Below are 64,205 nucleotides of genomic sequence, written 5' to 3'. Positions count from 1 at the left end.
TGCCCATAGTCTTCTTTTGGTCAAAGGTCAGCTCTCTTCAGGATAGCAGTAAATTGGGGGTGTACAAACTTGGCACCTTTAAGACTTGTGAGTTTCAATTCCAGAATTCTAGGAATTGAAATTCACAGATCTTAATATTTCCAAGGTTGGACACTCCTGCATTAAATGCATGTTGGCCTCTGCTGAAAGAAAAATCAAGTCCAATTCCATAAAATGAATAAAATGGAGGATGCTTAAGAAAGAAAGTGTATTGATGAGCAGAACCAACAGCAGCATGCAGTTCTGGAACAGCTGACAAATTAGCTTGATGAGTGCAAGATTTTTATTCTATATTTTGTAATTTTGAGGTTTGCTTTGCGTGCTTTTATTATTTGATTGGTTTTACTTGTTTTGCTAAATTATGGGTCTTAACTATCAACTTCCTTGGTCATTGTTAGGAATATAATCTAACGGTTGGGTTGGCAATATATAAATCATGTAACAATGCTGTACCTGTTTCTTTAAATCATACTGTAAAATGTGAGTGGTTGCTGTTTTCCTCAATCGGCCATAAGAGGGAGCCAGAATTACTGTTAGCTCTCTGTTTCATTAGATGCTGGGCTGATCTGATCTGAGTGTTTTGGAAACTGGCTGTTAGAAAGTGTCGTGAGCTATTGTAAGTTTTGCAACTGCTAGCAAATTTGAGTACTGAACTGATTATATGATACTGGACTATGTTATTTGGATTATCCCTTAACTGACAGACATTTATGACTGACTGTCTTATCCGTGTATGACTTGGACTGTTTGATGGACTCTGATACCTCTATTTCCACAAAAGTAAAAGCCTATTTAAACTGCAGTGTCTCTGTATGCTGGTTTGTGGGTTCTCCAACCCAACTCTCACAACGCTTCTCTGAACGCACTCGCTCTCCATGGGGAGCTTACCTAACACTGGTTATGGGCCCAGAGCGTACCAGAAGTAGCTAAAGGAGAGTTGGTGTTGATACGCAATACCGCATACAGACAGCTGTTTATTTAGTGATTGTACTATCCTGGAGAAGATGGCAAGTGACCCATCAACAAGCCTATCGACGATAACCGGTTGGATGGAAGAAACTATGTTAGCTAAGTTCATAGAATACATGGGGTGGAATAAATTAGAAACAAATGATAATGTAATCATCGACACCCAAGTAGTCCCTAGTGATGGATTTCATTGTTGCTTTTGTTCACTGATGACATAGCATTAATCACTGAAACTGAGCAAGAAGCTATGAGGATTATAACACTGTTAAGGACGAAGTTCAGTATAAAACATCTCGGTGAGATTAGACAATATCTTGGTTTAAAAATAGATAAGACTAGGGGAGGATACGAAATCTCACTAACTGAAAAGATTAACCTGCTACTTAGGACGTTTAGGATGAAACTGTGTAAACCAGCTACTCACAACTCTCACAATGCTTCTCTGAACACATTTGCTCTCCCAACCGGGGGGGGGGGGGGGAGCTTACCTAACACTCGTAATCCTGTCAGGCATGTGTAATTGATTTTATCTATTGCCTCCAGCCTGCCTTTCTTAATGGATCGGTATTGTTTCCACTTTTCTCAATGAATGTGGTTACTTAAATTCATGATTGCAACATTGTTTCTCTTTCTATTAGGAGAATAGAAGAAGAGGGGGGGGAAAGGTGAGATGGTGTTCTTTCACTTTTAGCAGCGTTTGTTTGCGTTTCTTTTCTTGCCTTCTCTGTTCCTTAAGGTTTTGGGGGTATACAGAAGGAGGCTTGGGGGGCTACATTTTCTTCCTAAAAATCACCACTTTGTGCCAAAAAAGAGTGTGGGTGACACATTCTATTATTGGCACAAGATTAAGGGTTGATTTGATACTTTTTGTCCATTTGGCATATTATTAGGGAGACCTGATAAGTGGTTTTATGGGAATTCCGGGATGAGGGGAGACAAGTTCTTAGATTGTTAATACAAAGGGGAAGGCATTGATAGAGGCAGCAAAAAAGCTCTCCCCAAAGGAGAACTAGCAACCCGTGAAGGTCTAGCAGTCACGGCGAAACTTCTGTTAAGTAGAAAATGAATTTATAGTATCCAATATTCTGTGCCAATTCTTTTAGATCTTGGGTGTCACTTTCTTTGAGCCTTCAGTCAGATTGAAACAAGCACACGTCTCAAAATTCTTCAGAGCCATGAATTAATGACTGCCCATTTCCAAGGGTTACTTCCTGAAATTGCCTTAGCTTTTAGTTTAGTGCATCCAGGGTTTGTGAAGTCAAATTGAGGTTAGCCAGTGTGCAAGACTAGGCTATTAATATTTCTGAAATTGCACACTGCAAACCCTAATGAGTCCCACTAATGAGACCACCAGTGCAAAATATTCTGCTTTACTAGGCAGCCTCATTTGTGAATCAGGGTTACGGACAGACAGGGAGGTATGTCTGTATAGGTCTTAGTGCCACAGAGCAAGAACCAGCTTAGGGGAGCTTTACATGGAGGTAAGTGAAGGGGATAGTATGGTTTGAATGGTGGGGGGGTGCAGCTACTCCTACAAGACAGATAGGTATAAACATCCTGGATAATTTTCTCTCCCACCAGACAGAAGTCTGAGGACTTGCTGTGCCAACCACTTTGAAATGCCATCGCTCCATGAATTCACTTTAACTGTATAATTACAATGTAAATGAAGCAAAGAAAAAAAACCTTACAATGAGTTTCTGCCCTCTCCCCTCCCATAGTCTTTCCAGTTTAATCAGATACTTAGCACGCTACACCAGGATAACAAATAAATTGTATTAGCCAATACTGGTAGTCTTCAATTTTCAACTGGTTTAGGCTAGGGTTAAGAAGTTGGTAAAACATTATGAAAACAGGTAAAGGCAAACTGCTTTACCTGAAAACAGGTAAAGGCAAACTGCTTCCCAGGCATGGATAGGTCCATATAAGTCACTTGAAGCCAATTTTTATATATGTATACATTTTATTAAACATTTAAAGAGAATATAAAAGCTAACATGAACTAATATAGAAGAAGAAAAGACAAAATAAGAGGAAAAAAACAGAAAAACTAAGCTTCCAATTTCCTTTGCAGCAAATGCAAGTATATTTACAAAGTTATTTTATACTCTATGACACAGGTGTCAAACTCGATCTCGTCACATGCTGGATCAGGACATATTGAGACTTTTTTGCCTTTGTGGAACTGGGGTAAGCATGGCCTGCTCATGACATATCTGGCCCCACAAGCTGCCAGTTTGAGAGTGATGATGATGGATACAAAGCTCATTTTTGTCTATTATCTATTTTTTTTTCTATCATCAAAACTAAAAGTCATAAATACATTTCTCAGTTTCAGGCAAAAAGTCAATAGGGTTTTTTGAATCAGTAGATGTTGTATTTTCTATAGTCAAAGAAGTTAATTTAGCTATCCATCATCTTCCCCAAGCATTCCTTCATTGTAGGTGATTAAAGGGCCTCCTTCATGTTCTCATTTCAGACAAAGATTCAAAATATCTTTATACATTTTGGACAATTTCTTAGGTGACAGATACCAATTATATATCATTGGTCACTTAAAGTCATTTACATGAGATGGGCAGTGTATAAAAATAAAAATAAATAAATAAATACAATTTATCTTCAAGATTACAATGATAATGTAAATTTCAATCCTTCTAACCACATATCGTCCCACTGAACCAATTGTTTATTGGAACCAAAAAGTTTAGCCATTTTATCATACATTATTTCACTTGTATTTCTGGCTCATATTTCAACAAAGGTTTGTACATTTTAGTAATAACATGTTCCTCATTAGGACATAGTTCTGTTTCAAATGTAAATCTGGAGTCAAATTTAACTTTTAATTTAAATTTTACTTTTACAGTGATTTTACAGGAATATATCAGTGGAAAACAATATACATGATAATGTATTATATATTAGAAGTGAAGAAAGAAGGGGAAAAAATCCCCTTAAATAAAAAGGAAAAAAGATACACATATTCCATTGTATTCCTGACCTCCCTTTCCTGACCATCTCCTGTTAATATAATAACCCTTGTTCAGAACTTCATGAAGATGATCGCAATCTATGTTTATTTCTCAGCACCTGGTATTGTCTCACCAAATTAACATTTCAGCTAGTCACACTCCAAAGTAGGTGAACTATCCCTTGGCGTTTGAACAATATAGCATATAGCATCCATTTCTACATAAGGTTAAATGCTAAAAGGAATCTGGGTGCATAATTCTGACTGTTGGTGGTTTCAAGTAGCTAATGTAGGAAGATAACCAATCATGTTTGTTTCAATGAAATTTAATTTATAAAGTTAGAAAAGTACAGTATTTCCCTGAACACTGATGCAATATAGCTAAACTAGAGAGAAGACATGGTGTGCATCTGTCCACATTTCAGTGCATCTAAACCCCGCCCCCCATAGATTTTTAAGTAGTCCTGAAGATCTGAAAAAGGTACATAAAGAGTCTTAACTATAAACCAATGGCTCTACTGTATACCAAGAGTGAGATTGAGATTCTGATCGTTTGGATCCAATGATCTTAAACAAATGGAACATAACATGTTATTTACCTGTATGAACTGGGGGGGAAACCCACACAAAGTGAATTTTTTCTATTCATACAATGTAGGTGCAGTGTATATCATCAACCAATCTCTTGTTTTGAAATTTTTGTTCTTTGATTTTTATACACACAAACAAAATGCCTAATTATATAAAACCTTAGCAACAGTATCATAGGTATTACAGTTTGCAGTTCATTCATTTGTTGTTGATCTTGTGGAACTCAATATTTCTTAGATCATTTTTGAGTAGTTTAGGCAACTGCTCCACCTACAATATAAGTGTGTGTGTTAATGTTAAAAGAAAAGGTACTATGTCACAAATAATAATGCAACATATTACCAATAATATGCAACATATACCCCTGGATGCTTCAAGTGTGCTAGTTCAATCAAAAATATAATTTCTTGGTAAGAAAACAAATGGAAGAAATAATGGAATGAAATGGAAGGTACCGGTAATTAAGTCTGGCATATTTTTGGTGAATGAGAAAGACTAAGTGTATTGTAAGAAGCTTTTCTAGAAAACACCTTCACTCTCGAATAAAAATGCACTGTAATATAAACATACAAGAGAATAAGTAGCATTGATACAGTGAATCTGACTTCAAAGTAAATGCACAGGATTGTTTCAAAAGCCTTTAGGGATTGGACCTGTGCAAGATGGAGAAGTGTAAGATACGTTTGCCTTAGATTTCAGTCTAACAGAGCACCTGAAAGAGAACATGGTAATTTAAGGACTGTGATCCAATACATGCTCAAGAAGCTTAGCCATTCATTCAATCAAATGTCCTTACTGATGGTTCATATGATATCCGAAGCATATTTCTGATGCTAGTCAATTCTTAAAGGAGGCATATAAAACACTACTCAAACAGACAGACAAAAATTATAACTGGACAAAAGTATTCAAAATATAATTTACACAAAGAATAAAACAACATTCTTTACAGATGGATCTTTAAAATGAAGCTTTTATTTTTCTTAATAAGGCATTGTAATGTTACTGAATGAAATTTTATTATCTGTTTCAGTAGCAGAAGACGACTAAAAAAATAGTATTAGCATAGAAACTTGGTATTTTATCTTTTAGAAAACATTCATAGAAAAAGGCTAGCTTTTTATTCTTTTATTCTTTTATCTGTTCCGTCATAAAAGTAAGTGAAATGATTGATTGATCCCATTGGAAATACTGTAAGTCTTCCCTAATTGTTGTGAGAAGAGACCTGTCTCTAATGCAGTATGTATGTCCCATATATAATGAAGACATTCTCAAGTCTTATCTAAGCTGTGGCATCCAGTATTGATTTACAGACTTTATAACACTTAAAGCTTACCTCTTGGTTTAAAACAATATCTTTTCTGCTTATAAGCAGAATAGCCAGCTATGGCGCCAACAGTCAGTATCACAGCTACAGCAACAACAGGAGATGTAATCTGAGCTGTCGTAGCAGAATCAACTAAAGATGGGGAAAAAACAGTTATAATACCACTAGAGGTAGTCCTGGATGTAAGACTACAATTGAGTCCAAGATTTCTGTTGCTGAGTATTTCAGTTGTTTAAAATACGTTTTGCCCCATTGTGTGACCATTCTTGCCACAGCTATTAAGTGAATCACCACAGTTATTAAGTTAGTAACATGCTTGCTAAATGGATCTCGATTTCCCATTGACTTTGCTTATCAAAAGGCCACTAAAAGTGATCACATGATCTCGGGACACTGCAACCATCATAAATATGCACCGGTTGCCAAGCATCCAAATTTTGATCATCTGACGATATGACCATGTACAATGGTCATAAATATAAAAAATGGTCATAAATCATTTTTAAGTGCTGTTGTAACTTTGAACTGTCATTAAATGAATGGTTGTAAGTTGAGGACTACATGTATTATAATGAAATTTCTTCATCATTGCCCAAATCATGTAACTATCAATGAATTAGAATGTTGCTGTCATTTGGGATGGACAGAATGAAAAATATAAGAATGTTCCAACCCAAATGTTTGACTAGGTTTGATGGCAAGAAATTACTTTGTCTATCTTCAACTCAAACCCATTTTTCCCTGTTGATTTCTTTTCTTTTGGAATCAGTACATGAGAAACCAGAGGAAAATTACTGCAGCAACAGTTGGATTTCAACTGAAGACTGAAATAAAATGAAATAAATATGCTTCTATTTATCTGCCTAGTGAAAGGACTGAACTAAATTTTGTAAGCCTAGTAATTTTTGAAAAAAAATAAGGAAGTACATTGGGATAAGGCTGGGGGAGTAGAAACAACAATATGGATTGGCTCCAAATCTGATCATTTCAACTATTTTCCATCAAAAATTAATTTTTTTCCAACTATTCCAACTAAGTGGTCCTCAGCTACTTCCAGACTAGAAATCCCCAGTTACCTTTTCTTTTAAAGGCACTTAATAAAGTATACTTAAAAATACAGTATTTACTATTTACATATTTTGACTCTTAATGACCACACAGACAAAAAAATTAATAACACAAAAGCAAACTCTTACCCATATTTCCATCTTGACCAGAAGTTTGCTCTTTCTCACCTAAGATAGAGTAAATAACATGGTTATTTCAAGAACAAAAGCATTTTTTTAAAAACCCACACTACCAGTACTACAAGTACCAACAACAATGTATTATAGAAAACATATTCTCAAAATAGAGAATAGATGGAATGAAAAATAATGTATGGAGGCCTGCTAACCTGTTTCACAGATTGGGACCCAAGGACATAAGTGCAGCATTCATGTGACAATATAAGAAAGCATGTGTGTAATTTCAATGACACTGGGCATCACTTCTGAGCATTCCATTTCATCAGTATGATACCTTAGTGATAATATGTTATGATCTGTTTATATATTAAAAAGCAGGCTAAAAAATAATAATGAGAAATCTTCCAATTAAATTACTTTGCCAGAGAAAGTAGATCAACATGAGTCAGCTGGAAAAAAAATCTATACATTACCTGCTGGGTGTGGAGCTAAAGGTTTTCCATCATTGAGATCTAGGTCATTAAAACCACCTAAAAAATAAAATTAATTGTTTTAGTACTCTTTTCTCTTTCTTTCAGACTGTCCTTTTATCCTTCTTGAAGATTTCAGAATCACATCAGTGGGTGTACCAAAATTTATCTTGAAGTGCCTTGCAAATTGCTTGATGGCATTTGGTGAGGAAACTATTGATATCCAAAAAATATAAATGATCAAAAGCAGAGTCTTAAGCAATCATGCAGAATAGCAAAGCAGATTCCTATGCATGAACTAAAATGAAAGTCAGGTAAGATAACTTTGCAAGGAAGCAGCACCAAAGGAAATTGTTGTGGCCTTGTTTCACAACTCGGGTCTTTCCAGGTCATGGAAATTCCTGCAGCCAACTGCCACTCAGATTTTCTTGCATAGACATTCACATTTCACATGGGTGCTATTCAATCTCAGGAGCAGTTTAGCTCAACTTTACATCCTATTCCCTTTATGCGATGACATATATCTACTTTATAATCTAATTAATATAGATAATATGAACAATACTTTCTTTAAAATACTAAAAATTAAATTAGAAGTGCTGATCAATATGTTCCAATAATATTGACGTATGGATTTAAATGAAAAGGATAGAAAGGTAGTAAATACCATGTTTCCCTGAAAATAAGACAGGGTCATTTTCTTTTGACCCCAAAATAAGAACTTGGCCTTATTTCAGAGAGGTCTTATTATTTTTGAGGTGCAGGAGGCAGCAAGCATGGTCACCTCATGGCTGCTGCTATGTTGCAATATTTTCAGGGGAGGGTCTATTTTAGCACATGCGCTCAAAAGCCCAATTGGGCTTATTATCTGGGGAAGTCTTATTTTGGGGGAAACAGATATTTCAAAACTTAACAACAAAATGAAATCTTACCAGTTCCAATGCTGCCACCACCGCCACCATTAAAGGAATTTCCTAAATCAACATATTACAAATCAATAAACACAGTCAAACCAGTGAAAAGAAAAATATTATGAATGGATATAAATAACACAAATCCCATTCTTACCACCATTTCCATTATTATCTGAATATGGTCTAAGGTCAGGATATAAGTTAGGTCGAGGTTTGTTACCTAGGATAAATATTTCCAGATATAAAGTAAATCTCTTTTCATAGATTTTATTTCTTTAGGAACAATAAACATGTCTTTAATCTATTCTTCCCCCAAAGAACACCTTGGATTAAATGCCAAGTATTATTCTTGTTAGCAATACTGGAAGATTATTTTTTATCTTTGCTTACCTTATAATAACAATTAGGAATGGGCAATTGATGGAAAGGGGCAGGAAGAAATGACATTCATTTTTAAGAATTAAGCAGGAGTTGCACTCTGGAGAAGCCAGCAAACCACTCCAGAAAGGGTTACAATGTCTAAACCAGCAGCAATTACCACCTCTGGCTGGCCCCAGAGTGGGGTGGGAATGGAGATTTTGCAGTATCCTTCCCCTGCCATGCCCACCAAGTCTCGCCCAAAGAACCGATAGTAAAAAAAAATGAATTTTACCACTGGGAAAGTTCAGTTGTAGTTTGACACAGAGAAAGCTTTAACATTGCGGTATTTATTTGATCAGCTGCAATTTAATGCTTACCCCCTGGTGGCTTTTTTGTTGGTTCAGAAGGCTTATCATCTAAGCAAAGTAAATGAACATTACTGTATTATTAAGATTATCAAAAAGGAGGCTTACATAAAAAAACTAGTTGTCAATTCTAAAACTCATTGTGATGTTGACAACACAATCCTATCTTCTCTTTACTGGAAATAAACCTTTAGAATTAGCCCAAGCTGGGCAACTGAACTCCTCTTCACTTTTAAGGCCCACTAAGTTACCAAGAACACATGTCTACTAGTAGCTATTAATACATAGAATTCATATTTGTTATTTTCAGGAGGCACAAAAATAAAAGGTATTTTAAGTTTCCAATATTCTTTACAAACTTATCAATGGTATTCTTAAAAATTGCTGAAAATCAAGCCAGAAAACACACTCTTGTCCTCTTTGGCTCTCTTAAGTAACTTTTTTTTAATGCAAAGAAAAGGTTGCTTATTCCCAAACTTACTCTGTGGGGTTGAGATGATTTTTATATGATTGCCTGTGCAAAAAGTTTCTTTCAAAGAGATGCAGTTTTTAGAACTTTTAATTTTTAAAAAATGACAAGAAACAAATACTGACTATCTCCATGTTCAATCAAAGGGAATTTAGCTTCAAGATATATTCAATTTCACAAATATTTTATCTCTAAGATTCCCTGGAAGTATATTTTCTGTATTTAATAACTGTTTCTAAATTAATGTACTCTATGTAGCATTGCTTTGTAAAGAATGTTATTAAACATGATATATTAAATATCACTCTCAAATAAGATACATATGAATATGAGTAGCAATAGCAATAGCAATAGCAATAGCAATAGTTAGACTTATATACCGCTCCATAGGGCTTTCAGCCCTCTCTAAGCGGTTTACAGAGTCAGCATATTGCCCCCAACAACAATCCAGGTCCTCATTTTACCCACCTCGGAAGGATGGAAGGCTGAGTCAACCTTGAGCCTAGTGGGATTTGAAGAGCCGAATTGCTGAACTGCAGTCAGCTGAAGTAGCCTGCAGTGCTGCATTTAACCACTGCGCCACCTCGGCTCGGAGTAAATATTTTTATAAAGAGGTATGTATTTATATTCTTTGGAAGCAAATGTGTATAGCTTACATTGGCTGATCTTGAAAAGTTAAAAAGGATGAGACATAGTTTATACCTGGCTATATTTGGGTGGTAACCTACTAAGAAAAAGCAGAACTTTAGCAGAGGTTTAGGCTAGATCACAATTTTTTAAACTTGGCAATTTTAAGATATATGGATTTCAACTCTCAGAATTCCACAGCTGGCTTCTAGGAGTTGAAGTCCACATATCTTAAAGTTGTCAAATTTGAAACACATTGGGCTAGATCAGGGGTGTCAAACTCGCATCGTCACGGAGTTGTCATGTAATGTATTGAGACTTCTTCCCCTTCACTAAACCAGCCATGGATGTGGCCAGCACGTGATACATCTGGCCCGTGGGCCATAAGTTTGACACCCTGACTAGATCACAGGTGTCCAACCTTTTGGCTTGCATAGACTACACTGAGTGAAGAAGAATTGTCTTGGGCCACACATAAAATATATAGTAGAGTTTATGTATATAAATATTGCTAAAGTAACATAATACTGTTATTAAACAATCTTGTAGGGCTGCATTACTAGATGTCCAGGACTACATGTTTAAAATTTTGTGACATATCAATGATATATAGCTTTTGCCATATCTAATTTTGCGGGAATACATTGTTTAAACAAAGACTCTAGTTGTAGTCATCCATCATTTTAATTTCCTAAGAATCGTTATAGGATCCCATGTGATGAAGCAGTACTGAAAATAATTAAGATGTTAAACACCGAGGCTTAAATTTGCAACATGTCACATCCTATTCATTTTTTAAAAATAAAAAAAATAATTTAAAAATCAATTCGGGAGGTCTAGTGGGCTTAAAAAGAAGTGTCTACTGGTGGCCATGAGAATAATATTGTCTACCTTCAACATAAACTGAAAGAGAATTCAGTTTAGTAAAAACATTTGCTTTGTTCAGTAACATGTTTTTATTTCTTAATATACTTACTTGGGTCAAGAGCATCTTTTAAGTCAAAATCGCCATCATCTTTCAAAAGAAACACAAACATTAAAGAGTTTAAAAACATTTGAGTCCCTTTTTTCTTGGCCTAATCAACTTGTTTATATTTCATATTCCATATGTTAGCATAAAACTCTTGATATGTTCCATACGGTCATTACATCTACATATTCTAATAGTATATATTGCTACAGTTGTTTGAAGATACTTTATGCTACCAGCAGCGATTACTGAAATGTTCATTAATGAGCGGAGTCCATGTTTCCATAGGGTGGCCTATAAAAATATTGCCATAATGTATATGGTAATATCTCATAGTTAGATTGATCGTGACATCCTTGATGTTAGGAATAATGCAAATGTTTTGTTGTTTACTCAGTTCCTGAATATAGTTTCTAATGGACGCTTTTTCCTTTTTTGCCCATCACCAGTCTTAAAATCTCATGTCCAAAAGATTTTAATCAATGGCAGATAAATTCACAACAACAAGTTCTATGAGCTTTCAATACCCAACAACTCAGTTATATGAATATTGCACAGATACATCATGTAGAATACATTGGAGACATCTGAAATAAGCAGCTGAAATTCACTGCAAATTCAATTTTTACTGAGCAAAAAAATAAACTTTCTAATTATGGATTCTGGTGAGAAAATATCCACTATATTTTTTCCAAAAAGAATTACACCTTATTTTTTTGTGACAAGTCATGTGCATGATTGATGGACCCAGTGTGGCATTCTGTAATGACAGTGTGATTGAGGTTAGGAGTTTGTAGAGCTGTGAGGGAGAAAAGATATCTGATTTGTGTAAGAAAGAAACTCCAAAGAAATATTTCTCAATCGGCTTGAATACAATATAAATTGAAGTCAGGAGAGGTTTTTGCAGGCCTTCAAGATTCTGTAAGAATCCCTTAATCCCATTAAAATTCTAGATAGTCTTTTTCCAAGGGCTAACTATCTGTCAGCACAATGATTTCAGTTGTATTATGAACATGTAGCAAGACTGTATCAGAGACTGGCCTATTCCTATGTAGCCACCATGTCAAGTGTGACCCCAATGTTCTACTGTATGAACATGTTTGCCAGTTGATTAAACTTTGGCTCGGCTGCTGCATTAAAGAAAAGTGCAAACTTCTGACATTGTGAGATGAATGGTGTCTTATTGGTTCAATGTTTACTCTTCTTCTCAGAACCCTCTACCAAGTTCCTCTGCCCCAAATTAAAGTCAGGACATCATTGTGTTTTCCACTATATCCTCTTTTCCAGTCAGTCTGAAGAACCTCTTTGTCATTTGCCCAACACTATCACTCTGCCTTTCCCCACCTCCACTGTCCTTATTTTATAAATTGTTTTCTTATTGCAAAAGCAAATGCAAGAAAAGGATCAGAACGGATCAAGGAAATACTGTTTGGAGATTTATTTATTTATTTATTTATTTATTTATTTATTTATTTATTATTTATTTATTTATTTATTATTTATTTATTTATTTATTTATTTGCTAGTTGAATGATATATTGGTCTATTTAGACTTCTTACTCAACACCAAGGGGACAGCACTCACAAGTTGGCATGAATAAGGCTCATAAGAAATGGGATGGGCAAAAATGATTATTGTACCCAACTCAGAGACAAAGAGCATTGGTTACTGGGCTGAGAGAAGATTGGGCAGTACAATAATCTGGAATTGAATCCTTGAAAAAAGTGTTAAGTGAACAACGAATGTCACTGACTCTTCATAATTAACTGTGGAGAAAGTTGCTGCATAGGACACCACCAATAACAGTGCAGTTCTTCCCTATTAGAAAGCAATAATGGGCTAGAATTGTAGCATGAAGAGATAAAAATACATAAATAATGGATAATGGGCTCTGGAAAAAATGAGGAAGAAGAAAAAGTTGATGGTAAGTATGAAAAAAAAAGTTGTTATAAAACACTGACACTGTGAAAAACTGGTCTAGTTAAAAGAAACTGCAGGTTTAAAATGGGTTAAAGTGACAATCAAGCAGTCAAGTACCAAAACTGAAATGGATTATGGAAATGTGGAAGGAATATATGGTCACTGTGGTGTAAATTGGGAGGGAAACAGAGGTGGTATTCACCTGATTCTCTCTGGTTCTGGTGATCTGGTAACGGCAACTGTGGGAGGTTCTGTCCCTCCCCCTGCCCCCCATCCCAACATAATGCATGAACGCTGTGCATTATGCATGTGCAGACGAGGCCCATGTGCTCACATTTGCGAACAGGTAGGGAAGGTAAGTAAATCCCACCTCTGGAGAGAAAGCGAATAAAATTTCTATGTAGATTTAGAAATTATTAGAGCAATCTTCGGCACAAATGAAATATGACCATCTATACTTATACAATATTTATTAATAACACTGACTTTATACTGTCTGAGTCATGCCTTTTTCTGATCTGTATCCAACAAATGAGACAGGGAGGGGGCATAGACATATCAATGTGGCATAGAAGCTTTAGAAATGAATTAATGTGAGTTTGTGACAATATAATTGACATTTTAAAAGTCAGGTTAATGTATTATTGTAAGAACTAATAATAAGAATGCTTTTAGCATTATCTTTATTAATCAAGATTGAATCAAGGACTGAGGGTGATAAATAGAAGCAATATAGCAAATATGAATAGTATTTTTGAAATATGGCTCATATGCAGAAAAGGAAGGAAATGGAAGTTCCCTAACAAACATACACCATTTATTATGTTTTATATTAATAATTATCACAAAGAATGCATCTGATAAAGCACACTGTTTGTATATAGAGCTGTCTCTGCATGTGAATTCATAATTGTAGTTACATAAAGAGGCAACTCCCAATGCAATTACTTTGGAACAAGAAAGTCCACATACCTGACTTAATAAGTGTTATGCTTAAAGGCTGAAACTTTTAGAAATAAGAATCTAGATTCACTTGGCTGCACAGTGCAGATTGCTTTTTACCAAATTCACATTAACTTCTTTAACATTCACTTCTTTAACATTCACTTCTTTAACATTCCCATTCCTCATTCTTATCCAATGCAAAGAGAACCAGTTGCAATACTTTTCCAGTAATATTTTTTTCCTTCAGCTTAGAAAAAAAAGGGCTTTCGCTTTAGTAATTTAAACTTAGTGATTAAATATATTTCAGATTGTGTAGTTAAAGACATTTGATCAAAAACACCTGATGGATATTGCCAATCAAAGCCGTATGCTGAAATCAAATTTATACAATCAATCAATATTTATTATGGTCACAACCAGCAAATTTATACAAAGGTTAATACTTTTTAAATTCAGAAGTCACAGAGAAACATTTATTCAGAGATTTTTCCTAATATCTGGAGATTTTAATAATTTACTAAATTTGTCATATCTTCTATTAACAAAATTGTAGATGAGCAGGCTGACATGTCATCAGTTTGGCATCTTTGTGCTCCCGTTAGAGGCCTGTGGGAGCCCCTTGTGAATTCTGCCAATTTAATGCTAATTTATCTTGAACATTAATGGATGAGATTCTTACATATAGGTAGCATATAATAAATTTTTACTGTTTGAATTCAACTCTTGTTCCTGGTTATTTGTGTCTGACAAAATAACTACAAATTGTAATCAAGAGAAGACAGCCTTGGATTATTTCTTTTTCTATCATTGTAAATGGAAAAGCTATACCTTTGTTGAATGGAGAAGATACTACATATTACAGTTCTTAGTTATTATTTGAATAAAACTCTTATGATCATCTACTTGAGGTAAGTTTGTGGGAACTTAAAGTTCTATAATATCTGGAAAGGTACATTTGTTTTGGCACTTTTGTTTATGTCTATTAATTTGGACTATATTCCAAAGTTCTAATAAAAACTAAGCTCATTTTGTAAATTATATATGAATGTATTGTTATAATTCAGGAATCAACTTGATAATTTTAAGTAATGAATTTATCATGATGGGATTGTTTGTATTGTAAAATACAGTATCATCTTCAATATTTCAGTAGATAGTCTTACAATGAAATAAAACTAAATGAATATTGTCTGTACTAAATGTTTCCAACGATGATTTCTTAATTCATTTCAAACATATTCATAATTTCATAATTTAACAGATGTTCTGACATGCCATGTTAAAACATCATGAACTCTTATACTGAATATGTATACTTGTACAAGAAGGAAATAAAATGATCCCAACTAGTTAGAGATTTTATTTCTACAGAGGAAAATATCAGAGCAAGTTCTATTCATAGCTTTAAAAAAGGTGATAGTGGGCATCAAAAGTATTGAAAGTTTTTTCTCTTAGAACAGCACTATCTATGCAACCAAGATGATTTTTATCCTAAAAATATAAAATATAGCTGAAAGCTGTTTTAAAAATCAGTAGCATCCAATCATGCTTGCAGTTGTCTAGCTCCTATTTTTCTAAATACCTTGCTTGAAACTAGAAGATTAGAAATTGTTCTGTAATAGTGTGAACACAGGAACAAACGGCAGACCACTTTTTAAAAAAATTCCCAATTTATTTTAGTGATTTTCATTCAAAGCTTCACCTACATATAATTGTACATCTGAAGTCAGATATGGAAGGCATATGATCTCTGATAATAGTCTCGCTCAAGTATTGGTCAGTGGTCAACACATGCCATTGGTCATATTGATGCTATTGAGTTAAATTAATTAACATACAACTTGGTGTAAGTCAGTTTCTTACCAAACTTGGAATACATAAGTTGGTGTTATTATTTGAGTCTAAAATACTTTGCTTTAGAAAAACACTGAAATTATACCAATATTACAGATAGTATCCATCACTAAAACCAAAAAATCCAATAACTTACCTGCAAGAGTTAACAGAACATATCCAATGCACAAAAAAACAACTGGCAGCTTCACCATGATCTTCTGTCTTGGTTTTTATTTTTATAATTTGAAGTAAAGGTATTAGAACAAAAAAAAAATCTTAGTCAAGTATGTATCTGTCCAACCACAAATGCCATCAAATCTTGTAGATGCCTTAGATGTCCAATTAAAAGGGAAGGTGGGAACAAAACACAATCCAGTCACAAACTCTCTTAACATTTGGCAGCTGTTTAGTGCAACACCCACACATAGATGTTGCAAGAATCATCCCTTAATTAATACGTAGTAAGAGGCATTTACATTGAGAAAGTGGGAGGAATCAAACTGCTGGCAGCTGGAAGAGGCTGGATCAAAAATTTTCCTTACTCATCTCTTTTCAAAGGAAATTCCCAACCTTTGTCAAATTGTTTTCTAAGACTCAATAAAGACAAACTTGGTATGGTATAAAAAACATACACATACCTTGCACTCATCCTGAAGAGAATAATGTTGTATAGACTATTTCTATCAAATTCCTTGAAATTAGGAACTGTTGTTTTTATCGGAGATGTTTCATACGTAGAAAAATACTTCCTTTATTCATTAAATCAAGTATTAAATCTATTTTCTGTCCTTAAATATTGTAAAATACTTGGACGTCACTAGGTGAAGTTGTTTGATCAGTGCCAAAAGAGGCAAAGGAAACATGCTGAATTTCAAGAAGCCAGATCTTTCCCATACTGTATGTCTCACATTTCCAGTCAGCTGCAGACTCAAAAATCTGTAGAGCAGACCACAGAAAGTTGATCTAGAACAGGGGTTCTCAACCTGTGTTGGGATCCCTTTGGGGGTCGAACCTTTCACAGGGGTCCCCTAAGTCGCTACAGCGTATAAAGAAAACCTTTATAAGCTGTTCCATAGATGGCATCTCCCTCCAGCACGGCTCTCCAAAATGTTTAAAAATCTGGATCCAAATTGTTGGAAGTGTAAAAAAACACCAGGCACTTTTTATTATATGTGATGGACGTGCAATGAGGCAAAAAATTATTGGAAAACGATTCAATCATGGTTAGAACAAATGGTGGGAGACCAAATCTTGTTTAAACCAGAAATTTTTCTCCTAGGTATAATACCAGAGGGGTATAAGAAAGATACACTTTATTTAATTATTCATGTACTAACTGTGGCGTGATAACTTATGCACAATATTGGAAAAAAGAAAATACACCATCAGAGCTAGATATAATCAGAAAAGTGTTGGCCTGTGCGGAAGCAGATAGGCTCACTCTTGAACTTAAAAATAAAGGGGAATCAGAATATTTTGAAGTCTGGAATAGATTTTATGACTGGTATAAGACAAGGTGACAAGACTGGATCAAACTGTATATACTGTGATTGGACAGAAGGAATGATAATGTATTTAGCAGGCTAATTGTTAATAGTTGTGACTAGCTGTATATAATGTGAATGTATAGTCACTCTGATTTTGCGGTACTGCATTGTTTTAAATGTAAAAATAATAAAAAATATATTGAAAAAAAAAGAAAGTTGATCTAGAACAGGGGTTCTCAACCTGTGGGTCGGCACCCCTTTGGGGGTCGAATCTTTCACAGGAGTCCCCTAAGTCCATCGGAAAACACGTATTTGCGATGGTCTTAGGAACCGAGACACCAATTTTATGGTTGGGGGTCACCACAACATGAGGAACTGTATTAAAGGGTCGCGGCATTGGGAAGGTTGAGAACCACTGATCTAGAAGTTTAGAGCTGCTGAATTATGTAGCTGCTGAATAATGTAGCAGTTGTAAGGCTCCAGGCCTAGTTAGTGCTTCATATAGGCATGTAGCCCAGAGTTAAATAGACAAATGTAATCTGCACAATGGCCAGTATTTTACTGATTTATACTTATACGGCATACAAGTAATCTTTGATTTACAGCCATTTTTTCTAATATAATTTGATTTGCTTATTTGCACCCTATGACTATTATTAAGTGCTGTACCTTATGATTCTTGACAAATGTATCTTTTCTTTTATGTACACTGAGAGCATATGCACCAAGAAATATTCCTTGCGTGTCCAATCACACTTGGCCAATAAAAAATGATATTCTATTTGTTTAATGACCATTCAAAATTATGGCCACCGAAGAGTCTTGCGACCATTTTCACATTTATGGCCATTACAATATTCCCATGGTCACATAATAAAAATTTGGATGCTTGCAAGTATAGCATGTATTTATGATCTTTGCAGTGTCCCAGGGTTAAGTGATATCTTTTGTGGCCTTCTGAAAGCAAAGTCAATGGGGAAGAGTCATTTAAAAACTGTTCACTTAAAAACTGTGGCAAAATCATAAAATGGGGCAATGCTCACTTAACAACCATCTTGCTAAGCAACAGATATTTTGGGTTCAATTGTAGCCATATGTCAAGGACTACTTGTATTTAGAGCACAAACATGAACCAAGTTTCCATGATTTAGAAACTGCAGAATTTAGTCAGGTTACTACACCTGAATTGCAGAAACTCAAGACAACTAAATAGCAGCAGAGATACAGGAAGGTCCAATCCTTTGCTGCCATCTATCTAATGGTTGCCTATATTTTTGTATACCTTCTCTGGGAGCCCAAAATTTGAAGCATCATCATATAATTAGATTTTTTTCATACATCATTACATTTTGCTGCAAACATTACTTTCTCGAATGGCATTGATTTATCTTCCATAAGAGAATATCCTTGAACTGATGATCGAATGAAAAACAACTATCTTGCTTTGTCTTGGATCACTTAGCTTTCACAATCCTCTAAATGTAAATGCATCTGAGAAGTAGCACCATTTTCTAATTTCTCAATGGAATTGCTACTGTAAACAAAACATCAAAAAGTTGTTCACTATGGCATTCCTAGAACATATTGTGCTAATGTAGCTGTACAAATATATTTGACTTGAATTAGCCTGTGTTTCTCTTGGAATATGTTTATGCTGGATATTCTATTATGTGCCATTGATCTTTTCATCAAAATGAATCCAGGTACCTATCTGGTCAACAAATGGATGTTCCTATTTCATAAACACTTCTACTTGATTTAGACCTTTCTAGACCTCTTCTAAAAATAGAAAATTCTATCCCACAAGGTAATTCTCTCAAAATAACCAGACAAATAATTTTAGATTTAGATTTTAGATTGCTGAACGAAAGTTGTGTTTTTACTATTTTTTTCTTTGTTCACATTCTGTGTTGTTTTGACACTGCACCCCCCTCCCTTGTGGTTGTAAGCCGCCCTGAGTCCCCTCAGGGAAAAGGGCGGCCTATAAATCCCAATAAACTCTATAAACTCTATAAACTCTATAAACTCTAGATTTCTTTATTAAAAACAAATGACAAGTTTTAATTACCAAATATTTAGAGATTCTCATAATCTAAAGAGCCATAAATCTACTTAAAAATTAAACATACTGAACCATAGATATATTTTACGTCATGCATGAATCGTATCATCAACCCATGGCAATGATTTGCTTTAGATATGAATGGTCTAATCATATGCAATCTTTCCAAATAACAATACCATCTAGTTCAATGGTATTTACATCCAAATACATGCAGAAGTGTAGCCCCGTCTGCACATTCTTATACACATTTACATGGAATATTATACAGTACTATGTGACACTTTATTCCAATTTTTAAAAATTAAAATGTATAGGATACACTATTAAGTGCTTATTCCAAACATATTCTCATTATTTTTATAGCAAAGTCTGAACATACTGGAATAACATGACAACTCATTGCTAATGTATCTATTGCTATTGCATCTGCTGGTTCTTCTCTTCCTCAGTAGTAGACAGGTGTCTGGATTTGATTATTTAAACTCTGCAGTGTGCTTTCAATTCCAACTAGCCAAACAATTGTCCCCAGGGTTTTGTTTATGATAAATCATGGGGATACTCTCTCATTAGCTGCAGATAAGGACAAGGGAAACAAATGATAAACTGAAAACAAACCATTAGTTGTCTCCTTTACCTAGACTGCTGGTGGATGAGGAAGAACAAATAGATGAAGACAGCTTATTCAATAAATGATGCCACAAGTTTGCCACAAGTATTTCATTTATGGTTTGAACTAAAGTCTTTCTGTTCAGTAATAACATGGAAATATCTTTATTAATAGCAATCATTTTTTGCATGAGTCCTGGTTCACAAAATAAGGATTATAGCAAAATATTGCCACTTATCAAAAGCTAATTGCAATCAAATTCATGCACACATTTTTCTTCAAAATGCAGGTTCTTGCTGAATTTATTAAGATTTGGTGCTGAACGTATGCTACATTCACATGACCCAAAACTGATATTTCGTTTATTAAAATGCAAAGGGCAGCTTAAACATCCATGCATTGCTTATACAGCTAACTTGTATCTAATTTAAATTGAAAGTTGGCCCAATATTCATGTCTAGAAGTCTATGTATGTACATATCACATTATGCAAAGATTTACATAATTTACTTAGGCATGATACTTAACTTGAAATTACATGAGTTCCCCTTAAATAATATGGCACCCACATTTCTTGACAGTTTCATTTTTTAAATCACAAATTTAATAATAGGATATTATTGTGACCATTTCCAAATCTCCTTTTAATGAAACAATATAAAATACTCAGCTCATATTTCTACTCAATTAATATGTTGGCACTTCAAGGTATTGTACATAAGGCATCTGCAATTGAAGTTTATTGTGCGTTCTTTGAAAAATATTGCACAAATAAGTCTTTATGAAATGTAAAGCACAGAACTAGTAGGGCACTTATGAACTGCAAGGTAAATTTGTAATCAGAGGCACATGCAGTTTTAAGTAATTTTAAGCAGCAAATCCATTACTGAAAAGTTACTTTATTATGGAATAAAGAGCAAAAGAAGAGCCAATTTTGGACTAATTCACATGCTTATTTAAGTTTATAGTTTAGCAAGGAATGTGCCTGCTCCAGACCTCACCTTTTATTCCCCTCCCTGAAAGTAGTAATAAACAGCTCTGATAAGTTACTTTAAAATGGCGAGTAGCATCCAGCTACGGATGATTCCCCAAAATAACTTCCTCAAAATAATATCACCAAAATTTTGTGGTAGCTCTAAATTATTATCATGCAATTTTATCACTTTTAAAAAAATCACAGAATTGGAAAGAGTTTATTTGAACCAATGTTTTTCAAGTTTGGCATCTTTAAGATGTTTAGAGTTCAATTTCCCGAATTTCCTAGACAGAATGCTAACCCTAAGCAAGCTTGACTAAGCAAGGTTAGACCTTGAGTTCTTCCTACTACCACTCCAAAACCTTAACGAAAATGTTAATATAAAGAGGCTCCCTTGTTGATTTGACAGTGAGGGAAGGGATGTGGCTGTGTCCCAATATGATTGTTTCACGTAACCTGTGATTGAAATCCAGGATCCATATCCCTATCATATTTGGTCATAATTGGCCTAAGAACCCAAGCCACTATATATCTTAGCTATGTTCCCACATTTAATTAAGGCCTACCAATGGCAGATGTTGGCAGTAGGAATTAGGAGGCATAGCAAACATTTCCCACACTAACCCTAAGCAAACTTGATGTAAAGATGAGAGATTTATCTTATGGTTATAAAGTGTTTTGGATTTCATTTCAATAAAGTATTGTAAAGCCTGAAGGACCACAGTGCATGTTCTTTAAAATCCCATTTGTTTCCAGCATCATGCAGTTGAGAAATACAGCCTCACTACACACAAGTAATAAACCTTAAGATGCAAACATGTTCAAGATAAGGATTATTTTAAAATTATTTCTGAGCCAAAACATTAAGGCAACTTAGATTTTTAATGCCTTCAATTCCTATGTATTTGTATATAATGATAAAATTTCAAAAGGTTTGCTAGTCAGATAAGGCATTTGCTCCATGTCAAATTTTCTAAATGTGATCAAGAACATGCAGAAGGAAAAATGTTAATGTTTATGAATGGAAATTCAGGGACAAGGGGACTTAGCCCTATATCGATTCTTACATATTTATAACATGTAATTTCAACTGTGCTTCACCCTCAATATCTAAATAGCTGGCCTTATCCATATGGTGTGCTATGCATTAGTATGTAAAGCCAAACTGTACGTCTCGGAGATATTTACTATACATAGCTTTCCTTAGTGAACAATCTGCCTGAAGGTATTTTACAACTATACACATCTCCCTTTTCAAGGTTCTTGCTACAAAAAAAAAAAGAAGAGAAAAAAACTTTAATCCAATCAACAACAAACACCATAAAAATACATTTGAAAAACAATAATCACCCTGTGTACAATTGAACTTCAAAGGGTAAATGGTGGATGAAAATATTTTTCATTGGTTAGAAACATCACACTTCCTTTCTAAAGATGTTTCAACAGGCCTATTTTAAAGATCTACTTCGCAATTCCATTGTGTTGCTCCTTCAGGGAATTATGCAGGCTATAAATCCAGTTTCTGGTCTTCTCTTCATATCAAATTCTGCTATTGTTTCTGCAAAAGTGTACGCTGAACTAAAAGGGGAAAATAATGAAAAAGGTTATATTCTCTACTACTATGTACAACCTAAACAGACAGAAAATGAAAAACATATAGGCCACAACTGAAAGTTATAGCTAAATATAATACTTTAAATCTTCCAAGCAGGCTAACATCTTTTCCATCCTTACAGGTAGAGATTCCCCCTTTTTATTTATAAAAACACTTAAATAACAAACATCTAAGCTATTAGTATGGGCTTAAATAACAAATAAACAAGCTATTAATTGGGGTTGAAATGCTTAAAAATTACAGATGGAGAATTATGAAATCATATTTTACTACTTGTAGTCCAATACAATTTTTCAACTGTTACATTTTATCCCACTTAAGGAAGTCACAAAGATATATGTAGAGCTTTTTTTATTTTCATATTTGCCTTTTGAAATAGGTGAACTTAAGATACACTATAACTTGGCCAATTAACATAGCAAATTCTCTGGTGGTTCAGTCATTACTCTTGACCCACTAAGAGAAAGCTACTGTCAAACTTCTGACTCATTTCAGTCTTAGCCAACTTATAATTATATGTATAATTACAAGTATTAATTTTTCCAGTTAATGTTGTAATCCTGAACACACTTGGAAGTAAACATCACTAAATGCATTTGATTCTTACCAGATTTAAACAAATTATCTTAAGAAAGTATTTAATATTTTAAGTATTTAAAGAAAGAGCATACTGCTTGTCTAAGGTTGTCTACTTTCTTCATTTTTTTTCTTCAATCAGGTGGGTTGTAAAATATTGCCAAAATCTGTCACTCAGTTTCCTTTAAATACTCTTTGTGAGTTTGAGGCGTAATTGTAAATGAAGAGGATAGTGACTGGTGCTTTCCTTATTTTAAAGTTAAAAATAAACAAAAAGTCAAGACAGATAGGGCAGCTTTGCCTCTATTTTCTTTAGATTAAATGTAACCAGTTGGGCTTTTTTATCAACCCAGTTCCATTATTTCTTTATGGCAATTATTCTTTTTACTTTTGAAATTTTCTTCATTTAAAAAAAAAATCCTAAAATGACTTATATTTCCCAATTTCTGATGTATATCAGGATTCTTAGATTTCAAGATTCTGATTAAACATTGAAAAAAACATTAGGAAAAGTTTTTAATGTGTTAGAGAAAAGCTGTAAGTAAAGATAAAATGATAAAGGGCAAGTCAAGTATGCATATATATAAACCTGGATTCTCTGTGACTTGAAGATTGTTTGAAACTTTGCAGGGTGACAAACAAATGAAGAAAAGATTCCCACAGTCTTCTGTGGAAGGAGCAAAATGGAACCTAATTCTAATAGCATGAGCTTTGTTTTATATGCAGTAATTATGTCTGGTTAAATCTAGTCTGAGCAATGCTTAGTATTTACCATCAAATTCAAATGAGCTTAAAATAGTTCCATGCAAATCCCACCTATTTCCAAGGGCCTATTTCAATGATCCAGTTGGTTCTCTTAATTGAACTAACTGTATCTAATCTACAATACAAAAATTAGCAATAAAAGAAAATGAAGGCACTAGGCTTAAGAAAACCATGTTTTTTTCTTAAATGGGGCACTATAGGTGTGGCTTGATAAAATTACCTACGTGGGAAGCTGCACAAAATCACACTTTTGCAGGTGAAGAAAGATGTATATGTAATTTTTAAAAGCTCTTTATCTTACCAGCTGGTGCTGCATGTGCTCCTTGCTGGCTTTCCACAGGAATGTTTTCTTGATCTGTAGAAACAAGCTCAATTAAAATACCTTACATTTTTGTATCGTCAGCTTAGCCTTGAACAGAGTAACATTCTACATCCACAGTTTATTTCAAATTTTTATTTATTTTTATTTATTATTTATAAAACTTGTGAGCTTTCTGTTACTTTGGGAAACATTCAATGTCAATGTAGTTAAAGCAATTATTTTAGGAGATCTTACAATCCCAACTTTTTGGGGTTTCAAATCAAGTTGTCTGTAACTTACCGCTTTGTTTGAAGCAAAGCTTCTTCTTCTGATATGCTATGAAACTTGAAAGAGCTCCAGCTATTGCCACTACAACAGAACTAATAATGCCAGCTAGCATGCCTGGAGAATCTGTGAAAAGAATTTTCCCCAATTAGAAATTATTATTATTATTATTATTATTATTATTATTATTATTATTATTATTATTATTATTATTATTATTATAGCAAATGATGAGAACATGACAGAACAGAAATAAACGTATACACACAATCCACATAATTATAAATAAAACTTCTATGGGGGTATGGCAGAAGCCTCATAACTGGATGTCCAATTCAGCTATCCAATTGCCTCTGGGGTTGCTTCGTGCAGATTTTCTAGGGAACCAGGGAATGCACGCTATGGAAAATCTTGCATAATATGTTTAATAGTTTGTGTAGCAGCACCACAAAAGGGGGATCGTTGCATCCCTTCTGATCCAGGGCAGAAGCATTTCTTCCAGTATCACACCAAATTTCATTCAGTTTTGACCAGATAAAGCAAGGCAGGTAAAAAATCAGGTGGTTTGGTAGAGGGATCACTAGTGGTCAGACAGTACCTAAGGCATTCTCAGGGTTAAACTGGGCAGATGTTAAGTGCATAGCTTAACATCAGGATTTCAATCTTGTGAAGGGCTGTGCATTGTCCTGGTAAATAAGGAGGGCCTTGTTGTTCAGCATCCTTGACTACAGCCGAATTGTGTTCTAATGTGGGTAGGATGCAATGTGTCAGAGCTTATCTATTGTCTGGTGCAGTTGGACAGCAACTATTTGGATGTGGGTGCTGTTAAGCCACATGCTGGCACAATATTCAGCTGTGGAATAAACCAAAGCCAAAGCTGTTGTTCGTAGTATCAGCACCCCAGGAGGTTCCAGCCAGTCTGTACAGTAAATTGTTAGAGCTTTTCAATTTCCTAGCTGTTTTTTCTGGGTGTTGCCAGAAGGTTAGTAATCTCTTCAGTGTTCACCCAGGAACTTCAGATAATTATTACAATGTAAAATACAGCTCTGGAATTTCACTGAAGGCTTGTAATTTGCATATCTATTGCTGACATGGACTGTGGCTACTTTTATTTTTGTCATTGGAGACAGCATTTTTTGAAGTAGTCATCCAGCTTCTGGAGATCTTGAGAAAGGATGTCCTTTCCATCACTGAAGTTGGTTCTTTGGACTGATATCATCGGCAAAAATAAATTTCCAACAAAAGGCTTCAGGCAGTTCATGGATGTACAAGTTAAAAAGAGCAGGGGATAGCACTGATCCTTGTGGTTGGTTGTTATTCAACTTATGATATCTGTATCTTTTTAATTCTGTGAAAAACTTGAAAGAACCTGTTATTCAACAAGTTGTCAATCAAGGCTACGGTGTTGCAACAAGGTAAAACCTTGAATAATTTGAGGAGACGTCCTTCTCGCCAGTCAGTATTGTAGGCCACTGAGACGTCAAGATTTTTCATTTTCTTTTGGAATCCATTCTCCAGGTAGGAAATTAATACAATGACTTAATTGCTACAATCATGTTTGGGTGAAATCCAGCTTGTTCTACTTGGATTACATATTCCACGGCGACAGCTGTTCTGTTTAATACAAGTCTTTCTAAAAGTCTGTAGGTAACCGTTGTAGCCTGTTGGCCGCCAGCCCCTCCAGCAGCCAAATCAGATGAGGAGGCAGCATGGGACTCAAGCCAGCATCAAGGCAACCTGAGAGCTCCGAGTGGGAAGAGGGAATGGAGCTGTCAGAGATAGAGACAGAGGGGGAGCCTGGGCTGTTCATCAGCCTTCAGATAGAGAGTCAACAGCCTCCAGGTCTTGAGGTGTCTGATGAGGAAAAGGAGGAACAGCTGGGTCGAGTGCTTCACACGCGGATGTGCAAAAGGCAGAGAAGAGAAGAGCAGTGGAAATCTATGAGGCAATCCTTGGGACAGAAGAGCCACCGCTGCTAGCGAAGCCCCACCCTAGCTCTGGGAATACAGGTGTCATACCACCTCACATTAGAAGACTGGGCAAGGGGGCGGAGATGAATAGTTATTTACACAACTATTCATCTTCCTGCTGGACAGACTTATTAGCTTGCTGTGTGAGAGAGAGACTTTTTGCTGGTGCTCCTAATAAAGGAATCATTGATTTAACTACAGAGGATTTGTCATGCTTGGGAGCCGGGTCAGAACAGTAACACAGAGAAGAGCAATTGGCTGTACCTTTAGAGGTTAGACCCTTCCCTGGTTTCAAAATTGCAATAATTTTGGTCTTCTTCAATATAGGAGGAAGCCACCCTGAGTATAGTATGGAACTAAAAATAAGCAAGCCTACGTTTAGTTGCTGATCGACTGTTTGTTAGTACTTCTGGGAATACACCATCAAATCCTGCAGCTTTTGTAAAGAATTGAGCCTCCTCTACACTTTTTCTGGTGTAAATGGGCCGTGGCACGACAAAACCATGAAGCCCTTATCCGCGGAGACATAAGCGCGTCGCTAAAGCCGCGACGTCATCACCGCACGTCATCACCGCCGCGACAACAGCGCGGCAACAGAAGGGCGCTTTAAAACGGCGCCGCGGCAGAAAGCCGATTTCAATTAAGGTAAGGGTTAGGATTAGGTTTAGGGGTTTGTTTTAGGGTTAGGTTTAGGGTTAGGTTTAGGGTTAAGTTTAGGGGTTTGTTTTAGGGTTAGGTTTAGGTTTAGGGTTAGGTTTAGGGTTAGGTTTAGGGTGCTTGGGAATGCACGGATTTGCCCTCCGCGATTATGTCATCATGGTAGGGTCGCGTTTTTCCTTAGCGCTTCGAACAGCGCGAATTAGTCTTCGCGCTTATGTCTCCACGGATAAGGGCTTCGCGGATTTGTGGTGGAACCTAAATGGGCATGTAGAGCTTGTGGTGGATGATCATGCTTCAGTAGTCTAAGTTCAGATCTAATTTATCTGGCAAATTTCTTATAACTTCTTATCCTTGAAATAGAGACAAGATGGTTAGCTATGGATTCCACATGTTGGTAGAATGTTTTCTCGACAATACAGATGAGGAGTCCAATTTTCAGATAAGGGACCAAGCTTAAAAGAATTTGCCCCAATTAAAAATCTAACTTTATCTGCCAAGGAACATTCAAAATGTGTAGTAAGTTAGAACAAGGGATTAAAAGAAAAGCTTACCTGTTTTAGCTCCAGCGGAGCCAGAATCATCCCTACCTTTAACCAAAGAATAGTTGGTTAAAGAAGGTTTATTACATATTATAAAGCAATGCTGTACAAGACAGAAAATGGACTACTTTTGTTACAAAGTAAAGTAGAAACAAGGTTTTTTTAAAATGAAATAACCTTGATGCATATTTGAAATCAGGAGATCTTCCAATCATTTCAGTTCAGATGGGATGTCTCATATTTGAAACAGTTTAAATCAGTATGTTCTAAATCCCCATGCTTAAAACCAAGCCTTTAGCTTTCCTGTATACTGCTTGTACAGACTATAGCTGTGATGGTGAACCTATGGCACGTGTGCCACAGGTGGCACACGGAACCATTTGTCAGGGCACGCGAGGCGTTGCCCTATCAGGGGGTCTTTTGGCATTATTTTGAGGCTATTTTGCGCCCTCCGGATGCTTCAGGAAGCCTCTGGAGCACGAAAAACTGTCCCTATGGGCAAACTGGAAGTTCAGGAATAGACTTCCAGTTTGCTCGTAGGGCCGGTTTTAGCTCTCCAGAGCCTTCAGGAGGCTTCCCTGAAGGCTTCGGAGGGCAAAATATGACCCTATGAGCAAACCGGAAGTCTCTTCCGGTTTGCTCGTAGGGCTGGTTTCAGCCCTCCCGAGCCTTCAGGGGCCTTCAAGAGGCTTCCCTGAAGGATCCAGAGGGCAAAAAACAACCCTACGTGCAAACTGGAAGTCACTTCTGGTTTGTCTGTAGGGTCGTTTTTTGCCCTCCGGAGCCTTCAGGGAAGCCTCCTGGCAAAATAAGGCACTAAATTAACTATTATGTTTGCTCAGAAGGCAGACTACTGTTTCAATTATATAGGAAGAAGCAATATAACCGTCTAGTTTCACTTTTCAGTTATATTCTTATAACTACTTTTATTTATGATGAAAATATTTTGCCAGGATTGTTATAATCAAAACTTATTTAATAAGTCATAATAGTCATAAGTGACATACATTCTGTGCAGTGGCTCTGTCAATTCTATTTTTCTCCAAATTTCCTTTTATACCTGATATAGCATGTTTGTGAGTAACAGTGAAATAAGGTATATGTGTCTTCTTACTGTGGTTGCTTGACAACTAATGTCCTGTGAAACATATAGTATATTATGATTTTTGTTTTAATAAACATTATTAAATAGCTTGCAAAATGAATAATGAATAAGTTGCAGCTTTTATGAACTAAAATATTCCTGTCCTGTAGCTGCCTTTAAAATATTAAGGATTGCCCTTACATTATTAAAAAACATGATGGCCTTTTGTAAATAAATTTTAATTGACCTTTATTTTAAATGAAAAAGTTCACAATCTTAGGAGAAAGATTTAACTAAATCATTAATCCATGCGTGCCTCAAAACAAATACAGTAAGAAAACAAATGCAATAAGAAGTATCTGATGCACCAGTTTTGAAGAATAGTTTAGTGAAAAGAAACATATGTTCATAACATACCTGAGGAAGGGTTCGAAGGATGGCCTAGATTAAAAAAGGGGTATAATAATAGTATGAGAAGCAACAGTCACATTATGCTTGAAACACTCAAATTATGCTATTAAGAGATAACTGAGAATCAAATAAGTTTCTATTAGCTGTACATGCAAACCTACACATGAAACCAGGAGTTGGTCCTACAGCAGAGGTGGGTTTCTACCATTTCGCCCTGGATTAGGTGAACCGGTAGTGGCGGCAGCGGGAGGCTCCCACCCGCCCAGATGCTTCTGTGCATGCGCAGAAGCGTCACGCGAGTGCACACCAGCGAACCGGTAATAAAATACATTGAAACCCACCACTGTCCTACAGAGTAGCAATGCAATTAGACTTTGTTTAATGGTCTACCTGTATTGCTTGTACAGAAGCTGTTTATAGTAATACCAGGAGCAGTGGTGGTGCAGTGGTTAGAGTGGTTGACTCAGTATTCCATCCTTCCGAGGTTGGTAAAATGAAGACTCAGATTGTTTGGGGGCCATATGCTGATTCTGTAAACTGTTTAGAGAGGGGGCTGTAAAGCCCTGTGAAGCAGTAAGTCTATTGCTATTACAACGATAAGGAAAGAGTAACTTTGTGACCAGCCCTTGCATTTGCAGTTTATAAAGCCAAGGATAGCTGAGCTAAGCACATAGGTAATATCCAGGTTATGAGGGTTCCCTTAGCGAACATTCGAAGTTACGCAATAAGCGCCCTCTAGCCAGGGGTGAAATCAATTTACCTTTGCTACCAGTTCAGTTCACTTTATTTGTATGCCGCCCTTTTCCCTGGGGGGACTCAGGGCGGCTCACAGTTCAAAAGGGGTGGGGGAAGGACGGTAGCAATGTTCGGTAGCAATGTGAGTGCTATATTATTTTAAATATAGTGAATATTTGAAACATACCTGATTTTGGATTATCAGGTGGCAGGTCACCATCGAATAAATCTGAATCTTCAAATCCTTTAATAATAACAAAAGGAGTAAAAACACACTTTAAAATGTACATAATATATCCCTCAATTTGCATAGTGGAGTTTTACATAATTTCCAGCTTCAGTCATTAAGCTTAACTATATGTCAGATTCATGTTTTGTTGCTATCTAAACACCAAAAATGTTTCTCAATTAAGAATGTTTCATAATTATGAATACACAGGTACCAAGAAAACAAAATAGTACTTTGCAAGTTGGCTATGCAAATCCTTTGAAATGGTATTTCCGAACATGTGAGAAGACCTATTAACCATCTTTTTTCAAAATCAAAGCACATTTATTCACTTTTATTTACGGACACTGACATAATCCATAAACTATGGCTAATTGCCCTCCTGATATTAGTAGCAGATGACATAATTATATCCAGAATTTCTTCATAGTAATCATAACTGATTTTTTTTTAGATTTCTATGGATTTATCAATTAAAAAAATGTATTCACTTAGATTGTACAACTGAAGTGATTTAAAAACAGCATTATTTATCAAGTACAAAATACAAAGAATATTATTTACAAAAATTGTATTAATTCAGACACTACATACAGCAGAACAGATCAAGATGATTCAATGACACTCCACATACAGGGACAAATTAAGTCCCAGAAGGGAAGATTCATAAGAATAAAAATGCCGAAGAGCAAAAGGGCCGTGCTCTTATAATGCACATAGGAGTTGAAGACAAGTACATATGTATCACAATCTAATCTGATTAGGGTGAGATGGCAGACAGAAAGATGAGAAAGCTCTCCAAGGGATATGGCACAAGCAAGAAGTATTTGACTGCTACTGTGAAGATGTTTCCCTCCAACAGAAGCTGACAAAAGCCTTTCTCAACCAGAATACAGACTCATAAGAGTTGGAAGGGACCCTGGAGGTTTTCTGGTTTGTAATTTATTTTAACCACAAACACAATCAGATCAAATCCTAATTAATACTAGAATAGTATAAGTATGTAACATTCCACCAACACTGACAGGGAGGAAGAAATGAAAGACAAAAGCAAGAGTGGCTTGTGTTACGCCTACAACTTTAAATATCAGCAGCATTACTAGAAGCCAGCGTGAGTTAAAAACAGATCATGCCAGACAAATCTTATTGTCTTTTTTGATAAAGTAACCAAATTTCAGCGAAATGATGTGGACTTGGACTTCAGCAAGAATAACACAATCAGAGATAGACAGTACCACCACCAGATGGATTCTCAGTTGGCTGAGCAACTGCACTCAGTGGGTAGTCCTCACTGGAACTACATCTATATGGAGGGAAGCATGTAGGATACCTGAAGATTGGGTCTTGGATCGAGTACTCCCCAACATCTTCATAAATGAGATGTGCAGTAAAAGGGGAACTCATTAAATTTGCAGATGACACCAAGCTTGGGGGAATTGATAATACTTTGAAAGTTATATTCAAGATTCAGAATAATCTTGACAGATTTGAGCATTGGGCCTAAGATGCAGTTTAGTGATGAGAAAATTAAGATCCTGTACTTAAGAAGGAAAAATTAAATGCATAGGTTTAAAATAGGTCAACATCAATAGAAGGATAGCATCAAGACAACAAGAAGTGATAGTACGGCCTTACACTGTACTAGTGAGACCACACTTGGAATAATGCTTCCAGTTCAGGTCACCACAATACAAAACAGATGTTGACACTCTGGAAAAGGTGCAAAGAAGAGCAACAAAGATGATAAAGGGTCTGAAGGCTAAATCGTATGACAAACAGTTGACGGATCTAGTTATGTCTATTGTATGGAAAAGAAGAATCTGTGGTGCTTCTTCCAGGACTTGAAGACCTGTCACAAAGAAGAGAGGATTGACTTATTCTCTAGAGGCAGTCCTGTACCAGAGAGCAAGGGTGGAAGCTTATCAAAGAAGTTACAACCCATAAATTTTCTGACAGTGAGAACAATTAATCAATGGAATAACTTGCTTCCTGTGGTTGTGGGTGCTCCATTACTAGGATTTCAAAATAGACTGGGCAACCATTCGACTGAGATGCTATAAGTCTCCTGCCTTGAGTAGGGGGGTTGACTTCCAAAGTCCCTTTCAACCCTATGATTCTATGAGTAGGCATGAAAGATATACTTTTTTGAGGAAAAAACTTACCTCCACTGTGGCCATGACTCCCAGGTTTGGGCTGAGGAGGTGGTGCTGTTGGTTTTGGGGAATCATCGTCACCTATTGATAAAGAAAAAAAGTACAACTTTCAAACTAGAAAATATATTTATTTAGAAAATTTATGTGGCTGCCAAATTTACTCTTGGTGACCCTGTGGCTCAATAATCTGATCAGCCACTTGATGGACTCCCTATCACTATGGGGTCTCTTATGCTTATTGGCAGAACCATTCCTTCAGAGGCTTGTGAAAGAGTGTCAAAGTGAGGACCATTCTGCAGGGATGATGCTCCATAGGGAGAGAACTACTACAGAGAAGGACCTTATTCTTGGTCCTACTAAATGGTCCTCCTTAGGAGACAAGAACCCATAGCATTCCCTGCCATGGTTGGTTGGGTAGATATGATTGGGAAAAGACAGTCCTTTCAAAATCAAAAATAATCTAATACTATTATAGAATTAGAAAATTGCTACCTGTTTATCTGAATTAATTAAACAAAATAAATATCTTGGTAAGTTTAGCTACAATGAAAAAAAATTATGTACACAGAGTTACATATGTTCTGTTCAAATGCCATCATGTATTTAAAATCTGATATGTTGCTGGATGTATTTGATTCCCTCATGTAACCCCTCTGTTTTGGCTTTTAGTGGGCTTTTAACAGGGGTGGGTTTCTCGCCCCGTTCCAACCGGATCGGTTGGAACGAGGCCGGCGGCGTCCTCACGCACGCACGCGGCGTCCTAGCGCACGCACGCGGCACGCGTGTGCACGCACGCAGCGCGTGCATGCGTATTAGCGTCTGCGCGATGCTCCAGCTGCTCCTGGAGGATCGCGCAGGCGTTCTGCGCATGCGTGGAAAGCGCGAAATTCAAAAAAACCGGGTAAGGAGCGGGTGCGGGTGTGCGGGCGCGCGCGGGCGCGGGGGGGGGCTTCGCCGTTCCCGGAAGTTACTTACTTCCGGGTTCGGCGACCAACCGGATCGCAGGGACCGGTGCGAACCGGTTGAAACCCAGCCCTGGCTTTTAAAGTCAAATTTAAGATGCTACTTATCATCTATAAAGTTCTTTATACATATCGTGGCTATGATATGATTTGTATGTGAATTACATGCAGTTACACTTCTCAATTTTACCATAAATCAGAAAGAGGAAATAAAGTGTGTAAGGCCACATGAGAAGAATACAGGAAAATAATATGAAAAGGAGTCCTGATAAAATGGAGTCTTCTGAGCTGATACTGATTTGGATGGAAATAAATGTCTCTTCTTGAAGGAGGACATATTCCCTAACCTTTTAGCTCAGTAATACGTGTTCTGATTAGATCATGCTAGATTACTGCAATAAATTACAAGTGGAAAATCTTTAAAGAAAGCACAAAACCTTTAACTCATACCAAATTCAAAAACAAAAAGCTCAGCCATCTAAGTATATTTACTTTCTTCACAGGCTTTTAATTTTTTATCACTGTCCTTCTTATTGCCAAATATTTTAAAATGGGAACAGTGACATGACTGTACCATGAATATAATTCTGAATCTATTCAACCTGACTTCCAATGATGTATCTTGTAAATCTAGCAAAAACAACTTATCCCCACAATCTTAAAGTTAAAGGATAAATTCAGCCCGTTTGCTCATTTATTCATTCATTAGATTTGTCTCTTTAATGTGATGAAGTACTTAATGTGACTAATAAAAATAGAATTCCAAACTTTACAGGATATATTAATGTTTAAATTAAACACCGAATAAAAATTGTGAGTTTCCAAATTAGATAAAAGCAAATAGATTTTCTAAATGTGAAGATGGTTTAGGGGTAAATTCAATTCAAGACTGTCCATTTTGTAGCCTGTATTATTTTCTCATTTTTCACCAATCTAATTGTAATTAGTTATTAAGACATAAAAGGGAAGTGTATCAGCTTTTAAAAATCAACCAATGGATTTTCTTTGGCATGCTATCCAGAAAAAATGCTTAAATGATCAACTCTATATGAATGGCTCCAAATAAATAGAAAGATAATAAAAGCTCTCTCTGTTCACACATGCAGATTTTATTACCTTAATATACAGCACACTCATTTATACAGAGGCTGGAAAGTTGATGCTTTTCGGGGGTTTTAAGACTGGATTTTTTTTAAGACACTGAGCAAGGTCAATAACTAGAAAAAAATGTTGCAGTTACTGCAGCTTTTGGAGAAGGAGTCTCCCACCTTAGTGCTAATACATAAAAGGTGGGGTCAGTAACCAATAAAATAGATAATTCACATGAACCAGGAATACACTGTGTATCTCAGTAATATAAGCTCCCTTACAGAGTCAGATTTAGAATGTGTATACAATCAAGTTGCAGACAAATCCCTTCTATGGATATCTGGAAGCCTGTGAGAAGGCCAATTTTCTACCACCCTCAAGATTTTCTAGCAAACACAATCTGCTCCCTACTTCCCATGTTTGTAGTTGGGAAAAACTAGTTTGATGGGGGCTTTTGTTCAGTTAATTTTCTCAGAAGCATCAGCTGGCTGTGGAGAATCCAAAGAAAAAAAATTAAGTCCACTGAATCTTGTGACATAAAAGTTTCTCAACCATAAGAAGGAATGTAATCTAAACCAAAGTTGTATATTCAAAGAGAAGTTAGCCAAATTATGGATCAGGAAACTGATTTATTTATTTATTATTTATTTAATCGATTTATAGGCCGCCCAATCCCGGAGGACTCCAGGCGGCTTACAACGAAAGAAAAAAGAAATAATAAAAAATGAAAATAAAAACAGGTTAAAATCAACACGCATACATTCGTTACAATCGGGGCTGGACCTCAACAATGAGGTCAACAGCCCCAGGCCTGCTGGAATAGCCAGGTTTTAACAGCTTTTCTAAAGGCCATGAGAGTGGGTAAGGTCCGGATTTTATTTTCCAAGTGCGCAAGGCAAAGAGTGCATATTTTTCAAAGCATTTTTCCTTGAGCTTATTTTTCTTTTTGGATGGCTCTTTGTTTCCACTTACTCTCTGAATCCAAACTGTTAGATCGGCGGCAGGAAAGACGAAGAGGCGTCTGAGGTAACCTTCAAACAGTTTATTACAGGCAAGAACAGAAACTGTGAGTAGACCGGCACTTCTCCTCCATCTGACAGCCTTTTATACTGAGCTGTCAGACGGACGAGCCAATAGCTTTGCGTATGACAGCCCGGCAACCGGCAGGCGCGTCTGATTGGCTAAGACGCGCCTGGCTGCTGCCGAGCTGTCATTCGTAAGTCCGAGGACTTACGAGGCTACAACACTCCTTCCCCCCCAGCGATGCGCATGCGTCAGAAATGGCGCAGGCGTAGTCGAGTAAGTATGCAGGGGGACGGCGGACACGCCCTGAACGCCTCAGTTGGACTGCAGGCGTCGACTGGAGAGGATGTCCCTGTAAGAGCTCCTCCCTTCGGGGAGTGGAGCTCCAGGTGACGTCAGAAGAGCAACCCGATTGCGAAGGAGGGAGCCAAGAAGGAGGTAGGCTGGGCGAAGGGGGCGCAGCCGAGGATGGCGGTGGATTTTGAATAGGCCGGTAAGCGGCCTGGGGCTGGGGAGGACTGGGCCTAAGGAGGCCTAACAAGTTGGGATTGTGGATTGCGGGCTCGGATGGAGAGGGGGAAGAAAAGCCAACGAAGGGTTGATGCGACCCGGAGGCCGTGGTAGGCTGGCCTGAATATGTGAAGGTCTTAGGATTGGCTATTTGCGTCCCTTGTTGCGGAACTGGGGCCGGTTGCGGGGCGTTGGTGGCCGGCCTCTGCGGGACGGTTTGAGCTGGATCTTCATTGTTGTGGCGGCTCCTCAATTGATCCAGGTGCCGGCGCCATACGGTGCCATCGGATATTCTGGCCCTGTAGGAGACGGGTCCTGTTACTTCGATGATGGTGGCAGGCACCCATCGAGGATCCCCAGAATAGTTGCGAGCCCAAACATTGTCCCCAGGAAGGAAGGAACGGGAGGGAGACCCCAGGTTGCCAGGCTGAATTCCTGAATAGAGGGGATGTAGTCTATCCAGGGTGGTCCACAGGCGCTGGCCCATCAGCAGCTCCGCGGGGCTTTGCCGAGTTAGGGGGCAAGGTGTGGAGTGCTGTGCCATTAAGTACGCATCCACCCTTGCCTGCCAGTCGCCTCGGTTCATGCGGCCCAAAGCCTCCTTGGCCGATCGGACCGCCCTTTCCGCCCGGCCATTGCTGGCCGGATGGTAAGGGGCAACTGGCGCATGGCAGATCCCTTGGGCGGCCAGGAATGTTTAGAAGGCCGTAGATGTGAATTGTGGGCCGTTGTCGAACATAACTGTGTCTGGCAACCCATGGGTAGCAAACAACCGTCGCAGGGCCCGCACCGTGCTCTCGGCTGTGGTGGAGTGCATTAAGATCAGCTCCACCCAGCGAGAGTATGCATCTACAGCCACCAAGAATACCTGGCCGTGGAAGGGGCCCGCAAAGTCTATGTGGATGCGGGACCAGGGCCCGCGTGGCATCTCCCACTCCCGGGAGGGGGAGGAGGGGGGAGATGGGCGAGATTCCTGGCAGGTAATGCAGCGGGCGACCCAGGCCTCGATCTCGGAGTCTAAGCTGGGCCACCAGACGTAACTGCGGGCCAGCGCCTTCATGCGCACGACCCCGGGGTGATCGGCATGGAGCCGCTGCAGGACTTGTTTGCGTAGGACCTATGGGATGACCACGCGGTCACCCCAGAGGAGGCAGCCTGAGTGGAGGGAGAGTTCCAGCTGAAGGCCCGGCAGTCTGGGTGTAGAGCCTCTGTAGGCCACCCTCTCAGGACCTATGCCATGACTTTGGACAAGACAGGGTCAGCTCGAGAGTGGGAGGCCACATCAGTGGAGGTTAGAGGCAAGTCCAGCTCGGCAATGGAGAGGACTGAGAGGCATGGGACCGACTGGGGGTCCTCGCAAGGGAGGGGGCAGCGACTAAGGGCATCCGCATGCCCTAAGTGCTTGCCCGGACGGTAGCATAGGGCGTAGGAGTACGCAGCCAGGAACTCCGTCCAGCGGGTCATCCTAGGGGATAGGATGGGGGGGTTGGCCTATCACCAGCCAGAAGCCCAAGGAGAGGCTTGTGGTCGGTGTAGAGTGTAAAGTGCCGACCATAGAGATAGTTGTGGAACTTTTTAACCCCGGACACCGCAGCCAGAGCCTCCTTGTCAATCTGGCTGTAGTTCCTCTCGGTAGAGGAAAGTGTCCAGGAGTAAAAAGCTATGAGGGCTTCTGAGCCATTGGGAAGGACGTGCCTCAGAACGGCCCCCAAACCCACGGGGGAGGCGTCACAGGCCAAAGTCAGGGGCAGCTTGTCGCTGTATTGTACTAAGACTGCCTCTGACGTCAGCAGGGATTTGACAGCTGCGAACGCATGCGCTTCGCGGCTGCCCCAGCACCAGGCCGCGGATCGGTCGAGCAACCGATGCAGCAGCTCGGCTAGTGACGCCTTGTGAGGAATGAATGGCACGTAAAAATTTAAAAGGCCGAGGAACGCTTGAAGCTGCGCCTTTGAGGTTGGGGGGGTGCGTTCCTTATGGCAGCAATCTTAGAAGGGGTGGGGTGGATTCCCTGGGCGTCTATCAAGAAGCCCAGGAATTCCACTTGGGGCACAGCAAAGGAACATTTGCTACACTTCAATTTTAAGCCCGCGTCCCTAAAACGGTCGAGGACCTTCCTTAAGACTTTGATGAGGTCTGAGCGGCTGCTTGCAGCGATCAGGACGTCATCAAAGTAGGGAACAACGCCAGGGAGCCCATGGAGCAACCGCTCCATGAGGCTCTGGAAGATCCCCGGGGCAACGGATACGCCGAATGGGAGGCGGCGACAGCAGAAAGCCCCCCGGTGGGTGACGATGGTCTGGACAGCCGCCGCATCATCATCCATAGGGAGCTGCTGGTAGGCCTGCGCCATATCCAGTTTGGAGAAAATGCAGCCCTGCCCCAATGAATGTAGCAGATGCTGCACGACAGGGACTGGATAGGGGTTTGCCTGGAGGCCAAGGTTGATCGTCGACTTGTAGTCGGCGCAGATCCTGATGGACCCGTCGGCCTTCACGGGAATAACTATGGGAGTCTCCCAGTGTGAATGGTCAACGGGCTCCAGCACTCCCTGCGGCAAGAGCTTATCAAGCTCGGCATCAACCTTTGGCCTCAAGGCAAAAGGCACCCTGCGGGCTTTCAGCCTGAGAGGAGCAACCTGGGGGTCCAAGTTAAGGGAGATAGGGGTGCCCTTGTATTGGCCAAGCTGCCCATTGAAGATGTCAGCATAGTCCTTAAGGACTGCTGCTACATCAGGGGGCGTGTCCACCACACTGTACACTCCTGTTAGGGATAACCCTAAAGGAGAGAACCAATCAAGACCCAGGATTGAGGGAAGCGGTTTTAAAACAATGAGGGCTGGGAGAACTGCACACTGACTCCCATAGGCAACCCGCACCCCATAGCACCCCAGGGTGGTAATATTTGACCCCCGACAGTCCCTTAAGATAGCGTCCGGTGGAGACAGCTGGGACTTGGCCACATGGGGGCAGAGTTTTGTGAAGGTGGCCCAAGAAAGGAGGGAGCGGGAGGAGCCAGAATCGACCTCCATCAAACAGGGAGAGCCCTCAATGGTGACTGTTATTGTGATCTTCTGCGTACCCTCTGAGGCCAGGTTGACAGACACCGCAGGGGTGGCAGGCACACCCTCGGTCAGAGTATAGCAATCTTCACGGCGCGGCTGCGGGCGTCTGGACGGTTGATTCTTGGGAGGAGGAGGTGGACCGTAGACTGGAGGTTGTTCGGGTGGTGAGAGAGGAGGCAGGGCGGCCCGGCAGACCTGCGCTAAATGACCCTTCTTGCCGCATCGGCGGCAAACTAAGGTCTTGAATGGGCAGGTAGACCGGGTATGCGAGCCTCCGCAGCCCAGGCAAGCTGTAGAGATGGCAGGAGCGCGGATCAGCGCCGGCGGTTGTTGTTGTTGAGGTCGGCGAGGGGTGGCCCATAGGCGATCCACCTGGTTAGAATAGACTTGTTCCGGCAACGGTGCCAGTTCATCAATCAAGTTAGTGATGTAGGTAGAAGGTTGTGGTGGAGAGGGGTCAGGACCTGGTAGGGCTGGCAATGCAGGCATAATGGAAGAAGCGGCCGCGTGAGGCAGATAACGGTCGATCTCTACTGAAGATAGGTCGGCTAGTTCGGCGGCCCTGGCTTCGTCTATAGCGTATACTAGGGTTACTTTAGGCTTCCCTAGGAGTCGGTGCCTCAGGAATATATCCTTGAGGCCACACACAAATTGTTCTGCTAAGTTGTCTTCCAAATTAGGGAAGTCACATTGCGCTGCGGCAACTCGCAGAGCCTGCAAGAATTGATTGACCGATTCGGAAGGCTTCTGCACTCGCCTGCGGTAGGCGAATCGGCGGGCGATCTGAGATGGGGTAGGGGCATAGTAGGCTTGGAGCCCTTCGGTTAATTCTTCCCAAGACAGATCATAAACAGCCCTAGGGGCAGCGAATTAACGGGCCGTTGCGAACATCTCAGGGCCGCAGGCGGTTAGGAAAAATCCGCACTTTCTGGCCTGAGAGTAGCCTTGCCGGTTGTTGGTGATGAGAAAGCATTCAAATCTTTCTAAGAATGCTGCCCAGGACTCTCCGGCAGCTCCGAATGGAGCGAAGGCTGGCATGCCGGCCATAACGGTTCGCGGCTGAGGCGATTTGGCGAGGCGGCTGAGGCGATTGAGGCTTGGCTTTTTTATCCGGTCTACGCGCCTAACACGATCGTTGCTTGCCCTCTAGGTCATGCTCAGAGCCAGAGATCCCACCTTTGTCGCCAGTGTTAGATTGGCGGCAGGAAAGACGAAGAGGCGTCTGAGGTAACCTTCAAGCAGTTTATTACAGGCAAGAACAGAAACTGTGAGTAGACCGGCACCTCTCCTCCGTCTGACAGCCTTTTATACTGAGCTGTCAGACGGATGAGCCAATAGCCTTGCGTATGACAGCCCGGCAACCGGCAGGCGCGTCTGATTGGCTAAGACGCGCCTGGCTGCTGCCGAGCTGTCATTCGTAAGTCCGAGGACTTACGAGGCTACAACACAAACTACCCCCCCATCCCGGCCATCATATTCACCTGAGTTTTCTAATGAATTCTGAATATTATAAACCAACATTGTTGATGGCCATTTGGGTCTTGGTGGGATGAAATCTGATAACATGCCTCCAAAGACATAAAGTTCTGATTATCAATATACTGGATCTTAAGTTCTCCTGATGTTTTTTAAACAATCGAAGTGAAAAGGGCAATGCTCCTATAATGTAAGTAATAGATGAAGATAAGTACAAATGTATTACACAGTCTAATCTGGAGGTGGCAGGCAGAGAGGCAGAAGAAAACCTTCTAGGGGGCATGGCATAAACAAGAAGTATTCATGGGTTACTGTGGAAGACATTTCCCCCCAAGATACAGAGGTTGGCAAGAGCCATTCTCAACCAGTTTTCTTAAATATGGTTGTCTCAGTTATACTTATACTATACAAAACTATTACTTAGGAAAGTAGGGTAAATTCTAACAAGTGCTATTTTGAGCAACTTCTTCTAATGCTTACCAAATACAGCATCTTCTAAGTTGAAGCCATCATCTAGACAGAAAAAACTATTAGATATCAATGTCCCATGTAGAATAACCAAACAAAAGGCTAGTAGTCATGCATGAAAGGAAATGTACATAAATATAATAGAATTTAGACAATGAAAAACAAACAAATCTATTTGCACAAAGAAGTAAATGGGACAAATGTTAGAGAAATATATTAATTTGATGAAAACTCAAAATTTCCTAGAACTCCACTGATATTTCTCACAATCATTTTAAGAGTTTTCTTATATTAATAGGAAAAGAACATCCAAAATGATTCAAGACAAATATCTATTAAGAGCATTAATAAGTCAACTTATAAATTGTGGCAGAGTGGTTAGAATCCAGCCCAACTCTGATGGGGCTCAAGGTTGATTCAGATTTCCATCCTTCTGAGGTCAGTAATATGAGGACCCAGATTGTTGGGGGCAATATGCACACGTGTAAATTGCCCGGAGAGTGCTATAAAGCACAATGGGGCGATATGTAGGTCTAAGTACTATGTGTTTCTACTGCTAAATAAAGCAACATAAAAATATTTGATTTTCTTCAAAAAAAACTTCCGCATTTTAAATCCATAGTTTAAAAAAAACCTCATATGGTAGCTAGGACTAATAAGAACATATGAGAATACTCACACATTGACTAGGAAACAGCAAACTATAAATATTTAATTTTACTTCTATTGGTCTTCAACTTTCCTCAAAATTAAAGGAGTATATTTTTGGACCATAGCCATTTATTTTCAAATACAATCACATTCACAAAATAAAACTGTTCCCAAAAAAATGCTTACTGCAAAAATCTATACTTACCTGTTTTTTTGGTAACTGCACTAGGCCTTTTAGTAGGAGCTAAAATATAAAAGTAGAATATAATTGGTTACAAAGATCTATTAAAGCAGAACAGAATAAACATTTATTCCTTAAATCCTTGTTTGTAGTCCTTCAGAAATGAAAATTGGTGGCATGATTTTATATAACTCTGAAGTGAAAAAGCACTAAAAGACACTATATAATCTTTCAAAAGTACTCTCATTTAATGAATAGAAAGCAAAAAAACCAACTACCCCACCCATTATTTTGTTTATTGTAAGCACCGATGCTCCAAAAATATGCCCCATCATCATAAAATGGCTCATCCCTGCAACAGAGTGATGCTAAACTGATTTTGTAATAACTAAATCTACAAGTAAACACAGATTCAATGTTTAAAAAATCTTCCCAATCTCAACAGAAAGTTGAAAAAAATATGTGATGGTGCTTGAGATTCTAATTTCTATCAGCAGGATGATTGTCTCTAAAAATATGGTCAAAAGAGGACCAATTTGGTTAGTAGAGGATGCCACCAAAAGAAAGTTAAGGTTTCACAGTGAGCTGCATCCAAACTGGGGCTGTAGGGGAGAAAAAGCACTGCTGAAAATAAAATCTCCAAAATTTACATGAAAGACAGTTAGGTAGCTCTGAGTGTTGTTTATTGTTCCATTCTAAGACACTCTCCTTTATGTCTCCTAGAAATTTGTGTTGAAATATATTAAGTTATCCCATGGTTCCCTGTGCACAAATAGCACAAGAGGAAAATACAAACAGAGACATATTATTTTATGTGCCATACATAATGAAATACAGTTCTTTGCTATGGTTATTGCTAATAAACAGGTTGAAAAGCATTTCAAATGCCATGTTTACCATACTTTCTCTATATTTGTTATTCAAGTAAGTCTAATGGAACAGCATAAAGTACATAAGTTTGGGACTGTTTGTCCATCAGTGGAATGGATAAAAATGGAGTATTCAGTGAATATTTAGTGAGCAGAAAAAACCCAAAGGAAAAGAAGATCAAGTTTGATATGAGGTCCTATCCAGCTTGGTTGGGGGTGTGTGTGTGTGGAATTCTCAATGCATCTCTACATAAACAGCCAGGGCAGCTGCTTGAAATGTTTTCCTCTCTTCCTATCTAATCTACCCTATGTTTTCTTTCCTGCCTGACCACATGTCCTAGAATGATGATCCTGATGATATAATATATAACTGACTTTCTTTAAAAAAACTAGGTATGGTAACAAGCATATATTTAATACCCTACAAAATTAGCATGCTTTACCATTTAGAAAAGCTTAATTTGTAATTTGATGTCTTGCCAGCAAGTTAAAGTTTACTAGCAGAATAAAATGCACTGCTCAAACCAGGAAGATCTTAGGCATCTAGACTGAGCAAGCTATAAAATGATGTAATATTATACAATTCAAGCAAAATCTACAGTAGTTATAATTTGAGTAACATCACATTATAATGTAATAATACTATTACTATAATATGTATAGAAAGCCATTTTCAGGTCTTGTAAGATTATAATTACTTACCTTCAGTTCCAAGTGCATCCTTTAAATCAAATAAATCATCTCCTATTCCACAAAAACAAAAATATTACTGTTTTGCATATTCTACTCAACATTTATTTATGCATAAATAATCATTTATAGCCCATTGCAATTTGTACTGCTTTGAGTAGTTTACAGACACAAACACAAATACATAATATCTAAATTACAAAAGAAAGTTCAGAGAAAAAGCAACAAACTGAACATCTGGGAGGGGCATATTATTCATTCTAACTAAGAGTCTAGTAAAAGAGCTGTTTTAAGGGTTTCTTTAAAAAGGACAGGTAAATGCCATATTAATCTTGGGTGAAAAGATATTTCAGAGGGCAAGCACGAAGACAGAAAAGGCCCACTTTTAGGGTCCCATCAGGAACGTTGTTTAATTGATGGGACTATGCTCAGGCTAACTCTGTCAGACTATGTGTGTTAGGCAAAAACAGCAGTCCCTCAAATAACCTGGTCCCATGCTATGAAAGGCTGATAACCAGTGATAATAACACCTTGCACTGCACCTGGAAACCTACTGGGATCGAGTACAATTCATGAAGCAGAGGCATATCATGCCTTGCCAATAATTGTCCATGCCATAGCATGCTGTACCAGCCATAGCTTCCAGATCTAATTATGGTTAAAAGCTTGTGAATAAAAACTTTCTTCTGTTCGCTCGATATCCCATTCTTTCTTGTAAGTCTTAAATACATTTCAAAACAGTTCTTCTAGCTCTATAGCAATAGCAGTAGACTTATATACCGCTTCATAGGGCTTTCAGCCCTCTCTAAGCGGTTTACAGAGAGTCAGCATATTGCCCCCAACAATCTGGGTCCTCATTTTACCTACCTCGGAAGGATGGAAGGCTGAGTCAACCCTGAGCCGGTGGGATTTGAACCGCTGAACTGCTGATCTAGCAGTAGCCTGCAGTGCTGCATTTAACCACTGCGCCACCTTGGCTCTATTCATACAATGTATTAAAAGGGACAGTTTATCAAATTAATGTAATTATTTGGCTCACATAACACATACCAGCTAAAATCAACTCACTTAAAACAATTGAGAGGGAGGGAGGGAGAGAGAGAGAGAGAGAGAGAGAGGGAGGGAGAGAGAGAGAGAGAGAGAGAGAGAGAGAAAGAGAGGGAGGGAGGGAGGGAGGGAGGTAGTTTAAAGCAGCATTTCCAAAAGTAGTTTACACTTTCTTGGATTCATAACTGCACTGAAACCAGAGTTAAGAGAGAAGCTGAAATGCCCATCTGTTCCTCACATGCTACATTTTGAACAATTCCATTTTTTAAAATTTCCCCAATTATGAGAATACTCTTATAGATAAATGATGACACGACATTCGAATATTGGGTACAAGTAGCAAACTACAACAATGCCAACATTATGACCCTAACATGAAATACATACTCAGATGATCAGTGTACATCTATACATGTTAGACATTTGGTGAATTTATTCACAAAGTTGACTGCTAATTCTGTGGAAAATATTTTAAGAAAAAGCACTTTCATATGTCCCAACCATTTTATTTCTTAAGTTCTTCTTTCAAAGGATTTATCCACTGCTTATCACATAAATTGAAATAAAAGAACTGGTGGTGCCCAAATGAGGTCTAATATACTCAACTAAAAGAAAACCAAAGAAAAGAAAAAGAACTATGTGAGTAGAACTGGAAGAAAGAAATATTAATACATGATCATTTGAATAAGTATAAAGTTAACATAGAGAAATATTTTGATTAACAGCATAGACAGTCAGTTTTACATTCTGACTTTACATTAATTCTTATATTTAAACATCTTCCTTTAATAATGCTACTGGAAAAAATGTCCCCCCACCCCCCCCCCCCCGTTACAAGGCTGTGGTATCATAAAAGCCGCAAACTGTTCCAAATCATTCTAAGAAACACCCCTACTGTTTGTTCCCAGTCTCTTTTGTGTACATGGCACCCTTTAAGGCACTTTTGAATTGAAAGGATTAACCAACGATATCACTGTTGCCCAGGGGACGCCAATGGGAGCTCCTTTCATGTCCCCATCAAGCAGCTGGAATGAATGACAGCAGCTCACCCCACTATGCAGCAGCATGCAAGTCTCAAATGCAGGCTTGCTAATCTCCAATCCAGCATCCTAACCATATGAGCCACCATGATCCTACCATTGGTGAAAATAACTTTTACTACCACCATAGACCAGTGTATTCACCGAATTACAGGATATCAATAATTATGTGGACTAGATTATGTACACTATGGCAGGTGTGCCACAGAGATTCCCCGATAGCTGCCTAACTGCCTTTGTTTTATTATTTTAGATTCTTTTAATTAAAAACAATGAAGAGGATACTAGTGAAGCAAATCACCAACCTCATGCATAACTTGTATTTCAGTAATGCTGCTAGGTACCACATAGAGTCAACCTTAGAAAATAAAATGTTGCGTGATCACACCCAAAAATTTTGTTCATTTATCGATAAATTACTATTTTGTTAATGGTCAAACTAACTCTTGCCACCACTATGTGAGAGTACCGTAATATTTTCTCAAAATTCCAAAGATGCTCACAGGTAGGAAAAAGATTGGGAATTTATGTTCCACAGCTGCTGGTTGAAGAGAATTTTGAACAGAGGGGAAGGAAATCTCCATGAATAGAATTATCTTCAGCAACAAAAATTAGCAACCTGTTCACACATCTTATTAAGTAATTTTAGACCTTCAATCCTTTGATATATATGAGTGTTGAGACCATTTGGACAGTGGGTTCACCACACATAAAGTCAAATGGAACAATATATTTTAGTTTTTAATTTTTGCCAGATGCTCAGCAACTGATTTTCACTCATCAATCAAGCTAAAAAGTAGATGTGCATAAATTCCAACATAAAATATGTTATACAGGACCAAAACTGTTCAGTCAAAATACTTCACCAACTTTGGTTTACAAACCAATCAGGGAAGAGGGAAACAGAAATTTAAAGTAGATGCCTTCTTCAACTAGTCTATCAAAACCTTTTTTATATGTTTGGGAGGGGCACGATGACTCAGCAGTTAAAGACACTTGTCAGCTGGAAAGCCTAGCAGTTTGAAAGCATGCAAATGAAAGTAGATAAATGGGTACCACTTTGGATGGAAGGTAACACCATGCCTTCCATGCACCTTGGTGTCTAATCATGCTAGCCACATGACCACAAAAATGTCTTCAGACAACTTTGGGTCTCTCAGCTAAGAAACGGACATGAGCATCTAGAGTCTAACACAACTGGACATGACTGGACTTTTACTTTATATCTTTATTATTTGATTATGGAAATCAGCCCACACCACAGAAAAATCAACCACCTGAGAGTGAATCTAGCATAATGCAGTTGGCACTTTCCCATTCTTAACTGTATTGGGAAGGTAGCACCTTGTATCTTACCAGTAAGGATGGGCAAAATGATCATGCATGAATTGTTCTGCACTCAGAATAGCTATTTTGGGATGGCTTGTGCCCAAACTGATAATGAACATTTAGATTGGATATGCAATGAAACAAATAATGCAGTTGTTTTAGGCAGAAATGTTTGGGATCGACAGCAGGAAAAATTAAGGCTGATGCTGACAGTAGCAACAACAACCTAGGACAGTGATGGCTAACCTTTTTCTCGTTTGCCAAAATCGCACACACGTATGCGATGGCATGCGTGCACATGCCCACACCCATAATGCAATGCTCCCTAAAGCCTCCAGGGACCAAAAATGGGCCACACACACCCCCACACCCTATTTTGGGCCTAGCACGCCTTCCTGAAGCCTCCTGAAACAAAAAATGGGGTGCGCTCCCGCACATGTGACTCTTCCCCCATGCATGCACATGCAATCCCCTATGCATGCATGCACATCTCTTGCGTGCATGGCAGAGACCCGAAAATCAGCTGGCCAGCAGGAGATACATGCACATGCGCGGTGGAGCTGAGCTGGGTGATAGCTCATGTGTCCGCAGAGACGGCTCCATGTGCCATCTGTAGCACGTGTGCCATAGGTTCGCCATCATGGACCTAGGAGAAGCAGGGGAGAAAAGAAGGTACCAAGAAGCTTGGGGCACAGGAAAGCACCATGTCCCTTGACTTTGAAGAAGAGTAGCCGATAATTTGCATTAGCCTTGCCCTACTCAGTCCATAAAATTACTTTGAGTCCCTACAGGTTTCTGTATCTTATAAAAAAAAGTTTTTTTAGTGATTCATGGTTGATTCAGAAAGGTTCAACAGAACTTACAGCATGTAATGTTTGTTGCAGAATAACAAGTTGTAACATCGTCAGTCATTTCATACTAAGCAGAAATGTATAGGCATCATTCATCCCAATGAGGCAAAGAAATCCTGGCAAGATGTTTAACATAGCCTGCCAAGCAGCATTTTTAATTAGGTCTGCAGTAAGTGAAGTTAGGATGACTCAACTCTTCACTGCAGTGTTGCTAGAGTGCATCAAACAGGAGGATCAACCAAAGAGAAAAAAGAAAGGCGCAGATATGAACAGTTTATCCTGAAAAAAACCTTCTTTAAGTCAATCTTGAAAACCATTGATCAAATCTTTGTTTTCTATAAATGATAAAAACAAATATATCTAAGACTTCCAAGGAGAGAGACCAGTATTTTCATGGACTGAAGGGCACTAAAAGCGGAAAATAAAGGAGAGGTCAGACAATGAACAGATTTCTATTGCAAATTTGTATGGAGGCTGACACTTTGCAGTTTGGTCATAATTTTTTTAAGAACAGAAAGAAAAGAATGACCCCACCAAGTTTCTCTGAAATATATCTAAATTATATTATGAATTATATTATGAATTATATTATGAATTATATCTAAATTGCTGATTTGTGATGTTTCACAAGTTTTTACCATTTCTCTTATGCATTATGCTAGATAAGTTAAGAGAAGCTGAAATTAAATCTAGAGAGAATAAATGTTGTGGTTAAATAGAAAATTGGATTTGGAACTTGATACAAAACCTATTTTGGATGGAACTTTATTCTTTCAGAAAGATCTGTTTTTTGTTTCACAGTGTTATCATTAAATTTGCACTGGAGTCTGAGCTACATAGTGTTATATATAACTTCTAGCTAATACAACTTCTGTTACAATACCCTAATTGCATTAAAATACTTTCCACAATACCTAGAACCTTCTCTTTCCAAACCTTGCCTACCTCTTGAAGAAAGTTAGCACCCACTCCTCTCCTAGAAGAATGAAATATTTTGAGAAATATTAAAAAGACAACCTCCAACCTCCATTTTGTCTCCAGTGGAACTGAACCAGATAGATATTTCTTCCAACATTCTGAAAACTGGCAACTGTCTTGTTTTTCATTTAACAAGCTAATTTGAGTGATTAACTCAGCAGAAAGCTGGCCCTAAATTTAATAATTTAAAATTTAAAATATTAAACAATACTTGAGGATAAAAATAAAATTTTATAATACAATCTAAATGAGGAAAAATGGCTATAAAATGGAAATTGTCATATATCTTTTAGACTGTGAATAATATCACATCTCAAAAATATATTGGATCTTTACAAAAATTGCAGAAAAAAAATAATAAAAATGACCAAAGAACTGGAATTACATGTCTATAATTAAAGATTCCACCAATGGAAGCAGACTTTTTTTTAAAAAGTAGAACTTTTTAAATTTAATTATCATGAAATAGATATGGCCTTAATCCACATGAGGTTCATTCTTAGCGCTTTTTTAAAAAGTTTCCGTTTAAGCACTAATGGATATTTTGTTATTATTAATTACAATTTCTGTTATTAACTCCAATTTCTCAAAGTTAATGTTTTCTGTATATGTTGAAATGTAGCTTTATTAATTCCAGCAAGGCCCACGAACTATGTGGGATGATTTATTTTTTAATCCTGCAATCCATTTTGTAACACAGATTTGGAGGAAGGGGATAAAACCCATTGGATTATTCAAGACATACAGAAACACTGATTATGAAAATATTATCCACCAAGGTACTATCCTTTCATGTATGCACTAAAGCAAATTAATTCTCTTGTAATCAAAGATAAAATAATTCCTTTCATTTACTTGAAACAAGGTGTAACATTCTTTAAGCCTCAAACATAGCATTAAGAAAAAAATCTTTTAAAAGTTTTTTTTATTTATCTCTTTTGGTTATTGTAAGTATTTTGCAAAACTAAGATTATTATTTCCTGCCTTTGGAATTCATGTTCTTTTTTATTCAAAACTGCAAGTAACAACTAAAACATATAAATGCAAATACAACACTGACATAGATGAGAAATATAGAACTTGTGTGTAAAATACAATTCCCACAATCTCTTTGTAGTGCTATCAAAAAATCATGCACACCCTCTCCTTGATTAGCAACCAAGCTCCTTGATTAAGGCACAAGGCTATAGACCAGTGATGGCAAAACTTTTAGTGCCCAAACCGGACAGCGCACACATGCGCCAGAGTGCTGGAAACCTGATGACCAGCTGGCTGGCACACATGCGCGCCTCAGAACCCAGAGGACCAGCTGGCTGAATTGGGGCGATGGCACGCGTGCCCACAGAGAGGGATTTGTATGCCACCTCTGGTACATGTGCCATAGGTTCACTATCACAACTATAGACTGCGACACAGTGAGTTCTAATCCTTTCTTAGTCCTGAAAGTCAGTTGGGTGACCATTCTGTCTCAGCCAACTCACCTCACAGGGTTGTTACTGCTGTGGGGAAAATAGGAGGAGGAAGCAATATTACATAAGTTTACCATCTTGAGTTATTTGTTAAAATAATAAAGACAGGATATAAATAATAAAAAACAAACACCAATGATTAAAACAGGGAGAGCAAGAGGTAAAGATACTGAAAGATTACTGGTTGCTGAACTTTTATTCAGATAAAGCTCTCTTGTCATCTGCCTGATCTGTTTTTTCCCCTTCTCACAAAGTGGAAAGATTGCATAAACAAGCTATCTTTTAGCTGCCTTTTTTCCACTAAGTAGCACTCTCCTAAAAACTACTAACTGCAAGCTGACAAGCTCAACTCTGTGACCTTAATGAGTTGTTTTGAGTGCTAATTGAATAGACCTTGATCAGTTTCACACTGAAGGATTTTGTTGTCAGATGTAAATGTGAGTGTGAGTTGGAAAATGAATTTTATAGCACTGTTACCACCATAGGTAGTTGCCAAACAAAGAATGGCTGTATCAAAATAAGAACTGATTTTCAAGGCAATCTGTTCATCAACTTAATCTATTTTAAAAGTGTTGGACTATTATCTTCCACTTTTCAAAAGTTCAAACTAGTGCATAATCCTCCAGAGCAGCCTGTTATAGAAAACAACAAAACAACAACAAAACAAAGACTGCCCTTGCTCCTCAAACTGACTGAAAAATGGGAGACTCATCACTAAGGTGACATCAGCTCAAGGATGTCATGGAATAAAAAGGGACAAACAAACTCTTAGCCATTTTTTGGCTCAATTAATTTTCTTTTGAAAATGAATCTTCATATAACTGCTATTCATAAAACTGACAGGCAGTTTTACAGATTGTTTTGAAACACACACACACCCCATGAATAATCAAGTGTGAAATGGCAATGTAATACTATATTCACTTCTGCTTTATAACCCACTTTCTTAGGCAATGGCAATAAACTTTATAGGTAGTCCTTGTTTAGCAACCAAATTATAACTGGCATCTCTGTCATTAAGTGAAGGGAGAAAGAAGAAGTGATTTCTTTAGGCCAATTTCTCTTACTTCATCCCCCCTCCTCACAGAGTGGAAAAATTGGTGAGGAAAGGATTGGAAGAGAGTAAGCAGGAACACAATAGAAATACATTGGCTGTTTGCAAACTGCAATCAGTTTTGCTGATGCCACAGCATTTCTTTGATGTTTATTCTCCACTGCTTACTCTCTTGTAATCCCTTCCTCGCCAAAATCTCTGCTATGCAAGTGGGAGGTGGAGAGAAAACCAATAGGTCAAGGCACAGAACAATACAACACATACTGAATGTAATGATTATTATGTGATTGAAGGATGCTGCAAAGGTCGTAAGTGCAGGCACTGATCATAACATTTTTTCAGCATGGTTGTAACTTTCAGCAATGGTCCCTGAAACTGAGGACTGCCTAAATAAATACACAATCTTGATAGAGGTATAAGTGATTGTCTGAAGTGATCATCAATCTTTTTCAATTTTTTCTTCTCCAAGATCCTTAGAATGTAACAATTGAAATTGTAGTCCTCTGAATAGAAAAACTCTTAACAAGAAATGTGCAGGAGGATATGTAGTAAATATGTCTTTTTGGATTTGGAAGTTGCTTTTGATATTATCTACTATGCTATTTTGACCATGGAAAACACAATGAAGCTCCTAGATGAAGACAGCAGATTATTATGGAAAAATAAAAATAATATACCAGCCATCTCAGGTATCCTCATGAATTTCAAACCAGAGGGGTTAGGCTCACTGGACCCTAGGAGCACTCAGTTATGGGTACATCCTTATTAGAAAGGATGATACTACTCCAGTTCATTTTATTTATTATATTTGATCACAAGGCTGCCAGTTATTATTATATCTATTTTCCCATATTCCAATCCAATAACGAACCATATTTAAATACTATTAAGTTTAGTAATGTTGGTGAATAATCTGAAGACCACTAAGTGCTCTGTAAGACCAACACTGCAAATCAACACTGCAAATGAATAGTCTTCATCTTGTGTCCCAATTGGGACTGGTCTTTTCATCAGAAGTTGGTGTGGTCACAAAGCAAGTCATTATGTGACTCAACACAGTTTTATTACCATTTTTACCATGGTTACATGAATCACTATGGTGATTAAGTGAATGTTAAGTGAGTCTGGGTTCCAGAATTGACTCTCCTTATTGGGAGCTATCTGGGAAGGTCAGAAGTTGTGATCACATGACTGCAAGATACTGCAAACATCACAAATGTAATCCAGATTATCAAGCACCAAATTGTGATCTATGACTGCAAGTGTGGTTTGATCATCATAACTTCAAGGCAGATCATAAGGCATTTTTTCTGAGGCTGTTATAACTTCACACTATTGTTAAATGGTCATAAATCAAAAACTATCTCTAGAAGCCACTATACTATTTAAGCTACTCTGGTGCTCTCTTCTCTGCTTTTGCATTAACAATATTGAAATGGATTTCATTTATATCTTGCCTTTTATTTCAAGAAACTTGAGGCACTTTTATTTACTAGTTTCCATATTTGTGAAGATTATTATAAAAGTATGGTTATATAACTTCCAAACGCAAGGGAATGCCTTTCCATACCAGTTACTGAGAAATAAAAACAGGAAGCTGCTATTCTGCTTTTATTCTACTTTTAGCTTCTTATACAGATGGTGACTATCAAGGAATGGGTACAAAAATACATCAGCATTTTTGCCTCAGACAGAGCAATTCTGACTATAGTCACACTCAAATCAAGTTTTTCAACTTCATGAAAATTGCCCTAAATTTACCTTTATATCTCTGTCATCAAAATTGGGATTCATGTATGGTCATGATAACCAAACATTCAACATAGAAGTTTATAGAGAAAGAAAAATGTATTTTTTGTTCACATTGTTCACAAAGCATACAAAAATTTGCCTTAGGCAACATTGGGAACAAGCTACTTTTGCTTTTGAATCCAAGACTTCTTTTTTGCCTGTTGAAAAGGGAAACAAATTTATTACAGGATTGTTACAAGAGTCAATTTAAGGGGGGGAAAAGCAGAAAGGCAAGGAAGATAAAGTGCATGAAGAATTGCTTAAGCTATTTATAATGAATTACCGTGAAGTATATAATACACTGCCCCATTGTGGGTAGCAGCGCCCTGAAGTTTGTTTTCAGCTTAAACTTTATTCCAAGCAACAGTGCATTGTTTTGCCTCGCTGCTTAAAATATAATAATAGTCTTCTCAAATTGCTTCTCTCTTCCTCCACCCAAAAGCACATCATCCTGCATTAAGCAGGGGGTGGAAATATATTTCTTTGAAACCAGGTAGATTATTTGCAGTCTTAATAACTACATAAAGCAAACATAAACCGGACAAACTGTTTAAGAGCTTATCTTCTGACAGAAGCTGGCCTTTTGAATCAGTTTTCTTGTCCTATAATTAGATTCTTAAAAGCAAACATAGAATATTTGCCTGTTGAGCTTACAACTATTAAATGTTATATTGCCCTTTCACTATGGGATAATAACTTTTAAGGCTTTTTTCTTGGAATATATGCTGAATTTAATATATATATGAATATATATATGAATATATATATATGAATATATATATATGAATATATATATGAATATTAGATTTTTTACAACCCCTGGTAAGCCCCAATTATGGGAGGAAGCTAACTGCTTCCATCATCTGTCTATCGGCTCGTCACAAGAGTCCATCACGACAGAAACCCAACATTTTTACTGTTGCCTTTGTTATGTTGGGTTTCTGTCGTGATGGACTCTTGTGACGAGCCGTGACGAGCCGATAGACAGATGATGGAAGCAGTTAGCTTCCTCCCATAATTGGGGCTTACCAGGCGTTGTAAAAAATCTAATAGATACCTTTCACCCTGTCTTCGCTGATAACAGGATAAGAGCCTGTGGCCTAATGGCTAAGAAGTTTGCCTAGGATGTAATATAGGCCAGGTTCAAATCCCAGTAAGGGTATGGCTAGCTGATGAGAGCTAAATAGCTTGAAATAGATCTATACTAGTCTCCCCTTTATTTATTTATCAGCACAAATAAAAAAACATATATAAAATGTATAATTTACATCTCAATAATCCCAAAGTTATATAACTAAAGATTTAAAAAATTAATTAAATTACTTAATTGTAAAGCAGATACAACCAAACTCTCAAAATATTGAAAAAAAAAAGAAAGCTTACTTTATAGAGTCAGGTCAACAATATCAGCCAGACAGAACTATGCAGAACTAATTGGGAAATGGCTTCAATGAAGAGATGAACTAGTCCACACCCTTTTAAGGCAACATGTGACTAAAGAGGGAAGGAATTTTTATAATCAGAATAAATATTTTAGGAGCTTTTCAAATGACAAGTCTATTTTAAGTAGAAAAATATTATTTACAAATAATTCTTTTTGTCATTTGCTAACCTATAACATCATTTACTTTTGTATTAGAAAGGTTTACTGCAGAAATTTAAAAGTATGATGTGGGGTTTAAAACTGACCAACCAATTGTTCTAAGGTCAGGCTTCATATAAATTACTACCCTGAAAGCTTCCCTAATGACTTGTTTTCCTATTTAAATTGTATAGCGGATAATTTGGAAATGATCAGTAACTGCAAACAGTTTGTATTAATTAATTTTTACTACGATCACAGACCAGCATTAACTGCAAACAGTTTGAAGGAAAAAGCACAATGAACGTTATAAATATCTCAATATCAAAATATCAAACTCTATGGAGTCAATGTTGCATATGCTAGCACAAAAGTATTCAAAAGACAAATCATACCCCCATTCTCTTAAAATGCTACGGAGGGATAACGTTACTGAGTTTCTTAGGCTGTTTTAAAATATAATATGAAAAATCTATGTGGTTTGTACTGTAATCACTGTTCTGTGCTCTGAAGGTAAAACTAATTGGTTTTTTCTTACATTTTAATATAATTTCCTCCAAATTATTAGTCCCCCCCAAATTATTACTCATTAATACCTATTAAATACTTATTTTTTAACTTTTTAAAAATACTTTCCAATTAGTGTAAACTGAAAATATTTTGACATCTAAAAATACTTCATTTTTATTAAAGGCAAAATAAAACAGCTGCATTCAATGGCATTAATGCATTTTTCCCAAAAAGCAAAGGCAATTCTGGGTTAGAAAAACTTTCTGTTTAGAGCAGCTGACGGGATAATTCCAAATCATGTAGAAGCTGCATTTTATTTCTTCTTCTTGCATTATGACTCCCAGTCATAAATTTCCAAATCATAGTCATGATTTCCATGACGATGGAAAGTTAAGTTGTCATGAGACCAACTTAAGGTTTATGGCTAGCCCTCGTAATCAGTCCATATTAATAGTTACAATGTCATTCAACCATACTACCCTCAATTCCTGTCTATCACTTTTCAATACAAGTATTGAGTCTATAGCAGTTATAGAAATCCTGAGCATAGAGACAAGTCTGACACCAAAAATGCCAATATCTAAAGCTCAATAAGACAATACTTTAGCTTTCTAAGACATTCTTTTAATGAAGTAGAGCAAAATAACTTCAAAATACTAGGACAATAATAACACAATGAAATTATTATCAAGTAATTTGTGTTATCTATGTTAACACAATACTATAATTCTGTGTTACATTCTGTGATTACTTCCTCCCAAGCCTATTACTCACTATCCCACTCTGAATCACATACACATGCACACTCAGAATACTACTTTAGGGACACTGAGAAGTTCATTAAAATATATGCCACATCAGTGATCCGTCTTTACATTTCTGTAAAAATTCATGTCATTTTGCAGCAACAGGCAGACTAAAATCTCAACACTAGAAAAGTACTTTTTAATCCACAGAATTCAGCAGAGACTTTCTTGAAATGCAATAGTACAAACATTTAATACAAGACTGCACAATATAACATTTTTCTCTGCAGATTTTCCAAGATTTCCTTTGGCTTTACTCTTTTTTCTGATCCCTCTAAAAATCTACAAGCACAAATGTCATAGACAGCAGTTGGACCTAGCAACATTCATGCTTTTGCTTTCACAAGTACTATTTGATTCAGAGGCTACTTTGACCCAAAAGCTTAAAGGCTAATCTATGAATGGGGTTCACACAATACGAACTATGGCTACTATGTAATACCAAATACCAAATTGAAAGAGGAGTGGATTTTGCTGGGCAACGACTTCAAGTTCCTAAACCAAGTATTTATACAGAGTATAAATGTGACCTTGTATGAACTGCTCATAATATGCTATTTAAACAAACATTGCAAACCCATTGGTTTATCTGGAGGCCAGGTCTTAAATCTGTTACAGTCCTATGAATTACAAAATCCTCAAGGAATATGCGCAATTTCAGGCCAAGGAACCATAAATGTCTCTCAGTCATCGGGGACTAATTTTTCAAAATCTGTCCCTAACTTTGCCGGGGTGGAAAAGTGGCAGCCCTATTTTATTTTTTTTAAAGGGCGAAAGCTAATTTTTTAAAAGCTTTTATAAATGGCCTCCCTTCCCTTATGGTCCGCGGCATTGCAGCATAAAGCTTCCAGCGGGGCTGCTGGAACCAAAGCGGGATCCATCAAGCGACCCGCCGGACTGAAGAAAATAACCGAGCGACCACACCCAGCTGCACGGATGGGGACCGAAGGTGTGGGAGGAAAATCGGCCCGGGCAACTTTTTCCGGATCGGCCTTACCTCTGCAAAGGGCCGCCAGCAGCAGAAGCGCTAAGGGGAGGCTAAGGGCGAGTCTCCCCATGGTGGGTCCGAGGGCCTTTGAGCAGCTGCTTCTCTCCAAGTCTTGATGTAAACTTTCAGAGACGCCCAGAGCGCCAGGAAAGCGCCTTCCTCTCTTTTCGTTCTCCGCTTCCCCCCCACCCTGCCCTCGCAGAAGGAGCGTCGATTCTTACGTAAGAACTGCAACACAACAACCCCAAAGTTAGGGACTGGGCGAAAACAAGAGTAAACTGCGCTACCCCTAAACTGTGGGGGCTGCCCTCCGGGAACAGACCAACCAATCCTGGGAAATAGCTAAATATCGGCCGCCAATCAAAGGGGCGGAGGGAATGTCTGTTAACCTCCCCCTCCCCGCGATGTCTAGCAGGGAAGACACAAGCGTTGAGTCATGTCCCCGTAATAGGAAACCCGCAGGCGAGAGCCTCACGGGGTGTGGCGCGTTTGGGATTTTTTTTTTAAGCTGGAGGGAAGGGGTGCTCCTAGAGTTTATTGTCGAGAGATGGTTGTAAATGCTTCTAAGTAGACTTTGCTCCCGAGGCAAGAATTTGGACATTTACTTCGATGTCAAGAAACGGGGGGAAAATCCATCTTCAAAAATATTGTACTCTTTTCTGGTTCGTCTTTTGATAAGCGTGCCTATATTGGAAATGAAGCTCGTGTTCTTCTTTATTGTACCCTCCATCGGGACTCGAGGACCCTCCTTATAATTCCTTAACGTGGTAAAACACCCAGGAAATTCTTATTTTTAATGTGTTTCTATTTTCAGTTGTGATTAGCGTCCAAATAAATGACTGATGACTTTTAAAGGACGTACTTCAAATCTCAACTTTTGCCAGCTGCTTATTCTCGATCCAAACTAATTTAAGAAGATTGTTGTGAGTTGATCTGGAAGAGACACAATATGCTTCAAAAATTCATATGTGTGTATAAAACATTTATATATACACATGTCTCTTCCAGAACAACTCACAACAGAGGTGGAGAGGGAGAGAGAGAGAGAGATGTGAGTTGATCTGGATATAGCAATAGCAGTTAGACTTATATACCGCTTCATAGGGCTTTCAGCCCTCTCTAAGAGGTTTACAGAGTCAGCATATTGCCCACAACAACAATCCGGGTCCTCATTTTACCCACCTCGGAAGGATGGAAGGCTGAGTCAACCCTGAGCCGGTGAGATTTGAACAGCCGAACTGCAGAACTGCAGTCAGCTGAAGTAGCCTGCAGTGCTGCATTTAACCACTGCGCCACCTCGGCTCTTTCAATATGCATTGAATGGTCAGAACTTTTGAATTGTTTTGAATAGGTATGACAGCTTTTCATACTTTTCAACTGCTTCAACCAGTAGTTCATCCATTGGATGTTGCAGAATTGAATTAGGAATTTCTGCAAAGAAACAATTCTCTATTAAGTCTCATTCCAATTCTGCAATATATTATTGTGTGTGTGGCAGTTCTATAGAGTAGTGTAACAGGTCCCCCCCCCCAAAAGATACTCAAAGTGAAGAAAAAGCTGTTCCATTAGCAATGGTGGAACAAAATTCAGTATTCCTGCAATGCAGCTGTGAGAAATTTGGGGATTTGACAGGAGATGAAGATTGAGGTTATACAACATGCTTATCCTCAATTAATTGAACTGGGGACTATTCAGTCCCAATTTCTCTATGTTCTAATACAGATAACCCTCAAATTACAACCATTAGTTTAGTAATTATTTGAAGTTAGGATAATGCTGAAAAAAGTTATGCACTTGCAACCATCACAATATCTCTGTAATCACATGATCAAAATTCAAGTGTTTGATTTCTGATAGTTGCAGCATCCCAAGCAGTGGTGAAATTTAAAATTTTTTACTACCTGTTTTGTGAGCGTGGCTTGCTGGGCATGGCAGGGGAAGGATACTGCAAAAATCCCATTCCCTCCCCACTCCTGTGGGAAGGATATTGCAAAATCTCCATTCCCACCCCACTCTGGGGTCAGCCAGAGGTGGTATTTGCAGGTTCGCCGAACTACTCAAAATGTCCACTACAGGTTCTCCAGAACCTGTCAGGGCCTGCTGAATTTAACCCCTGATCCCAGGGTAATGTAATCATCATTCCCAGTCAGCTTCCAACAAGCAAAGTCAATGGGGAAAGCTGGATTTCCTTAATGACCGCAGCAAAACTGGTTGTAAAATTGGACTGAACTTACTTAACAACTTCATTGTTTAGCAATGTAAGTTCCCATTCCAATTGTAGTTTTAAGTTGAGGACTACCCACAACACATTAAGCCATATATTAAGCTCATAGGCTGCATTCCTATAATGTGACAAGCTTTTTAAAAAAATGCCTTTTAATTTTGTCATGCAAAACAGATAAACAATATCAATAAATATTGTTAGATTCCACATGAACTTTAGATTAGATTAGATTTAGATTAGATTAGATTTAGATGCTTAGAGTAATTAATAGCCAATGATAAAATAAGAACTTGATATTGTCTGTTTAATGTAGATGATCTGTAATGTATAAGAAGAAATGCTTTTCCTCTTCAGGGCAATATCTATTGCAGCCTTTTCCACTTTGTTCTCTACAGATACGTTAGACTTCAATTCCTAGCTACTTATCAATCAAGTAAGTATAACTGCTGTGTGCCTACATGAACACGTGGCTATGTGAACAAACAATAAAACACCATGCAGAAGCAGGCTCATCACAAATGTAATAACAAACTGTATTTACCACCCCAAAAACACTAGCACAAGGCCTTGTCTGGAAATGGAAAGGATGGATATATTTCTTGTGTAAGCTTCCATATAAACATATTGGACTATACAAAGACTTTTTATGCTTGAAGCAAAGAACCTCCCTGTTGAGGATTCATAAAATCCTCCACTTACGACCGGGAGGCCAGCAACAGTCTAGGCTGCGCCCTGATTGGCTGAGGCGCAGCATAGCCTGTTGCTAGCCAGCCGAGCCAACCTGATTGGCCAGGGTACTGCGCCAGCAGTTGCTAGACGCTACCTGGCCTCCCATTGGTTGCCCAGTTAAACAAAGCTTGTATAAATACCTTGGCGCGGAATTGATACTTTTGAATCGCTGTCAGCTTCTGTTCTTCCACAATAAACTTCTTGTTGGAAGTCCTGGCTCTCGCGTCATTCCTGCCTCGATCCTTTAGGGTTTAGGGTTTTAGGGTTTTATTAACATTTATAGGCCGCCCTTTTCCCTGAGGGGACTCAGGGCGGCTTACATAAAATCAAGGGAGGGATATACAAAACAATAGCACAGACAAAACATAGAATAAAATAATGAGCAACATTCATTCATCATTCGGGTGGGGGCAATTATCTTTGTCCCCAGGCCTGACGGGCTAGCCAGGTCTTAAGGGCTATGCGGAAGGCCTGGACGGTGGTGAGGGTACGAATCTCCACGGGGAGATCGTTCCAAAGGGTCGGAGCTACTACTGAGAAGGCTCTCCTCCTTGTAGTTGCCAGCCGGCACTGGCTGGCAGATGGAACTCGGAGGAGGCCTAGTCTATGAGATCTAATTGGTCGCAGGGAGGTAATTGGCAGAAGGTGGTCTCTCAAGTACGCAGACCCACTACCATGGAGGGCTTTATGGGTGACAAGTAGCACCTTGAAGCGCACCCGGAGATGGACAGGTAGCCAGCGCAGCTCGCGGAGGATAGGTGTTATGTGGGTGAACCGAGGTGCACCCACGATCACTCGCGCGGCTGCGTTCTGGACTAGCTGAAGTTGCCGGATGCTCTTCAAGGGCAGCCCCATGTAGAGCACATTGCAGTATTCCAGCCTAGAGGTCACAAGGGCCCGAGTGACTGTTGTGAGAGCCTCCCGATTCAGGTAGGGACGCAACTGGCGCACCAGGCGAACCTGGGCAAATGCCCCCCCTGGTCACAGCCGTCAAATGATGGTCGAAAGTCAGCTGTGGCTTTAAACTGGCAACGAAGGTAGGATCCAGCGATTGCCGAAGCAGAGCCTAGGACGGAGCAAGAAGAGATTCAGCTATAGCCGCTTAAGCCGCGTCAGACCGCTGGTGCGACGAACTGCTGATTTTTTTTTCTCTACGCTCCCCATCTACACTCTTTTGAGTCTATTTGACCTGAATTGTCACCTGTGGTGAACATGGCATCCGCCTTACCGCCCTTCGCTCCTTTCAGAGCTGCTGGTGAAACCTGGGAACGTTTCATGGAGCGATTCGAATGCTATTTAATAGCATCCAAGAACCACAATCAACCGGAGGAAGAGAAATGGAGTTTCTTTTTAAGTTGTTGCGGGCCCGCAATGTTTGTGGCCGACAGGGCTTTAGCCGCCCCGCGGCCGGTGTACCAGCTCAGCTGGGACACACTAATGTCCCGGCTGAAGAACCACTATGCCCCGGCGCCTTCCCCCTCAGAAGCCGGCAGAAAGCATCAGCCAATTTCTGGAGTCGCTCCGCGTAACGGCGGCCCAGTGTGACTTCCAGAATTTGGATGAAAATCTGGTCGAGCAATTTGTGTGCAGGGTGAAGGACATTAACTTGCGAAGCCGTCTCCTGCGACACCCCGACATCACAATGCAGAAGGCCATGGAATCTGCCAGAGCAGCCAAGCTCTCTGAGCAGTCCACGGCCGATATGCAACGCTTGCAGCTCTCCCTGCCACCTCCTCCAACACCTGCCGCGCAAGCCTGCCTTGTGGACGAACTAGTGCCACCCGAAGACCCCTGCTCTGAAGTTGTTGGCCAGCTCCGGGCGCAGCCTAGGCGCCCTCCACCGCCTCCTCCCGCTGCCCCTGCCACGACCGGGTGTGTGGGCTGCGGTGGCCGCCATGCCTGCACGGCTTGCCCCTTCAAAGGCACAGTCTGTCGCCGTTGCAACAAGAAGGGCCACATTGCCCAGGTTTGCCGTGCCTCTCTTCCCGCACCATCTTTCCTGCAACAGCCCAACCGCAGCCACGCTGCCAGCCGCCGCGGCCCGCTCAGCGGGCTGAAGACTGCCACACCGTCTACCAGCCGGAGATTGTCGGTGAAACGGTCAGCCAGGCGTCCGCCGGAGCCCGGAAGGTTTCTGCCGCACTCCAGCTGGAAGGTCAGTCCTGCCGAATGGAGGTGGACTCTCCCGTTCCCTGCTCTCCTGGGCCGCCTTCGCCTGCCTGTGTCCCCACGTCTCCTGTGCCCAGCTACAACCTGTGGACACTTCCTTTAGGGACTACCCAGGGACTATCATTCCCACCCTGGGCTCCTTCCCTATTTGGGTTGACTATGGGGATTTTCACGGCCGTTTGCCTATTCTTATTGTAAAAGACTCCCTGCCTGCTTTATTGGGGCTCGACTGGTTTCCTGCCTTGGGGCTATCTATCGGGGGGGTGCATAGGGTGGTTCCCTCCTCCGTGGAGGACGTCCTCTTAGAGTTCTCTGATGTTTTTGACGGCCAGCTGGGTTCTTACAAGGGCACCCCTATTTCCCTCAACCTCGACTCCCAGGTTGCTCCAATTCGGCTTAAGGCTCGCAGGGTGTCCTTTGCCTTAAGGGCTAAGGTTGATGCTGAGCTTGATAAGCTTCTGGCGCAGGGCGTACTCGAACCCGTCGACCACTCGCGATGGGAGACCCTAATTGTGGTCCCTGTCAAGCCAGACGGGTCGGTACGGATCTGCGCCGATTACAAGTCAACTATCAACTTTGCCCTCCAGGCAAACCCCTATCCAGTCCCTGTGGTGCAGCACCTGCTCCATTCCTGGGGAGGGGGCTGCACATTTGCAAAACTGGATGTGGTGCAGGCCTATCAACAGCTCCTGGTGGATGACGATGTGGCGGCCGCCCAGACCATCGTCACCCATCGTGGGGCTTTTCGTTGCCGCCGCCTCCAATTTGGCATTTCCATGGCCCTGGGGATCTTCCAGAGCCTCATGGAACGGCTGCTCCATGGGCTCCCTGGCGTGGTTCCGTATTTCGATGACGTTCTGATCGCTGCTTCCAGCTGCTCAGAACTCATCGAAATCCTTAGGAAGGTCCTCCTGCATTTTAGGGGCGCGGGTTTAAAACTCAAACACAGCAAATGCTTGTTGCTGTCCCGAGGGTGGAGTTCTTGGGTTTCTTGATTGACGCCCAAGGAATCCACCCTACACCTGCTAAGGTGGCAGCCATCAGGAACGCCCCCACTCCCTCCTCCAAGGCGGAGCTGCAGGCGTTCCTGGGGCTTTTGAATTTCTACGTGCCATTCGTGCCGCATAAGGCGTCACTAGTCGAGCCGCTGCATCGGTTGCTCGACCGATCCGCGGCCTGGCACTGGGGCAGCCGCGAAGTGCATGCGTTTGCGGCTGTCAAAGACACGCTTACGTTAGCAGCTGTCTTAGTACAGTATAGTGACAAGCTGCCGCTGACGTTAGCCTGTGACGCCTCCCCTTACGGTCTGGGGGCGGTCCTGAGCCATGTCCTCCCAAATGGCTCAGAGGCTCCCATGGCTTTTTACTCCCGGACACTCTCCTCAGCGGAGCGCAACTACAGCCAGATAGACAAGGAGGCTCTGGCTGCAGTGTCCGGGGTTAAAAAGTTTCACGACTATTTGTATGGTCGGCATTTTACTCTTGTCACTGACCATAAGCCGCTCCTTAGGCTTTTGGCTGGCAACAAGCCGACCCCTCCCATCCTCTCCCCCAGGATGACGCACTGGACGGAGTTCCTCGCAGTGTATTCCTATACGTTGCTCTACCGTCCAGGCAAGCAGCTAGGGCATGCTGATGCCCTTATCCGCTGTCCCCTGCCGGATGCTGACCCACCCGGTACCCTCCCTGTCCGTCCTTTTCATTGCTTCCTCCGGCCTGCCCCTCTCGGCCGCGGACGTCGTGGCCCACACCAAGGCCGACCCAGTCCTGGCCCAAGTCTGCTCGTGGGTCTTAAGGGGATGGCCACTGGGGAAGGTAGATGACTGCTTCTGGCCATTTAAAGCCTGGCAAGCTGAGCTGTCCCTCCACGGCGGCTGCCTTATTTGGGGGGATCGGGTAGTGATCCCTGCTGCGTTGTGGATCCAGGTCCTGCCTCTGCTCCACAAAGACCACCCCGGGGGGCTTCCAGGGGAGGGGCTCGCCGTCGTCGGCAGCTTAACTGAGCTGCCCCCAGAGTTCTGGTTCGTATATCTATTAACATCTTTAGATATCTCTTTTTTCAGGCAAGAAAAAAGCAGGGAGGGACTCAGACGGTTAGATTCTTCTTTGTAGTTTGCAGTTTTTTTTTTTTGGCTGTAAACGGAGAAGGAGGATCACCTTAAGCTGAGTCATTTACTCCGGCCGGATCTTCTCAGCTGTTTTTTTTTTTCAGCTCAAGGCGAGGAACCCCCCCC

General features: G+C 39.3%; 2 protein-coding genes across 2 annotated transcripts; both read right to left on the bottom strand.

Moving 5' to 3' along the window:
* Nucleotides 1-3,976: 3,976 nt before the first annotated feature.
* On the bottom strand, nucleotides 3,977-16,238 carry XG (Xg glycoprotein (Xg blood group)). The gene is made up of 9 exons (XM_014052715.2): nucleotides 16,119-16,238; nucleotides 11,269-11,307; nucleotides 9,209-9,247; nucleotides 8,626-8,691; nucleotides 8,490-8,531; nucleotides 7,561-7,617; nucleotides 7,097-7,135; nucleotides 5,910-6,032; nucleotides 3,977-4,843 (listed from the first exon to the last, which is right to left on the bottom strand). The coding sequence occupies exons 1-9, from the start codon at nucleotides 16,174-16,176 to the stop codon at nucleotides 4,827-4,829; spliced, it is 480 nt and encodes a 159-aa protein (XP_013908190.1). The 5' UTR covers nucleotides 16,177-16,238; the 3' UTR covers nucleotides 3,977-4,826.
* A 3,236-nt stretch (nucleotides 16,239-19,474) lies between these two features.
* LOC106538272 (uncharacterized) lies at nucleotides 19,475-57,229 on the bottom strand. The gene is made up of 11 exons (XM_087726595.1): nucleotides 56,860-57,229; nucleotides 43,418-43,459; nucleotides 41,871-41,909; nucleotides 41,027-41,059; nucleotides 32,432-32,503; nucleotides 30,228-30,284; nucleotides 29,312-29,335; nucleotides 27,823-27,858; nucleotides 24,657-24,767; nucleotides 24,357-24,410; nucleotides 19,475-22,677 (listed from the first exon to the last, which is right to left on the bottom strand). The coding sequence occupies exons 1-11, from the start codon at nucleotides 56,918-56,920 to the stop codon at nucleotides 22,649-22,651; spliced, it is 558 nt and encodes a 185-aa protein (XP_087582721.1). The 5' UTR covers nucleotides 56,921-57,229; the 3' UTR covers nucleotides 19,475-22,648.
* Nucleotides 57,230-64,205: the final 6,976 nt, after the last annotated feature.

This window comes from Thamnophis sirtalis, unplaced genomic scaffold (assembly GCF_051295495.1).
Source record: "Thamnophis sirtalis isolate CommonGarterSnake01/CBP01778 unplaced genomic scaffold, rThaSir2_p1.2 scaffold_12, whole genome shotgun sequence".
In the NCBI taxonomy this organism is placed as follows: Eukaryota; Metazoa; Chordata; class Lepidosauria; order Squamata; family Natricidae; genus Thamnophis; species Thamnophis sirtalis.
The sequence above is the reverse complement of the archived record's forward strand: the minus strand, read 5'-3'. Positions and strand labels throughout refer to the sequence as shown.

Coding starts and splice junctions, on each gene's coding strand:
- XG (XM_014052715.2), bottom strand. CDS start 16,176: ATGGTGAAGCTGCCAGTTGTTTTTTTGTGCATTGGATATGTTCTGTTA. Junction 8,532..8,625: donor AGATAATAATGGAAATGGTG/GTAAGAATGGGA, acceptor ATGTTGATTTAG/GAAATTCCTTTAATGGTGGC. Junction 7,618..8,489: donor TGGTGGCAGCATTGGAACTG/GTAAGATTTCAT, acceptor TTTATTTTTTAG/GTGGTTTTAATGACCTAGAT.
- LOC106538272 (XM_087726595.1), bottom strand. CDS start 56,920: ATGGGGAGACTCGCCCTTAGCCTCCCCTTAGCGCTTCTGCTGCTGGCG. Junction 29,336..30,227: donor ACCTGATAATCCAAAATCAG/GTATGTTTCAAA, acceptor TTTTTAATCTAG/GCCATCCTTCGAACCCTTCC. Junction 22,678..24,356: donor AGCACATGCAGCACCAGCTG/GTAAGATAAAGA, acceptor TTCCCCTTTTAG/TTCAGCGTACACTTTTGCAG.